The 72089-nt window shown below is 38.5% G+C and overlaps 2 protein-coding genes across 2 annotated transcripts; one reads left to right on the top strand and one right to left on the bottom strand.

Annotated features, from left to right (window-relative positions):
- Positions 1–11158: 11158 nt before the first annotated feature.
- LOC142180918 (secreted RxLR effector protein 161-like) lies at positions 11159–12656 on the top strand. The gene is made up of 2 exons (XM_075253023.1): positions 11159–11216; positions 12016–12656. Exons 1-2 carry the CDS (start codon positions 11159–11161, stop codon positions 12654–12656), a joined length of 699 nt encoding a protein of 232 aa, XP_075109124.1.
- A 13291-nt stretch (positions 12657–25947) lies between these two features.
- On the bottom strand, positions 25948–35717 carry LOC107796931 (syntaxin-52-like). The gene is made up of 7 exons (XM_016619751.2): positions 35521–35717; positions 31576–31678; positions 28580–28803; positions 27135–27340; positions 26941–27041; positions 26750–26794; positions 25948–26400 (listed from the first exon to the last, which is right to left on the bottom strand). Exons 3-7 carry the CDS (start codon positions 28795–28797, stop codon positions 26275–26277), a joined length of 696 nt encoding a protein of 231 aa, XP_016475237.1. The 5' UTR covers positions 28798–28803; positions 31576–31678; positions 35521–35717; the 3' UTR covers positions 25948–26274.
- Positions 35718–72089: the final 36372 nt, after the last annotated feature.

Below are 72089 nucleotides of genomic sequence, written 5' to 3' on the forward strand. Positions count from 1 at the left end.
GTGAAAAAGATATTCATGAACATGAGGTCATGGTTAATGATCTCGGTTACCGCAATAAAATAGATGTCATTAACCTGCTGAATTACCCAGGTGAAAATGATATATGTTGAGAGATCTAGAGCTTAGAAGAAATTGTGGATACCTTCGGAGAAAACAATGTTGATGATGAAGTTGAAGATTATACAATACCTTTGGAACCAGTGTTGTTGTTGTCTGACATAATACTCGAAACAAATAAGTGATACAGAAATAGATTATTACAATTCTCCAAAAATTTGTCAAAAAAAATAAAACTTTTGATTTTTTAAACATGTGGGAGTGGAGAGGTTGATTTTATAGCTCATAAAAAAATTAATAAGTGACAATATGAAGCTAAAAAGGACTAATATTGAGTTAAAATTTTTCAATAAATAACTTAATATATATAAAAAATATATAGGAACTTGTCATTTGTTAGACAAGTGCAAAGGAAAGAAAATCAATTAGTGATAACTCATATAGAATATATTTTGTCTTTAACTATTTCAGCCTTATAGCTTGAAGTATGCATTTTTATCGACTTGTCTCTCAATGCTATATTGTAACTAATTTTGCTTTATTTTCTTATTTCTTTTGCCGTCAATACGCCTCTTATGGAAAAAAAAATGTATGTACACTACGAGTTTTATAATTACTTATATGATAAAGTTGTAAAATAACTGAATTGGATTCCTAACTAGTTAGTTGATTCAATTTATTTATTTTGTTAATTTAGTTCAGAAACATAATTGTTCATTCTCAACATTAGAGGAAGTAATTTTTCTTTGTTCAAATTCTTAATGTTAGCTCATTCGAAATTTTTAATGTTTAACTGTAATTATATTTTTATCCAATATGAATTTCATGTTCAAAGGATAAAAAATCGATCTAACATTTCTTTTTCTTTTTTGGTTGGAAAGATAGGCAATATTATAGCATAACAAATATTTACATAAGTTTAGAGTCTTGGATGCATACACGACATCCGTTGTACAAAGATAGAGCTAGATTGTTTGTTTCCCACTACTTGGGAAACAACACTAGTATGGGAAGTAGAAGCTACTAAGGGAGTTGTACTATTACACACACTAGCTAAACCATATGATCCAAAGAGAGATTGTGTAACATTACTACTAAGCTGCCGAGACATCCTGCTGTGGAGTGTGCCCTGGTGATCTTGTTCATAACAAGACATAACAAAGGGTGGGGGTGTTCCAAAAAGTAGGCATTGCTCTTGTACATGCGTTGCACCATATTTAGCTAATTTATCTGCTATACAATTCTGCTCTCTGTAGATAACTTGTACTGATGGACTATCCAACTATTGGAGCAAGGACCTGCAATCATTAATAATATTAATAAAGCTCATTGCTGGTGACTTTAACATACCAATTTTTTGCTTGTGCATCCGTCTCAATGATGATTGGTAAGAGCATTTGTTGGATAACAATTTGTAAACCTTTGAGGAGTGCAAGGAGTTCTATTTGTATAGAGGTGCCTTCTTTGACAGACCCTGCAAAGCCTATGATCCAATTACTTTTGTGGTTGCGAATAACTTCACCAATTCCATAAGTGCATAGAGCCGGGCAGCAAGATTTTAGAAATTTTAGTTGATTTTAACATTCTAAATATTAGAAAGATAATTAAATCACAATTTTTTTCCAATGTAAATCTATTGTAGCGCGTAAAAACTATTGATCAACATATCATTATAATAAATTACAGTATAAAATTTATTTATTGTTAACCACTTTGTTAGAGTGTAAAAAACCAAATCCCTCAATATGTTTAAATAAATCCAAAATAAAAAGAGACTACCTTGGGGCATAATGCCAACTACAAACGTGAGAAACTTAGTTAGGGTGGGATTAATTTATATAATAAATTAAGGAAAAATTTACTAATAAGTAAAGTTTTCGTTGAAAAGTCTAAAAATTAGAAAAATAATTAGATAATTATTCCTAAAATTATGAAATTAATTAAATAAATATTTCAAATATTAAAGAAATAATTAAATGACTATTTTGTCTAGTGAAGGGTAAAAAAAAACTACATTTCGCTGACAGCTTGTTTGGATGGTTGTTATGTATCGCTTCATAATGTATCATATAGTATTTTATTGTATTGTACTATATCTTTTTTATATATACAATGTTTGGATAGATTGTATTATTTGTCATCGTTTCACGATGACATGCACCAACAATATAAAGAATAAACTTGCAACATTATATAAAAAAGTAAGTTACGAGATAGAATTATTATATAAAAAGATAGGGTAAAGGATAAAATAGGATTAATCAATAGTAAGGAAGGGTAAGATGAGAGAAGAAAATAAGATAACGACGCGACCACACCAAATCGATCATTCCATAAAGTGACACTTTTCATTGTTACGTAACAAAAAATTTAACAGTACGATATAATAAAATTTAGGTAACAATCGAAACAAACATTATATATAAAATAACAATATAATACAAGAAGTAACAACCATCCAAACAACATGCAAATTAAGGATATAGATAATATCCTCTCGCAACAAGGAGACTCGATGTGGTCTTCTTGACGCACGTCAGTGGAAAAAACATAAATCGGTCTGATTACATATAGCCCATAGCAACAGATGAACAAAGCAATCCTCTACTTTTTTCATTCTATAAATTTAAGAATGTTTTAAATAATTTTTAAAACTTACTTAAATGACCTTTATTTGTAGCAAAATGATCAAGTATATAGAAGACAGTCAGAGCAACTCCAATCTATTAAATTAAAAAAAATGGATGCAATTTATGTAAATAATTTTCTCTCCAACATCTTAACAATTGCTTCTAGTCGCTTGCTTTGACGAACATAAAATATTAACTTACACCACTCATTGGACTTGAAAGAGAAATTGCATGCCTTTCACTTCCTCCTTACTGATGCTATATTAAATAACTCAATCTAACATTCCAAGTGAATGCCCGGTCCTAGACAATCATGGTTTGTAAGGAAGGTATTTGATATTAGAGACTGACCTTAGCAATATTACAAGGGGTTGGGGGGAGGGAATATACATCTCAGGACTTCTATAAATATTGGGATTGCCTAATTATGTAAAATGGCTAGTTAGTTATAAAGTGGTTAATTAGCTGTAAAGTGGTTAGTTAGATGCAAACTAGCTAAGCCAGACATTTAGTTAATTAGATAGGATAGTGTGTATATATATTTATTACAGGTATCAATAATAGGTGAGAGTTTTATTTTCCACTTTTTTTTCTCCTTCTTCTCGAATGCTCTCTCTCTCTTACTTCGACCTCCATTGTTGTTCAAGCCAAGCTTGAGCCAGCCTTTACTTTGAGCAATTAACATGGTATCAGAGCCTAGTCATTACAATATATCATCTCTCGATTATCCATTTCTCCTTTGTGTTCGTCGATTTTGCCTTTTCCCCCAATTCAATCGATTTTTTAGAGCAGTTTCATTTTTGCCCTAATTGATTGTCTGAGAAGGGGCTTTTTCTCCCAAAGTGTGATAACATAATTAATCTCAATCACTCATGGCCGTTGATGATTTGAGTGATGTGGCTAGCACAGATATGCACATCGGAGTTCCAGGAAATTCCGGAATCGATCCAGGTGATCCCTTGTATCTGCACCCGTCGGATAATCCCGGTGCTATGCTTGTTTCCATTCCTTTCAGTGGTGTTGGTTATTGTTTATGGAGGTGTAGTGTATTGCGAGGCTTGTTAGTGAAAAACAAGCTAGGGATTATAAATGGTGAATGCAAGCGTCCGGAACCTCACTCACCCACATTTCATCAATGAGAGCGATGTGATGATATGATGACTTCGTGGATTCTTAATTCCCTGTCAAAAGAGATCGCAGACAGTGTTGAATATGCAAATGATGCTATGGAGTTGTGGATCAAACTAGAAGATAGGTATGAACAGACAAATGGAGCTAGATTGTACCAAATCCAAAAGGAAATAAACGATATATCTTAGGGAACTCTTGATATTACCAATTACTACACCAAATTGAAGAAACTTTGGGAATAATTGAGCACCTTGAGTAAAAAAGTCTCAATGCAGTTGCAACTGTACTTGTGGCACGAAGGAAAATTTCTACAAAGCTGAGCAGGACAGGCGAATAATACAATTCCTCATGGGGTTGAATGAAACCTACATTATGATTCGAGGAAGCATCCTCATGATGAATCCATTACCAAGCTTAGTTCAAGCTTTTTCTCTCCTAATACAAGATGAAAAGTAGAGGGAAATCAAGTCACACACTCAGCTGTTTATCAAATCAACTTCTATGAATGCTGCTAGTTCTAGGTCCAATACTTATAGGACCAACTATTCGCCCAATAACACCAACTATGGTGGACAAGGAAGGGGAAGACCTATATGTGATTACTACAGAAAGCCAAGGCATATTAAGGAAAAATGTTTCAAATTACATGGCTACCCCGAGAGTTCTGGATATCCCCGCAATCAAAATCAAAAGCCAAACCAAAACTCCAACCAAAATTAGGGATTCAATCGGAACCAGAAGTATAACAAGAGAAAGAGAATAGTGGCAAATGTACATGAAAATCAGTCCTCTCACATGTTATCCAACAAGGGAGAAGAACAAAATGATTTGAATGAAGACCAGAACATCAGCCTGTCAAAGAAGCAATATGGGCAAATCATGAATCTACTCCAAACTTTCAAGCAGGGAATGGAGGAGAGAATGCAGGTGCCACCAATCTTATCGATAGGGTTGTGAACTTTATAGGTATAATAGTCTGTACTTCCTCTATAGATTTTGGTAAATTTTCGTGTCAATGTCTCAAAAACAAGACTGATTCCTGGATATTAGACTTAGGGGCCTCAAATCACATGACCTTCAATAAGTCCTTATTAACCAATATTGTAACACTGCCCTATCCACTCTTAATAGTCCTACCAAATGGATATAAAGTGAGAGTAACAAAAATTGGTAGTATAACACTTGTTCCTGATATCACTTTACACAAAGTAATATTTGTACCTCCTTTCAAATACAACCTAATTTCTATGCATGGCCTAACCAGTGTTAATCCCAGAAGCATAACAGTCTTCACTGACAATCTTTGTATTCTGCACGCCCCTTCAATTAAGAGGCCTCTGGAGATTGGTAAGGCTTGTGATGGGATGTACCTTCTTTGCACAAAATGTCTGAAAAAGGTACTCAGGTTCTGTTGTTAGCAACTTAGTTTCTTGCATTGGTAATCTCATTGCACACATAACTCACACTGTCACATTGATTCATCTGTACGTAGTTCATTATCCACAAATAAGTGTGTATCTCATCCACCTGTATGTTCATGTTTGAATAATAAAAACCTTAGTCTGAATTCTTGTGTATCGCCTGATCACGGTGTAAATGTTCTATGGCATAATAGACTTGGGCATGTACCCTTTGTCAAAATAAGAGGGACTTCCTCTATCCCCATCTCCTTTCCTTCAAAGCAACTCTTTCTTTGTTCTATTTGTCCAATGGCCAGGTAGGGAAGACTACTATTTCCCCATAAAACAAACTTTTCCACAAAAATCTTCTAGCTACTACACATAGACATATGGGGACCTTATCATGTGGCAACACATGACAACTACAATTACTTCCTTACACTGGTGGATGATTACAGTAAGTCCACTTGGACTAACCTTCTCACATACAAAAGTAATGCCTTACAAGTCATAAAGACATTTACTTCTATGGTTGAAACCCAGTTTAATACAAAAAGTTAAAATAATAAGATCAGACAATGGCTTGAGTTCACAAGTATAGAGGCAAGTATGTTTTTCCAATCCAAAGGCATCATTCACCAAAAGACTTGCCCTTCTATACCTCAACATAATGTGATAGTAGAAAGAAAACATAAATATCTCCTGAAAACTGCCAGGGCACTCCTATTCCAATCAATGTTACTTGTAAAATACTGAGGTGAATGCATCTTATGTGCAACCTACATCATAAATAGATCACCCTCTTCCTAGAGTTATCCTAAATCCCTATTTGAATTACTTCACAGGAGAAAACCAACATACTCTCACATGAGAAGTTTTGGATGTCTGTGTTATCCTTCTGCACCAAAAGTGAATAGAGACAAATTTGAACCTAGAACATACCCACACATATTCATTGGTTATCTCTATGGTGTCAAAGGGTACAAGGTCTTAAGTCTTGCCACTAAGAAGATATCTGCTTCTAAAGATGTTGTCTTCATTGAGAATGTGTTTCCTTTTGCTATATCACCTGAAAACACTTCATTTCATTCTATTCTTAATTCTGTTCCATTCATTGATTATATTCAAAAAGGCACTGAACTTGCTTATGATAGTGATAATGGCATCGGTGTTTACACATAGCCAATCCCAACACCTTGATTTCAACACCAGTTCACCAACTATGAATTCCTCCAGTCCTTTACCACAACCTGAAATACCTCAATCTTCAAGCCACACTTCATCACCAATAGTCTATCAGTATATTAAAACACATCTTGCCTTAAGGAAATCACAAAGACCACATAGGACACATGTATATTTACAAGACTACCTACACTCACTCCCTAAGCTAAGATCATCACCATCTGTTGCTCACAGCAACTCTGATGTACCTTTCTCCCTTAATGCCCTATTCTCTAACAATCATCAGATAATCTCTGATGTCTTAAATCCTGAGAGTCAAAGTCTTGTGACAAACATCTGCAGTGACAATGAACCCTCATAATATGAGGAGGCAGCTATGAATCCACCTTGGTAAACAACTATGAACCAATAGTTTGAAGCATTGCATGCCAACCACACGTGGGACTTAGTTCCCTTACCTGCTGGAAAGAAAGCCATATGATGTATGTGGGTGTACAAAATAAAACATAAAGCAGATGGTAGTATAGAAAGACTCAAAGCTAGGTTGGTTGTAAAGGGATATACCCAACAGGCTCGAATTGATTACGCAGAAACATTCTCCCCAGTAGTCAAGATGACAACTGTGAGGTCCCTAATAACCATCGCAATCAAGAAATGGTGGTACACATCACAATTAGATGTAAACAATGCATTCTTACATGGGGATCTAAATGAGGAAGTGTACATGGAGCTCCCACAGGTCCTAACAGTAAGCAACTCAGGCTTGGCTTGCAAACTCAACAAATCTCTTTATGGCCTGAAACAGGCAAGCAGGCAGTGGTATGCTAAACTAACTGAGGCTTTATGCTCAAGGGGTTATGCACATTCAATGTATGACTATTCTTTATTTTACAAGAAAACTAATCATTCATCTGTTTATATAGCAGTATATGTCGATGACATTGTAGTTACAAGAACTGACACTATGGAGATTTCAGAGTTAAAAACATTCTTAAACAATAGCTTCAGAATATAGGATCTGGGGAGGCTACATTACTTCTTGGTGTCGCACCTCCTTCTTTCCCTCCGCGGAGAGAGGTCCAGGTTCCGACGTTTATGGGGGGTGATAACTCATTTTCTTTTGGGAATTGGGCATTTGAAGAGTCACCACCTAACGAGTTATGGTGCGTTAGGACACCTAGAGCAATTAACTCATGTAACTAGTTTGCATTACCAGAGATTTAGGGTAATGGCTCGAAATAACCTCGAGGGGAAGGTGTTAGGCACCCCTCTTGGTCCACAAATGTGGGTCCCGACCAAACTTATATTCACCAATTAGTCTATATAAATAAACAGTTGAATCAAATAGGTTGCAAGTAAAGCACGTTGGATAACTCAAGTAATAAGATAAAGATTTTTGAACAAGTTGTAAAACAAAGGTTTTAAATAGAAAAAGGAATTTTGGTAAAGGAGGAGTCCTAGGTTGGTTAGCCTATAGGATCACACCACACAATGTCCGATAAACACTCCTCGATGAGGGGCTACACATGACATTAGCGCGTAGTCATCATATCCCATATCTACCCTTCCCCATCTCCTTAGTGATCATGCAAAGCGAGTGTTGGTCAGACAGACCCTGATACCCGTCCCTTCTTAATGGTCCTGGAGGGATTTAGGACCTCTACCTATAGGTGGTTCTAGACAGACCCCTAAGGTTTCAAAGGTGAAAATTCTAAGGTGATAGGCAAAACAATTCGGACTTTTAGCACATAAGATAAAAGGGAGCAATTAGAGGCTCAAAGTTTCCTCCTCAAACAAGGCACATAAACAACACGACTCAAGCACAATTAAGGGCTTTTATTAAACAGTATCCTAAGGCAAGATGTCTAGGCGAATACGCAGAAGATAAGCAATTTATTTTTATAAACTCAAAAGTAATGACCCTAACAATTGCCTATTGATTTTTAAAGCTTGTTAAGATCAGAAGAACATTAAGTCACAGAAAACAGTTTCAGAATTGCAAGTTTTGAAAAACACCCTAAAGGCTTGCCTACGCAGAACACTGATAACTACGTCTTATAGTGAAACAAGGCAAGTTTTAAGACGGGCTTTTAATACCTATATGCATGTTGTCTAATGATAAAATGAGGCATTTTTGAAAGCACTCGTTTCAGGAAATATACCACTTAATTAAACCAATTCAGAAGTGAACTAAACATTAACCGGATTGAGTTATTTAAACTAAACTTAGGCTAGATCCATAGGCAGTATTTGATATTGTTCCCTATAGGCATGATATCTAAGTTTAATACTGATTTTAAAGGCTTGCAGGCATGGAAACATACATAAACACTTGTTATAACAGAATCTAGGTTAAATTACATCCTATAGGCATGACATCTATTTGCTAAACTGATTTTAAGACCTTGCGGACATGATTTTATTACGGAATTATTTGAAACCTATAGGCATGGTTTCTAGCATGGAAAGATAAACATGACAAGATGTAAAGTCCTATAAGCATGATTTCTACTTGGTAAGGCAATCAGATTAAAATGCAAAGTCCTATAAGCATGATTTCTACCTGTATTACCCCATAAACATGTACCTACCCATCCCTTTCACTAATTACCCCAATATTTGTTTACAAGTTATTACAGGCCATATGAATGAATTACATAAGTAGATAAGAAAATAAGAAGTTATTCTATAGGGAGCCTTCAATTAGGCCCAGGTTTCCAAAGCCTCCAATAGCCTCAAATGCCTCAATTCCATAGACAAAGTCATAGTCTAGGTGCATCAAAGTTCCCTAAGAATCTCAAGTATCCCGGGCAGTGCTTACACCTAGACTTGGTAACCAAAATTGAATAAGTGCAGTGTGAAAAGGCCAGCCTCAGTATGCCAGAATTCAGAGGGTTCTCAAGAGGATCCCAAGGCAGTACACATACTGGAGGGGGCAGAACTTATTGACTTAGGAGTAGAGTAAAAAGTGACTGACACAAGTTGAAAGGTTTGATTGGAAAAACTGTATTAAAAGGAAGTTTGTTTGAAAATAATTTAGTAAAGCAACAGAGACAGTTTGAAAAGAGATTGGAGTAGTGAACAATAGTCCAAACACAACACCTTTAAGACAGGTTCATACACAACCAGGAGTCACAGAACCAAAGCAAGTTCAGCAGTCACAAACAGGGGTCAAGGGATTTGGGATACATAGAGTACAGGATTATAAACACATAACAAGTAGAGGTACTTGGTACAGACATGCTCAGAAACAATTGATCAGACATAGAGGGGATAATATGTTTGCACTGATCCTAAGGAAGGGGAATTCAAAATATGGTAATCATGCAAGCATATTAACTGCAGGTTTCACAACAAAACCATAAGTAAAAGCAAACTAGAAACAGGATGAACTGAAGCAATAAAAGAACCATATTGTTTTTGGAACTTGAACTGAAATTAGAACATACCAGTAAAGAAGACAGTAAACAAAGTGAAGGAGCAGGAGAACACAATAGTTAACCTTGGCTTGCAGCCGACTAACTCAAAATAGTAGCAAATAGCACAAAAGAGAGAGAGCATAAAGTTTAAGTGAGAGAGAGAGAGCTTTTGAACCAAGAGTGTTCGTATCTTTGTGCTAATAAGAGAGTATGTATATATAGTTTGAAAGTAGGTAGCAAATAAGGTAAAAATCAAAGTTCATCAGTAATTATGGGGACTCAGAATCAATCAGTCACGAAATCAAGGTAAGTACTCCCTTTAATTGAGGAGTCAACTTCAAACGGTAATAAACATGTGGCAAATAAGGAAGGAAATCGTATAAGGCTGAGCATAACAAATAAAGAAATATTTTCTGCATAGTACAAGTACACAACACGTAATAGAGGCTAGGTTCAACATGTTTCAATCAAGGAAAAGACTTAAGAAATCAATTAATAGTATAATTGACCGTAGAATAAGGTCAGAAAATATTTTACAAAGTTAAAAATCAGTAGAGATATCATGCGAAATCAGTGAAAGATCAATCACAAAGACTCAATGATTCAAAAGTAGAAAATAACACTGATTTAGCACAGCTTTATAAGAACAAGCACATAGTAAGAAAAAACCAGAACTCTAAGAGGTCGAGTAGGACCAAAAATCATATACGAGTTAGGGATTCATGTAGAGCATAGTCTGAATTAGTAGAACAAGTATGATACAGGTAGGAGAAGTGAAGAGTGAGAAACATTGGTAAACAAAATAGGGTAAAATCACATAATAGGGAGGGATAGCCATAATTAGGAACCTTAACAAGCAATCATAGTGTAAAATCACAGAATCACAGAAACATATAGATTAACTAAACACGTTATCAAAACAAAACTCAGAAACCCTAGATTAGAACTAAGAAATTAGAGTTTTGAACATAGGCAAGTTGAAGAGGTAGTAAAATCATAGAATCAGTCAAAATATGAAAGAGATAGAAGCTTAAACATAAAGAATCGGTTTAAGCAAAGTTTTAGAAGAAGTTTCGAAAACCCTAATTTGAGAAGAAGGCAAAAATACTTTGAAACTGATGATTTTTGTAAAGAGTTACAAGGATAGTGTAAAACATCAAAGAAACAGACTCAAATCGTTTAAAAATTGTACAAATCTAAGAGATGTAAGCAAAAAATTAGGGTTTCAGAAGAAACCCAAGTAGAGATGAAAGAACCTGTCAAAAATCTCAAGGGTCGTAACAAGTACAACATGATTTCGCTTGGAATCATACTGAAGTAGCCAAGAAAAGATTAGATGGCAAACCCTATATGCAAATTAGCGTGGCCCAAGGCCCTTGAAGGCCTCAGAGAAGGTGAGCATGACAATAGAGGAGCCATTGGAGGCTTAGGAGTTGAAGGGTGGTCACCGGAGAAGGGAGGCGGCGGTTGAAGGAACTAGGGTTAGGTTGAGGGGTTGAGAGAGGAGAGGAGATGAGAGAATACACAGGCGGAAGATTTGAGAAATGAGATAGGGTTAGGGGGTCGTTTGGGATAAAAAAGGAAAGAACTCATGAGAGCCGTTGATCTTTTAGATTAACAACCAGGATTTAACGGGCCTTGGGTCGGGTAGGCGGGTTTAGGGCTTGGGTCGGGTGTTTTTAATCCGAAATTGGGTTGGGGTTGGGTTTAAATTGGGATACAATTGAAATGCAGATCTGGCTATATTTTAAATAGCCAATTTTCCTATATAATTTATAATAAATGATAAAATATTTCTAAAAACTAATTTCAGGTACTAAAATGGTTTAAAATATATATATTTAACATTTTAAAAATGTAGAAGGTCGATTTTATGCATATAAATGTAATTATACATTAAATGGGCTAATATTGCAGTTATATGCAATTTAGTTTTAAAAATACCAAATGCAATTATAAAAATCCATAAAAAATATTTTAATCACATCTTGGCATAAATATAGAAATCAAATGACTAAATCACCACAACAATAATTTGAGGGATAATTATTGGGGATTTTATGAATAAAAGGGAAGGAAATAAATCAATTTAAATACTTAAAATTATGGGAAAAATTATAAAAACCGTGTGCATGCTTATATATGCATATATATGTTATTTTGAAGGTATCTATACATATTTAAAATATATAGAAAAAATTGGGTATCAACACTTGGGACTGGAGGTTTTCTACAAAGATGATGGTGTAATAATATCCCAGAGAAAGTTCACTCTTGACCTGTTGAAAGAATACCAGTGCATGGATCACATCAGTTTCAATTCTCCAATGGACCCCACGGTGAAACTTAAAGCTAAGGAAGGAGAAACATTAACAGAACCCACTTACTACATAAAATTGATAGGGAAGTTCAATTTCCTCACCAATACTAGACTAGATATAGATTACAGTGTGCAACACTTAAGCCAATTCGTGGATGACCCTAGAGAACCTTATCTAAAAGCAGTCTTTCATCTGCTCAGATACTTAAAGAGGGATCCCACCTTGGGCATATTCTTGTCTAAGGATCAAGATTACACAATCAGAGCCTATTGTGACTCTGATTGGGCAACATGCCCAGACTCTAGAAAATCTGTATTGATGGGCAGTAGTCCAGTTATTTGGAAGTCCAAGAAGCAGGACACTATCTCCCTATCCTCTGTAGAAGCAGAATACAGAGCCTTAAGTAATATAGTAGGAGAACTGGTGTGGCTTAGTAGATTGTTTGAAGAACTCACATCACCTTTTCCTAAACCCATTGCAGTATTTGTTGCAGTCAGCCTGCCATGCACATAGCTAGAAATCTTGTATTCCATGAGATAACCAAACATATAGAAGTCGACTGCCATTTTGTAAGAAACAAGCTACATGAGGGGTTGATTTCACTACACCATGTGGGGACTACAGATCAACTTGCAGATGTTCTAACAAAGGCCCTCACATGAGTCAAGCATTTAACAGCTTTGTACAAGTTGGCAGTGTTTTCCACACAACCAACTTGAGGGGGGGGGGGAGGTATTGAGATTGCCTAATTATGTAAAGTGGCTAGTTATGTCACGCCCCGAACCTGGGGGGCGAGACCGCACCTAGTGCCTCACCTATTCTTGCTTACCAACTTGCGACTAAGGGACTCTGAAAATATAATGTCATACTTTGGCCATGGGACACATTGAAAGACAATTGTAAATGCTGACTAAACATTAATATGATGCTGGACTGACAAGGCCTCATAACTACTATAGCTGGCAAACCAACAAAATATACATGAAAGGCCTACAAGCCCAACATACTGCACTAACTGACAGGATATGTCTACAAGCCTCTACTAATGGATATACTGTGAATCGGAACAGGGCCCTGACCTACTCATAATATATATACATATATATACAAGATGTACATAAAGCTCTAGACCCGGCAACTCCGAAGGGCATGGAGCTTATAGATCAAGCTGAACTCGGGCAGCACCTAATAAGGACGTCTACCCATCTGTCTATTTGAACTTGCATGAATGAAATACAGCGCCCCCAGAAAAGGGTCGTCAGTATGAAATAATGTACCGAGTATGTAAGGCAATAAACTGAAAGTTGAACTGAACTGATAATATAACAACTGAAAGCAACTCGAAGTCAAGGATAATCTGAAGATATGTTTATCTGCTGATACTAACTCAACTCTCTCAATATAGTAAGTAAAATAGTTGTCCGACCTTATAAGGCCCGGTATATATATAACTGCACTGTCGTAGTAGGCTCACTTATAGGCGCTCGGCCATACTAGGCTCTGTATCTCAGCCAACTAGGCTCGCTCATAGGTGCTCTCCCATAGTAGGCTCGATATATAACTTACCATCTGATTAGAGGTTGTCCAATAGGGGCCTGCCCATCGATTATAGCTCGATGATAATGAAAATACTATAATACTGTATATATAGACTCTACTACTCTCTTGACTGGAAAAAGGAAATACTCCATTGAATATGAAGTCCCAATACAGAGAATATTGTAACTTACAAGACTAGGAAAGTATACATAAATTCCGGGACATGAATATTTCTTTATGCCTCGTTATCAAACTTGTGTAATTACGAGATAATGCAAAATGAAGGAAGATCTTAGCCTTAACATACCTAAATTTTACGAAAACACGTAATGGAGGATCGAGTAAGGAAAAATCCGTATGATATTCTTGAGAAAGATTGTACCGGGCCTTCTTTGAATTAGAATTTCACATACCTTGTAATATTTCAGAGAATCTCATGTTAGTCATTGTTATTTCTCTCTTAATAATGTTGGAATGTCATTTTACTTAGTCTTAGAAAAATTCCATATGTTACTAATAGATAGACTAAATATCTATACATGTAAACAAGATTGCCTTTTGCCTTATGAATCATTTTATGCATTTTTCCACTTTGGCTTAGTCTATGCCATGTGGCAATTTCCAAAAGACACTTTTCTACTTAATATTATAATTGTCTCCACAATTGATCAATTATCCACATAATTAAGAATTATCTTAAATTACTTAGAATACTACTCACTTTTGACACACTTTATACACCTTACTATCATGGTCATGTGGTACCTTGTATGGTACTAGTCCATAAGTAACGGGTATTTTAGCTCGGGTCGTATTTTATCCCAAAATATCAAACTTCAACGAAATTTTATTTTCTTCGATTTGCTTACCCTCTCATCTTCACGAATTTATTCATCACTTGTTTGAAATAGCATAATAATTATAATCTCCAAATAATCTTGTCCTTGAACTGAAGTTAATTATCTTATGACAATTTCACGTATAATACTACAGGGTATAACATCGTCGTAATATAATACTGCAGGGTGTAATATCAACGTAATACTGCGGGGTATAACATCATTCCCCCCTTTGGAACATTCGTCCTCGAATGTTGACTGATGCACTCATCATTCTCATAATCCATAGCTCTTGCGAATACTTTTAATATTCTCCTATCTATTTAGGCAACCGTTCTTTGAATAAATCCAAAGGCTAGGACATCCCCCCTTTAAGCCCCTTTCTCACACCACGGCTTGTAGTCGGAATCCTTCTAATATTGTAACTGTTGCTACCTTCTATCATGTATCTTGTATGACTCTAACTTTGTACGTGCGCCTATAAGACGCTTCTATCCTCTTTCTTCCAATTCTTAGCCAGTCTCTAGGCCTCACTTTGTGAACACATACAAAATTATGTCAAGTTATCCCTCTAGGTGTCATTAGCTTTACTACACCTAAGTAGGTCATACTATACCATACCTCTTACTTCGATTTATTATTACTAAGGTCTGCGACCACACTCCAGGTTACTCTTGTTGCTTATCCTATATGCATAAATCTAAGTCTTTTAACGCTTCTTCATTTCTGCTCATTCTAAGACTGGTGTCATAATCTCATCTCGTACTTTGTATCTTTTACCCATCCATTATAGATTCACCTTAATGTTGATCTACAATCTTCCATTGATAAATGCTACTAGTCATAGACTCCTTTGAGCTTATTCAAGCTATGCTAATCTTTACTTAATTTAGAGAACCCATCGGCTCTCTCTCATTTTCGTGGGCTTAGTACCGATGGTTTATCTATTCTTGTCACCTTCTCACTCGCCCTTTCTTATCCCTACTCCTGTCTCCCTACAATCTGGTCGCTCTGCCATACTTTAGCTTGCGACCCATACATATCAATTTTTACTACTCACAGCCTTCCTTCAACTTCTTGCACCATTGATTTTCTTGTGTTATCCTGGAACATCAAGTGAGACATCACATCGTCTCTAACTCTTCTTTTACTTTCTTAACTAGACCTCTCGATACCTAGAAACCATAGGCTGTAAGATATGCCACTGATGATGCCGCTATCATTCCTGTTTATTGAATCCCCGCGCTTCTAGCCTTCTATCCGAAGTATGGACTATTAATAACCTTATGTATTTGAGTATCTTTTACGTCATTCACCTTTACCTTACTTACTTTAAAGTCTCACATCACATCTTCTATCGACTTCATGACTTCCCTTCCATATGGGTATAATTCACATCCACAAGTTGAACTTCTATTATAATACTTGCACCTTTTTACATGATTAGATGAGAGCTTTATACTGACTTCTTATGAGGCTGGTATTCTTCTAACTACACCTTTGATATTAAGAGTGACTCTGCCATGTTCTCAATCACTATGTTCATAATTTTCTGGGTTCAATAATCAAACTCCTAATTTACTTAGTTGATGTAACTCTTTAGTTTCCTCTTTCCTCTGATCAACCTTTATGTAGGCTTAAGCTATATGCCGATCTGCGGCTCATGGTGTTAGTTATTACTTTTAGCCTTTCATGGCACTATGGAATATCCGTGATACAATTCTTTTAACAATTCTACCCTTTGTTTATGACCCGAGCTCAATTCTTCCTTTTAACTTATACCGGAACCTTCTACGGCTGTATGATTGTCAATATATATGCTGTATAGATAATGCTCCAAACTCTTAAGTGCGTTTATAATGTAACCAACTCTGGTTCATCGATCGAATAATTCCTTTCGTTCTATCTTAGCTTTCTTTAAATGTAAGCTATTACTTTTCATGGTCTTTCTGACCCCTTGTTGCATCCATGCTTAACTTATCTTAGTTCCCACACATATTGGAATTCCATACAACTCATATGATCTTGAATATCACTTTTGATTTTACTCCCCGTTCATTAGCCACGGTAGGTGCTACTTCCTTATGGAGTGCATACAATGTTGTTTTGAGACAATTGTTATAAGACTATTTCCTCTTTAGGTCACTGAGTTTAGGTTGAAGCCTTCTTTCTTATTTTCCTTAGCTATTCTTTCATTTTAGTACTTAGGGAAGGCCCTCTGACTTTTGTAAAGCTGCAAGCGTATTACATCATATATTCAACAAAATTTTTTATGCCCCTCCTTGTCTATAATTATCTGCGGTTACTTACCTCCACGCCCTTGTGCTTCTAGGGTTGCTTCTGTACTTGATATTTGGACCATCTTCCCAGTAGAACTCTCTTTTATTTCCGTGATACCCATATGATTCTTTAACTACCCCAACTTCTATCCGAATATTTCTCAAGGGTTCCGATGTCATATCTGCGAGACTGAATTCCCCATGTTGGGGTTCACTATGTTTATTTTACATGGTCTGTTGATTTATTTGTAACCTCTTGTCTAGCCATAACTAGACTCTTCCCGAATCAACTACTGACTGCTCGTTGGTCCATTCTCATATCAATACTCCGCATAATCTTTCTTGGGTTATTTCTTTTGTCTTAACTTACATTTTGCGCTGGCTCTTTATTTATCAATAACATCCCAGCTCGGAACCCTTACTTCCTCTCCTTGGCATCGTGCTTGCTTAATGTTCTGGAATCGTAGCATATACGTAGGAGCCAAATAAGTGTAATCTCATTCCTTTTTCATTTTTACCGCATTCTTCCTTTACCATTCCATGATTACTAGAACCACTTAATTCTGAATTCATGGAACATCACTCCATATTCCCCCCTTTTGGGAAGTACTAAGAGTTAGTGCTACGATGATCTACCTATAGATGTTTTACCTTTTCAACTTTGGCGTCTTTTTGCATCATTGATGACCCTTACTTGCCTTGCGGAGATTTTTGTACCAAGGATAACATAATTCCTTACTCACAAGGGTAACACTTAGTATAACTGACACACATAGTCCCTTAAGCTTGACTTTGGTCATTGCTTGCTTTAGAAAACATCTTCCTGAATGACCTTTAAAGGTTATTCTTCTGTCATCCTTTCAATTATCGTTGGAACGCAATCTGAAAGTCTCATGATGTCGACCATTATTAAATCACTCAGTCCCTAATTCATGTTTAGTTTATCTTGTTCACCAGCCCATACTGATTTCTATTATTCTGAGGTATAACTTTTCCTTCTGGTAGTCACGTTGAAGTCATGAACTTATTTCTTAAAATGAGGACATGACTTTGTGGACTATACTCTTTTATTATCTCAAAGCCTGGCACCTCTCGTATTTTCCTTCACTTGACTATAGACTCTGTAATACTGTCATTTTTTGATCTACCATTGTTATCCATGTATCACGTCTTACTCATAATGCTCCATTAATTCTCTTTATATTTCTTGCTATCTTTTCTGTCAATCACTTTATTCCGAAAACTTCGACAATACATTCTTTTGCTTTTAGCTCCCCTTGCTTCATCCATGGGCTTTTCGGGTTGCCCAACATTCTTTCTCTACTAGGGACGGGAGCCATACTAAGGTAATATTATCCCTTCAAGGTTTCCAGTGCCTATCTTTGTAGTACTCATATCTAGCTGCACTATTTGCAACAATTTTAGAGTACACCATCTGGGTGTCTCACACGGAGATCTATTAGTACATGCAATATCCTTCGGAAATGTGAATTAACGCAAACAGTCTATCCACCATTTTGGGTCACTCTAACCCCAGTCGTATCCTGATATCCGTCCCTCTCTTATACTTCTTTTGTTAGACCTCATAGGGCATAAATGAGATGGGTCGCCCAATTGTACATACCTATGTTACTATTGAAGGTAACTCAAAATGCTTATATCTCCCTCCTGAGTTGAAAGTAACGATAATCTTCATTAACTGGGTACCTCGTACCCTTTTTCACCTTGCTTATTTTACTTGCTGGAACTTATGTCTATTTTTCGATTCTCTTTTTCCTTTTTATCGTAAAAGTGAATAGACATTCTTGCCTTAGGGATCCTTATCAAGAAGCGTACACATCTTAGTATACACACGGTCTGCTGAATACTTTATATTTATCCATCATAAGCATGATGCAAAAATCGAGTTCTTCTAACTCAACTCTTCCACAACTATATCTCTTACCAACTATCTTTCTGGATGTAGGCATCATCGTATTATAAATAAGATAAAGTTTAGGAAATTGAGTTCCTACAACTAAGCTTTACCACACGATCTAGAGTAAGAAGAAAGAGTGATAGTCCTAAATGCCCTGTAGCCTCGTGCTTATAAGTGTGGTGTACGACACACCCATAAACAAGACTCTACTAAACACGGCTTGTAAACTCCCTAGGACAGAACTGCAATGATACCACTTCTGTCACGCCCCAAACCTGGAGGGTGAGACCGACACCTGGTGCCTCACCTATCCTTGCGTACCAACTTGCGACTAAGGGACTCTGAACATATAATGTCATACTTTGGCCATGGGCCATATTGCAAGAAAATTGCAAATTCTAACTAAACATTAATATAATGCTGGGCCGACAAGGCCGTAATAACTACTACAGCTGGCAAACCGACAAAATATACATAAAAGGCCTACAAGCCCAACATACTGCACTAATTGGCAGGATATGTCTACAAACCTCTACTGATGGATATACTGTGATCGAAACAGGGCCCCAATCTACTCATAACATATATACATATATACACAAGATGTACATAAAGCTCTAGACCCAGCAACTCCGAAAGGTATGGAGCTTACTGATCAAGCTGAACTCGGGCAACACTAATGAGGAGGTCTACCCGTCTGTCTGTCTGAACCTGCATACATGAAATGCAGTGCCCCCATAAAAGGGATGTCAGTATGAAATAATGTACCGAGTATGTAAGGCAATATACTGAAAGCTAAACTGAACTGATAATATAACAACTAAAAGCAGCTGGAAGTCAAATATAATCTGAAGATATGCACACCTGCTGATACTGACTCAACTCTCTCAATATAATAAGTAAAATAGTTGTCCAGCCTTATAAGGCTCTTTATATATATAACTGCTCTGCCGTAGTAGGCTCGCTCATAGGCGCTCGGCCATACTAGACTCTGTATCTCGGCCAACTGGGCTCGCTCACCACAGTAGGCTCGGTATATAACTTACCATCTGATTTGAGGTTGCCCAATAGGGGCCTGCCCGATTATAGCTCGATGGTAATGAAAATACTGTAATACTATATATATAGACTCTCTGCTCTCTTGACTGGAAAAGGAAAATACTCCATTGAATATGAAGTCTCGATACAGAGAATATTGTAACTTACAAGACTAGGAAAGTATACGTATATTCCGGGACATGAATTTTTCTTTATGCCTCGTTATCAAACTTGTATAATTACGAGATCATGAAAAATAAAAGAAGAGCTTAGCCTTAACATACCTAAACCGATTCTTTTTTGAGAAAACACGTAACGGAAAATCGAAGTAGGGAAAATCCGTATGATATTCTTGAGAAAGATTGTACCGGGCCTTCTTTGAATTAGAATTTCACGTTGCACCTTGTAGTATTTCAGAGAATCTCACGTTGGTCATTGTTATTTCTCTCTTAATAATGTTGGAATGTCATTTTACTTAGTCTTAGAAAAATTCCATACCTTACTAATAGATAGACCAAGTATCTATACGTATAAACAAGATGGTCTTTTGCCTTATGACTCATTTTATGCATTTTGCCACTTTGGCTTAGTATATGCCATGTGGCAATCCCCAAAAGACACTTATCCACTTAATATTATAATTATCTCCACAATTAATCAATTATTCACATAATTAAGAATTATCTCAAATTATCTAGAATATTACTCACTTTTAACTCACCTTATACACCTTACTATTATGGTCATGCGGTACCTTGTATGGTACTAGTCCATAAGTATCGGATATTTTAGCTCGGTCCGTATTTTATCCCAAAATATCAAACTTCGACGAAAATTTATTTTCTTCGATTTGCTTACCCTCTCATCTTCACGAATTTATTCTTCACTTATTTGAAATAGCATAATGCTTATAATCTCTAAATAATCTTGTCCTTGAACTGAGGTTAATTATCTTACGATAATTTCACGTATAATACTACAGGGTATAACATCGTCGTAATATAATACTGCAGGGCGTAATATCGACGTAATAATGCGGGGCGTAACAAGTTAGTTGTAAAGTGGTTACTTAGCTGTAAAGTGGTTAGTTAGATGCAAGCTGGCTAGGCCATACATTTAGTTAATTAGATAGGATACCGTGTATATATATTCATTAGAGGTATCAATAATAGGTGAGGTTTTATTTCCCACTTTTCCTTTCTCCTTCTCGAATTTTCTCCCTCTCTCTCTTACTTCGACCTCCATTGTTGTTCAAGTCAAGCTTGAGCCAGCCTTTACTTTGAGCAATTAACACATAATATAGAAAGATGCCATGAAAGAGGTTAATACTGGCTCAAATGCAGTTCTTAGACACCATCATGTTGTGGTTGGCCTTTCATCAAAGACTTATCACAGTTGATCAATTGAAGAAATGAAGTATCTCTGTGCCAAGTGAATGTGTATAATGCAGAACGAATACAGAGGAAACAGTGTCTCATCTCTTTGTTGACTGTGAGTACTCTAGGACTGTCTGGGATACACTGTTACATTGGATGGAGAGAGGCACCAGATTGGAGGCTGGAATGATGAAGTGGAATGGCTCTCAAAAAGGATTAACAATTGCAAGCCTTGAGCAAGCATACTGGCATTTCTTTTTGCAGTAGTTTACCACACTTGGATGGAACCGGACATGTGAAGATTTCAGGGGCAAATGACAGAAAGTATTACGAGGATTCGAGGAGACTGGTGGTGGAATGCAGTTGTACAAGGTAAAGTGGAAGCGAAGAAGGTGGCTTACCTGCGGTTAGTGGGGAGCATTGGAGAGGAGGAGAAGAGAGCGAACATTGCGAGATATAAGGTAGCTAGAAAGGAGGCAAAGATGGCAGTGACGGAGGCAAAGACGACAACTTTTGCTCGTTTGTATGAGGAACTAGGGAACAAAGGCGGGGAGAAGAAGTTACCCCGACTCGCTAAGGTGAGAGAGAGGACGGCTCGGGATTTGGACCAAGTTAGGTGCATAAAAGATGAGGACGGCAAAGTTTTGTTGGGGGATGACCAGATAAAGAGGAGATGGCAGACCTACTTTCATAAACTTCTAAATGAGGAAGGGGATCAGGATATTGTACTAGATGAATTGAGGAACGCCGAAAGCCCCCATGTACTAAGTGATTGTCGGGACATTGAGGTCGATGAGGTCATGGAGGCAATGCGTAAGATGAGAAGGGGCAGAGCTACCGGACCAGATGAAATTCCGGTTGAGCTTTGGAGGTGTGTGGGTAGAGCAGGCTTGGAATGGCTTACTAAGTTGCTTAATGTTATATCCAAGACTAATAGGATGCCCGAAGAGTGGAGGTGGAGTACAATGGTCCCGTTGTATAAGAACAAAGGCGATATCCAGATCTGTAACAACTATAGGGGTATTAAATTACTAAGTCATACCATGAAAGTCTGGGAGAGAGTGGTAGAAATGAGAGTGCGAAGGACGGTGTCTATTTCAGACAACCAGTTCGGGTTCATGCCGGGGCGATCTACCACAGAAGCTATCCACCTTATTAGGAGGATGGTGGAACAATACAGGGATAAGAAGAAGGATCTCCACATGGTGTTTATCGATCTAGAGAAAGCGTACGACAGGGTTCCTAGGGAGGTCTTATGGAGATGCTTAGAGGCTAAAGGGGTCCCGGTTGCCTACATTAGGGCGATTAAGGACATGTATGATGGAGCTAAGACTTGGGTTAGGACAACAGGAGGCGATTCAGATTATTTTCCGGTTAGTACGGGGTTGCACCAAGGGTCTGCATTCAGCCCTTTCCTATTTGCCCTGGTGATGGATGCTATAACGCATCATATTCAGGGAGAGGTGCCATGGTGCATGCTATTTGCTGATGACATAGTCCTAATCGACGAGACACGACGCGGCGTCAGCGAGAGTTTAGAGGTTTGGAGACATACCCTTGAGTCTAAAGGTTTCAGGTTGAGCAGGACGAAGATGGAATACCTTGAGTGCAAATTTGGGGCAGAGACGACGGAAGCGGGAGTGGAAGTGAGGCTTGATTCTCAAGTCATCCCTAAGAGGGGTAGTTTCAAGTACCTGGGGTCGTTTATTCAGAAGTCCGGGGAGATCGACGAGGATGTTACACACCGTATAAGGGTAGGGTGGATGAAATGGAGGTTAGCGACGGGAGTCCTGTGTGACAAGAAAGTGTCACTGTTACTGAAAGGTAAATTTTATAGGGCAGTGGTTAGGCCTGCTATGTTGTATGTGACCGAGTGTTGGCCGGTGAAGATCTCACACATCCAGAGGATGAAAGTTGCAGAGATGAGGATGTTGAGGTGGATGTGCGGGCATACAAGGAAGGATAAGATTAGAAATGAAGATATTCGAGAGAAGGTGGGTGTGGCCCCCATGGAGGACAAGATGCGGGAAGCAAGACTCAGATGGTTCGGGCACATTCAGAGGAGGAACACTGATGCACCGGTGAGAAGGTGTGAACGACTGGCGGTGGTGGGTACGAGGAGAGGTAGAGGGAGACCTAAGAAGTATTGGGGAGAGGTGATCAGGCAGGATATGGCGCGACTTAGGGTTACTGAGGACATGACCCTAAACAGGGAATTGTGGAGATCGAGCATTAAGGTTGTAGGTTAGGGGAAATTGTGATGTCTTTTTTTACAGCGCACTAGAGTGAGACTAGCCAGTTAGGAATTAGTCTTAGAATGCTATTGATCAACTATTGATGATGGGCTTTATCTTCTGTGTATTAATACCTTACATCTTTCTCGTATTTCCTATATCTCTTATATTGTTGTTACTTTGTTTTTTATGGAATTTATGTTATGTTATGGATTTTACGGTATTTTATGTTGTTTTATTATGAGTCTATTGATAGTACTAATATAGTGTCTCTTGTTGCCTCTTTGAGCCGAGGGTCTCCTGGAAACAGCCTCTCTGCCCCTCGGGGTAGAGGTAAGGTCTGCGTACATATTACCCTCCCCAGACCCCACTTGTGGGATTACACTGGGTTGTTGTTGTTGTTGTTGTTGTTGTTGAGAGTGGAAATGACACGAGGTAGCCACTTTTAAGCATGTTGTTTAAATATATTCACAGTTTACAATGTATTTAAAGATTAACCTATTTCGCGCTCAAACTTAAGGACATGACATCCTAGAATTTAAACTCAAAATTCAAACTTCAGGACATCGTCTAAAGTTCGATAATTGTGTCTTGAAATTCAAATCTCATGTCCTGAATTTGAAATTAGTAGTTCAGAAATTCAGGACACATAAATGTCTTGAATTTCAAATTAGCATCTCAAAATTCATGACACTAAGTCGTGAATTTCAAAATTCAGGATACTTAGTCCTGAAATTTGGATGAATTGGCTAATTTTTAAATACATTGTAAATTGTGGATATATTTTAAATAGCAGGCTTAAAAGTGGCTATTGCTGCACTTCACCCGATTGAAGACATAGTACTCCAACTACATATTAGAGCGCAAAAAAAGATCAATCGGAAGAAGTTTTTAGAAAGTTTGAATAATTTTCCTGTTTAGTTTTAGAAAGTTGCACCAAGGGTCGGCGTTCAGCCCTTTCCTATTTTCCCTGGTGATGGATGCCATAACGCACAATATTCAAGGGGAGGTGCCATGGTGCATGCTATTTGCTGATGACATAGTCCTAATTGACGAAACCCGACGCAGCGTCAATGAGAGGCTAGAGGTTTGGAGACAGGCCCTTGAGTCTAAAGGGTTCAGATTGAGCAGGACGAAGACGGAATACCTCGAGTGCAAATTTGGGGACGAGGCGACGGACGAGGGAGTAGAAGTGAGGCTTGAATCTCAAGTCATACCTAAGAGGGGTAGTTTCAAGTACCTTGGGTCAGTTATTCAGGGGACCGGGGAGATCGACGAGGATGTCACATACCGTATAGGGGTGGGGTGGATGAAGTGGAAGTTAGCGACGGGAGTCCTGTGTGACAAGAAAGTGTCACCGTTACTAAAAGGTAAGTTTTGTAGAGCAGTAGTTAGACCTGCCATGTTGTATGGTACCGAGTGTTGGCCGGTTAAGAACCTACACATCCAGAAGATGTAAGTAGCAGAGATGAGGATGTTGAGGTAGATGTGCGGGCATACAAGGATGGATAAGATTAGGAATGAAGATATTCGAGAGAGGGTGGGCGTGGCCCCAATAGAGGACAAAATGCGGGAAGCACGACTCAGATGGTTCAGGCACATTCAGAGGAGGTGCACTGATGCACCTGTGAGGAGGTGTGAGCGATTGGCGGTGGTGGGTACGAGGAGAGGTAGAGGGAGACCTAAGAAGTATTGGGGAGAGGTGATCAAGCAGGACATGACGCGACTTAGGATTACTGAGGACATGGCCCTAGACAGGGAATTGTGGAGGTCGAACATTAAGGTTGAAAGTTAGGGGGAAGTAGTGAATATCTATACAGCGCACTAGAGTGAGACTAGCCCGTTAGGAGTTAGGCTTAGGATACTACCGGTTAACTACTGATGCAGGGCTTTATACGCTGGATATTAGTTTACCTTCCATCTCTCTCGTATTTCCTATATTCTCTTATATGACTGTTATTTTGCTATTTTAATTTCTTTTATGTATGTTATGTATTTTATGTTATTATATTATGAGTCTATCAATAGTACTAATATATCGTCACTTGGTGCTTTCTTGAGCTGAGGGTCTCCTAGAAACAGCTTCTCTGCCCCTCGGGGTAGGGGTAAGGTCTGCGTACATACTACCCTCCCCAGACCTCACTTGTGGGATTATACTGGGATGTTGTTGTTGTAGTTTTGTAAGACTAATTGTAAATAGATAAATCAGAGGGGAGACTATTAAGTAGCAATAGTGGCTCTATTTGGGTAGCTCTGTAGCTCATTGGAGCTAGCGGAAGTAAATAGTTATACTTGGTTGAACAAAATTTTTGCCCGTTTGACCCAAAAAAAGAAGTGAATATTAATATTTATCTTCATATGTGACACTCAACAGTTCTTAGAAGATGGGCTAAACATGGAACTGTCTCTTTGTTACTAACAAAATCACTTCTCAAATGACTTGGACCAAAAAAAAAAAATATTATTCTTTTCCAATAAAGTGGATTAATATGTGTGATCCTTGTACATTCAGAAGCATGTATCCAAGAGAGTAAAACCACCAAAACAATCACATTTTGATATGTCATAAACTGCGTAATAGTTTGACTATAAGCCTGAAAAATGCATTGCACCATAAAATTTAAGTTCACAAGAATTGTCTCTACAACCCCCACTCATATCAGTGGCAGAGCCTTGTTTCTTCTCAAATTATAAGCTATATTGTGTCATGTACGATTCCCGGAAGCACAGGAAAACCCAAAATATACATAATACCTGCTTTCATAACAAATGATGAAAATTTTGCAGTCCTTGTATAGCTAGAACTTTAGAAGTTGATTGAAGAAGTTGCAAAAGGAACGCAACAAAGGGCTTCTCTTGTAACAATGAACAATAGAAGAATTGGATGATACTTTACCATCATCAATTATCACAAGTACTTTACCAATAGGAAAATGACAACGGCAAGAATAACGATAAATATGACCAAAAGGCACAACCATGTACAGCCGCCTTTTGTGCGTTTATTCAAAAATGCTAATTTCCTTTGCACCCTCTGTTTCAAAGGAAAATGGAAAAATCGCATTAGCTTGAGCACGACAAAATCAGAGATTTCACTTCTTATTAATTCCTCCATCCAATTTTACCATCCACAGGTTTGAATGCAAGTGCACCCATCAGCATTTTGATTACCATACAAAATCTTAGTTTACTCTGCTAATTAATCTGATAGCATTGGTTTGTGTATTCATGTTATGCAATAAACTATATGACTTTAGCAAAAGCAAAACTACTTCTTAAAGAAATGTATATATAAGAATGAATAACTCATGTAACAGTAACATACACAACACAACCAAAAAAAGAAAAAAGTCAATTTGAAGCATATTGAAAACGGGCAATACCAGAAGCCGGGAGTTTGTTGTATCAACATGGTAGTCTAAGTTATCCTGCATATCAGATAAAATGTTATGCTGCTAAAATGTAGATACAGTTTTTGAAAACCCCATCAAAATGAAAGGGATAGAAATGCTTTCAAGTGTTAGACAAAACCATAAAAGGTTAAAATGAAACTTTTTGCAGTAATATCACCCACCAGTAGTGCAGTATGTAGGTTCAGCTCTTCATTGATTGCTAATGCAACATGTTTTGTGCTTGTCACTGTCTCTTCCAATTTATCAAGATCCTCATCCTGCTCTGTTTTAAATATAAATCAAAAGACAACCACATTAACTTAGCTTTTTGAAAAAATAAGCAAACATGTACATTTCTAGTGTTATGACAACATGCCTTTAATAACTTGTCGTTGAAAGCCTACAAGACCCTGGTTGTCAAGACCAGTTGCCCGACTGATAACATCAGGTCGCTTAGTTTCTGGGCCAAGCAAGCTGTCCCTATTTGCAAGGTTATTCATATTGAGTGTGGTCGCCATCTGATTAGCTTTCGTAATCATATTATCGAGCATGTCATGACGACGCTTCATCTCCTTTTTGGTTCTGTTTACAAGTAAAGAACCATGAATAAACTTACAAATCTTCATCAACTAATAACAGCAAATATATACTCTGAAAAACTGTTGAAGACATAATTAAGTAAATAAAAATGTGCTCTTTCTAACACCATAAGCTTTTAAATGAGATGGTCGCACACTTCAACATTGTATCAGAGCAGACAAAGGTCCTAGGTTTGAGTCTCACCGCCACCCAATATCAAAAAGAATTTTCACGTGCTTGGCTCATCAAAAAGATTCAAGCCCGCACGTGAGGGGGCGTGTTGAAGACATAATTAAGTAAATGAAAATGTGCTCTCTCTAACAGCTTAAGCTTTCAGATGAGATGCACACTTCAACAAAAACATAAAAATTCCCATACAACTATTAAAATGATTTCGGGATTAATGATTCACTCCACTTTCATTTTTCAGCTATAAAAATTTAACACCTCCGGCTTATGGACTAAGACTAACTTTTTTTTGGAACTAATAAAAGTGTACCGCACCTGTACCTCCAGAAGATGAACACTTCTTTAACTATATCATTTGTATGCTGACCAAGTTGACCATCAAAGTCATCTATTCAGCCTACTCCCATCAAACTTCACCGGAGTTACACTCTCCTCAAACCACAACTCCAGCAATCCAGCTTTTCCTAACCTCTCCGCCCTCCTGTTGACCCTCTCAATCTCTATGCTCCACTCCACCCTATACTAAACCCTGTTCCAACATACCTAGGACTCATCAGCTCACCTTTAAATAATGATTTTAAACTTTACGTTCAAGTTGCAAATCGTCTCTCCCGTATCAACAGTGTATTTATATTAAAAACTTATTAACTTCACTTCTACCCGTTGTCACAGCGGGTTATAAGCGTAGCTTATAATCTGAGGAGTTATATCTCAAATCTGAAACTGGAATTTAACTCTATACCAAAGGCAATAACCAGAGAAACAAAGCCATTTTACACCAAACTGTATAAAGAGGGAACAAGTACCAGATCTTTCAAGTAAAGATAAGATTATAATCATGAAGTAAATTTTCAAGTCAATGATAGTGCATCCTTGAGCACAAAGTATAGAACAGAAAATGTTGAAGTAAATTTGTGAAACAACATGAAATCGTTGATTTACCATCTTTCTGTTTAAACCTGAGTACTTTATAAGGATATCATAATAAACTGAAAGATGATTTAACATAATATCATAAAAACCCAAATAGAAGTCTGTATGCAGTTTTCTTACAAAGGCTGCTTGCTTGGGAGTGTTGGAAGAAGGGACTGGAGAGTATCAAGCCTTGTCTTTAATATAGTGATTTTTCTCCGAGCTGCAGATAAATGTCGTTGTGTTTCAGGTCCGGAAGAGGGCAAGGAGTTCCTCGCAGAAATCATAGAACCGACTTCATCCGCAAGTTTGGATGCTTCATTAAATTCTCGCATCCATGAGTCAGCAGACGATGCCATAGATAGCTGAGAAATCAAAATTGCATCTTAGGCAAAAAGAAAAAGAAAAAAGAAAATGAATATTAAATATTACTTCTGACTCTTATTCAAAATATAAAAGGAATACTGAATTAGCTCTACGACCAACTTGAATTCCCACGTTTGAGTTGACAAAATTAATAACGACGCAAGTCGAATTAGGCATTGTATTTGGGTGACTATTCGTTATTGAGGAATAGATAGGAAAAGAAAAGAGAAAAGGTTGTCTTTGGAACAATAAAGTTGGATTCCATATAATATTTTCTTGTGGTGTAAAATATAGCGAAAATTTCCTTTTCAGAAGATGAACATTGTTTTACAACAACAACAACAACAACGAGCCAGTCAAATCCCACGAGTGGGGTCTGGAGAGGGTAGTGTGTATGTAGACCTTACCCTTACCCCGAGGGGGTAGAGAGGTTGTTTCCGAAAGACCCTCGGCTCAAGAAAACAAAAAGACGACAAAAAGAAATAATATATCAGTACCATCAATAAAAACCATAGAAACATAACAGCGTCACATGAACCAGAAAATAGATGAAGAGCAAAATAATAACCAATAGATAAAGCCCGGTACTAAGAAAAACGAAAGAAGGGTGTGAACTGAACATTAACCACTAGCCGTCTAAGACATAGACTAGCCTCACTCTGGAGCGCCGTAGAGAAATACACAACTACCCCTAACCTACAACCTTAATGCTCGACCTCCACAACGTCCTGTCTAGGGCCATGTCCTCGGCAATCTGAAGCCACGTCATATCCTACCTAATCACCTCTCCTCAGTACTTCTTGGGCCGCCCTCTACCTCTCCTCGTATCTCCCAAAGCCAGTCTCTCACACCTCCTTACCGGGGCATCTGGGCTTCTCCTCTGAACGTGCCCAAACCATCTAAGCCTTGCTTCTCGCAGCTTGTCATCCATGGGGCCACACCCACCTTTTCCCGAATATCTTCATTCCTAATCATATCTATCCTAGTGTGCCCGCACATCCATCTCAACATCCTCATCTCAGCTACTCTCAACACCATGAACATTGTTTTAGGATGATATAAATCATATAGGCAGACATTCATTTTGGGAGTACGTTATTTGAAGTTTAACTTTGGAGCTGCTTCCCATAATGAGTTAATTTGCAATAACTTTATAGTTAATTCCAAGGTGCAACAGAAAAATAACATCTCAGACTTTTATAAACACGCAAAGATCAGCATCCATACCAAACTGCCTCTGAGATATCAGAGTGCAGCCAAAAGTAAAGAATATGTGGAAAGAAATAAAGAGAAATAAAAGTGGGCACAGGCTTGGAGCTGGCCATAAAAGTCGCAACGCGGGGAAAAGAACCAGAATGTTGTATAATAAGGCTTTTCAGTGTAAAATAAGGCTTGATGCTGCAAATAAAAGTAATAAAAGATAAGATACAGGTAAAGAACAGAAAAAAAGCTTCATGATGGTTGGTTCAACACTCAAGCATAACTCACGCAAAAAAGTGTGTTACAAATATAACTCTTAAGCTTGAGTTCACACAGTCTAAACTCCAAAGTGAATATTAAAAGTCCAGTAAAACTATAAAAATCTGAAACCAGAATAAAGAGTAAACATTGACAGATGAAACTTAGGACGCCATGTCTCCTTATTTGAAAGGACAAAAAATAAAATCAACAACGACTGTTGAAATAAAAGGAACCATAGAAAAATAAGGCCACCCGGGACATGGCAGAGCAGAAGCCCTTATTCTTCATCATCTAAAAATGCAAATATGTTATACGCTTTGGGAGCTGTTTTATTACGTATTACATCGAATGTTTACAAGCAGAGACGGGTCCAGGATTTGATGGATACATGTTCCACTGCTTTTAATGCAAACCGACCATAGTGAAGTGATTGAATTTGGGTGTACATTTAGTCGGTTCGATCCTTTTTGATTAATTCGGTTCGTGTCGGTCCATTTTGAATTAATTCAATTCAATTTAAAAGATTTTTTTTATGCATAAATGAATATGTGATCTCAAAATCGAATAAGTTCTTCCAATTCGGTCTAATTCTATGGATTCAAATTCGATTAATGTGATTAAAAAATATAAAGTAAAAGTAAAATTTTATATTAGGAAATACACTTCAATCTACATATAGCTAGATTAATATTATGTCTTTGATGCATCACTCTAAATTTTTCTAAAATTAATAAAATAACATTAGATGGATAAAAAGAGGAAATGATTAAAATCACATTCAAATAAATTTGAAGATCTAGAAAAAGAAAAAGGAAGCAAATACAATTTAAATAAATATTAAAAATGGGATGGTACAAAAAGAGTGAATAACAAAGCTGAAGAAATTAAAAGAATTTAAGAGAAGGAGCATACAGAAAAGAAGGGGAAAAAGATGACAAGAGAACAACTAGGAATCAGAGAGTCAATCCTGGCCTGTTATGTGGGGCTTTAGTGCTTTAACCGGGGCACCTACAGTCACTTTGTGACTTGGGGTGCCACCCGTCATATATGTTCATATTTTGCAAAATACCAGTACATATATAAGATTTTAGCCAAGCGACCGGGTGGCGTACCACCCCCAGTACCCTACATAGATCCGACCCTGTTTACAAGCAAAAACATCTAAACGCAAATACACATGCACATGAATAGGTTTTCACGGAATGAAGCTCATAAGAAGCAGAACAGGCATGTTTTGGAAGTTTTACATACTAGAACATCAATCATATGCTAAATCTTCCATACTTAGTATAAAAGGAAATGAATCTGACCTTTCACCAAAACGATGTCAACCAGGCTTGTTGATCTAGAGCTTTAAACAACACACTGAATTACCTCAATATTGCCTGAGAACTTCTCAATTGCAGCCCATGCCTAACAAAGAAGTGGATATACATAAATATTTATAAAAATTTAAAAAACTAGAGTAAAATCTGAGGCATATATTCTGAAAAAGTTAATGTAATAATGGTCATTACTTTCTATAAAGAAGCATATTAACTCTTGACTTGTGTGCACAGAACGAACAAGAATGAAGTTAACCAAACCAAATGATTGAAAAAGACAAACCGCTGCAAGTAAAGGGAAGTTATATAGAAGCATATTAACTCTTGACTTGGATAGCGGAATTCATTTAAGGGATTTGTCTAGCAAACCTTTCTAGAGTAGTATGCTCATTAAACAATGTGGAATAAGATTCTTATAGGGGTTGATAAGAAAATATTATAAAAGCGATCAGAGATTTGTAAACCCATCCTTCAAGAAGCTATTCAGCAATAGTAAAAAGAGCTAATGAAAAATAGGAGCTTTGCTGCAGTTCCTGAGCTGAAACTGATAGAACAAAGCATCTCTTGGAACCAGACCATTCCAACACTCAATGATTTATTTCTCAAGACAAATTAGGGGTTCAACACTAGAAGGATGCCCATCATAAAGTGAATGAAATGCTGCAGGTAGGAATGCAACCCAATGACTAGTGAAAGCTTAGGAGGTAGACGTTCATCCGGTAAGCCAGAATAAATCCTTGACCGATAGATGTCTTATGCAAGCTGTCAAATTACCACGACAGTCCTCCTTTATTTGGGTTAGACAGTCGACACTAGCAATATGAGGTCAAATAGAACACTAAGCTCTCAAAATTATGTGAAGACTCCCAAGAAAATTAATAACGGAAAAAATGAAGAGTATCCTGTAGAACATTTATTTGGCATATCACAATTTCCTGATACCACTAATTACTAGCTGGTGAATGTTCTTCTGAGGTGAAAATATACCATATTCCCTACTTAACAAGACTTTTCTATTTTGTTCAAATTAAAGAGGTTAGAACCAAGATAAGAACTAGTTTTACATCTTCGGTTATTATCTGTCCACAGAAACCGTTCATTCTTTTCCATGTGCATAATCTCTCTCCTTAATGCAGTTTTAGATAATTAGTCTTAAACACACACAATATAACTCAGAGTGATTATGTGTCCACAGAAATCATATTCATCCTTTTCCCATTGACAAAAGTTTTCTTTAGTGCAGTTGCAAGTTAACCGTCTTCATCACCTCATATGACCATGATGATATCATGTCTACTGTGAAGACCCAAAAACGAACCAAAGAAAATAGATAAATAAAACTTTACCCAAAGATGGTGTTATATTCTGGTAAGCACAGAGATTATGAACTAATATGGTCTACTTCACCATAACATCAGAAAGAACAAAAAGTACGAACAGTTAAGCTAAACAAATGAACAAATACACAATCACCAAACACAAACACATTTTATCTATATAGGAATAGGTAACTCTAGTGATGAAGAAATCAAATTGCTTCTTTAGTGCTGTTCACTCCTACTTGATACTTTTAACGGTACGGAGAAATTTGCAAAACTACTTCTTTTTGGAAATTGATTTGCAAACTAGTTGTCATGTTTAATCGATCAAATTTATGCAACACTTCCATATGCCGTCCCTATTTCCTCTTTGTATGGGAACATTAGTAACTGCATCAACAGAAAGTAAGCAAACAGTTGAGCCACCACATACAACATAGAATCGATCACTTTATTGTGAATGTAAATTTCTTTAACTAAGTGATAATATATTAAATTCTATTTGTCCAGCGTCATTCCTATTAAGAAAAGACCAAGTTCCTGGTATAAGATGTTCTGAAATCACCTGACGATTAACAAGGATAGCTTTGCAAATTTCTTTCTTTGACTAAATTTGCTATCGAACCGCAACACTAAGATCATATCACCATTTCATCTTATAGAGATAAAATCGAAGATAAATTTATTACAGCACATCCATAAGTTTGAAGAGATACCCTTCTCTATGGAACACATGAAGGCATTTTCTTAACGATCAGAAAACTCCAATATAAAACAGCATGAGCGTCTTGTAGCATTTTCAGAAAGCTGCTTGCTCTGAAGCCAAAATCAATTGACTTCCCTGATATCTTTTGTCACACATGTCCAGGCCTTCAATAGACTCTTAAAGTCAGGCAAACGCCTCACACTCGACAACTTACAAAAGAGAGGCATCATCCTTTGCAGTTAATGCATACTTTGTGAGGAAGAAGAGTTAAATGTCAATCACTTATTCCTATACTGAAGATTTACATGCCAAATCTAGAATTTTTCTTTAACTCCTTGGGCATTAGAAGTTGTATGCCAAGATCTACTCTGTATTCGTGCTTGCTTGGCATAAGAAGGGAATGACCAGATCCTCTCTTGGTATATGGAACTCAATTCCAGCAGTCGCATGGTGGGTTATTTGGAAGGAGAGAAATGCTAGAGTTTTTGAAGATAAGGACATGTAGATATCTCAAACAAAAATGTCTATGTTGGTTTTTGGTGCAACATGGGCATGGAAAATGTGTTAAGAGCCTGACACTATGATTGACTCCCTTAGTTCTTTACACACACTAAAGTACTCACCTTTTTGGATGTACATTCCATCATTATCTTTTTTGTTGGGTTTACATTTACTAAATACTTACATTACCTATCTTAAAGTGTGGGCTCACTTTTGTTTCTCATAAGAGACAAATCCTGTTCACACATTACCTATTGAGGGCATCATATCATTGTACAATCTACGAAACAATATGGTGCTATCCTCGACTAACATAGGTTTTCATTACTACACCAGCTGCATAACAGAATCTCAGTTATTACAAAAACTCCAAAGTACTTGTTTTCTTGAATCTAACTCGGAAGTCCCTAATTGTCTTAAACTTATACCAAGAAAATATCTTAAACGCCAAATTTATTGAGTATTGAAACGAATCATGTTGAAGTAGAGAAAAATCCATATTGAGGATTCATATAATCCGAAATGAATTAATTTGAGAATTAGGCATAGTTGTTGTTGTCATATTGCAACTCATAACTGACAGCATAAGCCTAACATCAGCTCTTTTATACTTGTAAAGGAGAGCTGAGGCCCTGTTACTGATATAAGGAAATAATAGTTAACGTACTTGCATCATTAGAAACTCTTAACAATACAATAAGATTAAATTTAAGGTAACAATCAAAAACAGAGGCGGATCCAGGATTTTAAGTTAATGGGTTCCTACAGAAATCTCAAGTTAATATACAATGGATTAACGGATTAGGTTCCAATCTAAATATTCTTATACATTTAGGATTTTTCAATAGATATACAGGATCTAGGAAAAAGTTACTGGGTTCACGGGAACCCGTAACTAATGCACTGGATCCGCCCCTGATCAAAACAAACATTTTATTTAAGGTAACAGTACAATACAACACTATGTGTAACAACTAACCAAACAAGCTGTTATTTTACAGTTCTGTTAGATGAGTTCAAATGTAATACATATATTTTTTCTGCAGTATTGCAGAAACTACAATAGTAACTAAAGCAGCTAATTCCAGAATTCAGTTTACCTCTAAAACATACCAAACCATTAATACCAGAAGTGAACTATTGGCTCTATTAAGAACCTACTTTTGACATCATTACAATCTCCATACAACTGTCAAAATACTACCAAACTAACAAAACCGAATTAAGACAAAAGCTAAAAGTTTGGAAATTCTTAATGTTTACGCAGCAATCTTCCTGAGTTTAGCAGAAACCCAAAAAGAAAGGATAAATACAAAACAAAATAAATGATTCATCATGAAAACCAGAGCAATCTAGATTCAAATCAGAAGGAACGAGTAATTAGTGAAGGGTGTTGGAATTTACCATACGCAATGAATTGAATCAACAGTTTGCTGGTAATTTTGGATCAGGACTCCGCGTGAATTCTGTATATGACCATTTTTCCTTTAGTTCTTGTAACAATTAATTGAGGAAAAGGTCAAAAGGAATGAGGGGAAGGAAGGAAGCCAGCTTTATTGTCCGTTTGCAAATAAATTACAACACGAATATACTTGTTATGGTACTCCCATAATGTGGGCCGTGAGATCTTTGGCAAGTTCTTTGATTGGGAATTCGTTTTGAGGGGATATATGCTGACTAATAAAAGTCTGAATATCTTTGAGAGTAATTCATATTTGTCCTTTAAATATTGTCGTGAGCATCTTTATTTCCTTAAATTTACTAAAGTAGAGCATTTTTAGTCTCACTAACATAATTTGTTTAAAAACTAACGGCACTACCTAGCAGTAAAAGGAAAAGTGTGACGTCCCGATAGGCCGTTTTGAGTACTACCCTTTATTTGTGTTCTAAAACCTCCATTAGCTTCATTTGATTTTTTTATTTTGCGTGCGTGGTTCATGTCGTTTCCGGAAAGTTTTTACGTAAAATGTGAAGAAAAAGTAATTTTTGGCTTAAATTGACACTTGAGTTGACCACGATCAATATTCTTGGTAAACTACCACGGATCAGTGTTTTAACAATTCCGGTGGGTTTGTATGATGTTTTTGGACTTGTACACACTTTTGATTGGGGTTTGGGGTGAACCGAGCGCATTTCGACGCGTTATGTGAAAAATTTTGAAAATGAGTTTTCAAGTTGAAAATCATGAGTTTCGATGATCAATTCTTGTTATTTGATGTTATTTTGATGATTTGAGGAAGCGAGCAAGTTTATATGATGTTATTACACTTGTGTGCATGTTTAAGTTTCATATGCGCTGTGGATGAGTTTGGATGGTTTGAGGACTGCTGATGCCTCACCTGTTTCTGGTGTCTGTTGCAGATCGCGCAATTGTGAGGTTTGGCTCGCGCTTTTGGGAACAAGAGTTCACATTTACGAGAAGGGGTCTGGGCTGGGTGACCTCCTATTTGCGAGGAAAACGTTCGCTTTTGCAAACTGACTAGGCCGCTTTTACTAACTTTTTGGTCGCATTTGCGACCACTAGCAATCTTGGACATCTTCGCAAATGCGAAGAGTGTATCTGTAACAACCCGACCGGTTGTTTTGGGCTTTAGTATTCCGTTTAGTGGTTCAAGGTCTTGGGTGGCTTCATATTGCGTATCATGACTTGCATGTATGGTCAAATTCGATTTTTGGATGTTTGGGATTTATATGGATGAGTGATTCTCATTTTAGAAGCCTAAGTTGAAAATATAGACCGAGGTTTGACTTTGTGAAAATAACCCCAAAATAGTGTTTTGATGACTTAGATAGGTTTGTATTGTGATTTTGGACTTGGGCGTATGCCCGAAATTCGAATTCGGAGGTCCTTAGGTTGATTTGATTTGTTTTGCCGAAAGTTGGCAATTTAAAGGTTTAAAATTTTGATAAGTTTGACCATAGGTTTGCTTCATATCTATCGAGTTCGGATTTTGATTTTGGGACTTGGAATAAGTCCGTTTTGTTATTTGAAACTTGTCTGCAAAGTTTGGCGTCATTTCCGAGTTGATTTGATAGGAATCAGACGTGCAATTGTGTTTTTAGAAGTTCTTGAGTTTCATGTGAATTTCATGTGTTTTGGAGGTCTGATTCATAGTTTCGGATGTTATTTTGATGGCTTGAGCAGGCGAGCGAGTTCATGTTATGCTTTTAGACTTGTATTGATATTTGGTGTGGAACCCCAAGGGCTCGGGTGAGTTTCAAATGCGTTTTAGAATGTTTGGAAAAGCCTGAGTTTTGTTGGTTTTTTCACATATGCTTCAGATCTTGCAAATGCGAGTTTTAGTTCGTATTTGCGATCTCGTATTTGCGAGGAGGGACATCGCATTTGCGAGATGGGCTGGGATATTACACCCCATATTTTCGTACATAAGAGTATGCCTTAAGTCAATTGATATAAGCTCAGAAATGAGATCATCTTTGAAAGTACATAAAGTAAGTTAATCATGTTACCTTTGAGGTTACTGTTAGTATTCTGTATTCAAAAATATATTCAAAAATAGAAACAATGTAAGTCAGAAATGTAGAAGAACAGAATTAATCCGAGACCACTGAATTCACAGTGCTTCCTTAAGGAGCTTAATCTCCTCCTGCTACCCGAGGTTTAGGATTATTTCCTCCCAGGATAGAACGAATTATCCTCACTGGTGTGGTGGTACTTTAAACCCCAGTAACCAACGAACTCAAAGATCAGTAGCAAATCACATTTACTGCTTTATTTCTATTAAAAACAATGCAGAGGGAAGAAGGAGAAATCAAAATTTTCGTAAGGAAAATCTGAGGGAGAGTTCATGTATTTATAGCCAAAATGTTGGGTAATACCGAAGAGTTGCACTCTTCGTGTAAGACTGCAACTCAAAATTGTTGTTTTACAAAACGACCATTTACGCAAACTACCAAATCAAATTAAAATGGAGGAAAAATTAAATTACCATCACAGAAATGGTCTAATTTGGATTAAATAATATTGCGTTAATATTAACAAATAAATTTGGTACAAAAAATTAATCAATCAATTAGATCATTTGACCAATACGAATCCGAAGCCAAAGCCGAAGACAAGCCGATCGAGCGATCAACGATGACGGCGCGATGCTTGCCTTCTTCTCAACTCTTTAAGAACTAGAAGAAGTGTAATTATATATATACCCATCACAATTCTTTTCCTCCTCCAATATGGGACAATGTCCCTTTGTCAAAGAGGAAAATTCAAATTTTTTATTTTTCCTCCATTTCCTATTTAGTCTATTTTTAAGCACTAACAAGCTTAAAACCCAACAGTTACAAATATTTAAGATCATGAATAACAAGTACCAAGAAGGTTGGAAGGCTTAGAAGCTAAACGAATTGAAGAAAATAAGTTTCGTCAAAAGTCGACAAGTTGGGAATGTTATAACATGTATTTTTGGGGTGATACTAGGGTGCTTAACATGATAAGGAAGTTATGTTATGAGTTAATTTAGTCTTATTATAGTCATGTATGTTTTGACGTCAAGCGAGTTGTGAAACAAAAGTTGGGAAAGGTCATCACAAGTTACATTCATAAATATGCTGAAAATTAGGTCAAATATAGCAGAGCTTTTCTCTCAATAATATAAGAACTATAGGGTGATCCACCTTTCAAATTGAAGGAATACGAGTGTATTTTCCAACACATTAAACCGTTCATCGATACGACATCAGAATAGAGAGATATTCGTATTTTCACGAGACTGCGCAAGCAACTCCCAATGGGTCCCACTTAGGCAGTGGGTGATTCTCCAACCTTTAAAGATCGAGACAAGGCTCATATGAAGTCATTTTTTGATCCAACCAGACCCTATACTCTCCCAAAATACTCTTAAAGCAGTCTCGATGATTCTAGAGTGAAAATAAAGATAAAAACATGAATCCATTGCTAGAAATCCTGTGGTGCTTGCTAGATCGTAGTTCTTCATCTTGTGACTGTTCTGGAGGATTCTTCAAAGTGATGTAACCTCAGATTTCATGTTGTTCTTGTTGATTAAGGTAAAAATCAATGTCTCCCTTATATATATTAGAGTTTCAAGGCGAAATACAAGTGCTTACACACCAACTTGAACACCAAAATTTGATTCAGGAAGAGAATACAACTTCTATAGTGTTGTGGTGTGCTTGAGGGATGTTGTGAGCTACACCAGCTGGGGATTTCAAGTTGTATCTACTACCTAAGGTAATTAAATCATGTTCTTGGTTGTTCTCAAGGTCAATCATATGTTGGTTGAGTTGTTTGAGTGAAAATCTACAAGATAGTAATTGACATGGCATAAGGAATCGTTATCTTTTTTGTGGGTTGTATTGAGACTATATATTTGGTTTGTTGTGGCTTGAAATTGTTGGAAATTGTTTGATATTGTTATGGCTGTTGTTTTTAAGCTTATCCATGTGCCAATTAAGTTGATTGAAGAGGAAAACATGAAAACAAGAGGTTAACGATAAAGGTTAAGGTGCTAGGTGTGTGGACTATTTTTGAAAATTTTCTTATGATGTTTTGGGCTTAAAAAGATATGGTAAGAATAAGTATGATGTTATAGATGCTGTAGGAAGATTCATGGAAAATGAATTGGATTAAATTATATTTTATTAATCGTAAATCGAGTTTGCCGCTCAAAATGGTTGTTAAAGTAATCAGAGAGCTTATTGTGAATTATATTGTTATTGTTTGGGCTATTTGGTGACTTTTAGTAAGCTATGGGATGTAGTACAAACAGGGGAGCTATCCGTTTTCTTGTATTGGTTTCGAAATATGAGAGTTACAATACTTATATGATGACGACAGAGTCAGTTTATTCATTGTAGACGTAAGAAGATTATATTGTGCTTGGTTAACGATTAGATAGAGGATTGCAAAGGTATGTTAAGGCACCTCCTTCTTTCTTTTGGCATGATCTAAAGTGAAATAAACGTAAACGATACGCTATTTTATAATGGATATACTCCTAACAACTAAGGTTGTACATGTTGTTCTTTCCTTATAAAGTTATTCCATGCAAGTATGTATGATCCTTGAATCCTATTGAGGTTCATATTGATGGTATGGATGTCCATAATGTTAATCGAAGGCGAGACGACCTTACCTCACTCTGAAAGTTTTAGAACGCGATTCCATGAGGCCAACATGCATTACATATATATGTCTATTTTACTATACCGAGTTGCGCTATAGTCGGTTAGGTACGACACCTATTGTGCAACCACTGATCAGTTGGGTTTTACCGAGCTCCACATGGTCGTGTAAGATTCTACCGAGCCTTATGATGGCCGGGTATGTTTTTACCGAGCCTATTACGGCCGGGTACAATATGATGATGCCCACAAAGGCGTATGTTTTTAAAAGTTTATGTGTGTGTATATATATATATATTCATTTATTTCATTTCATATCTTTGGTCTCATTTTCATATCTTTGAACCCTAGATTCGGTAAGAAGCGACTTTGAGGAGGGTTTTTCATCTAAAATCATTGGGTAAGTGATTTAGATCAATTTCAAACATATTTCATGATTATATATGAGATTTAACATCAAATTTGTGAGAATAAATTTTAGAATTTTGATAAGTTTGGTCGTAGGTTGACTTCATGGCTATCGGGTTCAGATGTTATTTGATGGCTTGATCGCACGAGCGAGTTTGTGTTATATTTTTAGACTCGTACTGATGTTCGGTGTGGATCCCCCATGACTAGGGTGAGTTTTAGATGCGTTTCGGAATGTTTGGAAGAGTCTTAGTTTTGCTGGTTTTTGCACAGATGCTTCAAATCTGGCAAATGCAAACTCGCATTTGCGAGGAGGGACATCGCATTTGCGAGATGGGCTAGGATATGCTAGGTTTGCATTTTCAAACAATTGCGATCATTTTTGTCTCTTTTGCGGATATGTTCAATCTCACATTTGCGATAAAATTGTCGCATTTGCGACATTAGCAGAGGTGTGAGGAGTGTCGCTTTTGTGATCATTCTTAGCATTCGCGGGGTTCATATTTGCGAACCCTAGTTCACATTTGTGAAACCTATGCCTGAACATAAGGGCTATAAATGGGGATTTTGGTCTTATTTTTATATATTTGAACCCAAGATTTGGTAGGGCGATTTGGAGGAGGGATTTTCATCTACAATCATTGGGTACGTGATTTTGATCAATTTTAAACTATATTTCATGATTATAAATGAGATTTAACATTAAATTTGTGAGAATCAAAGTGAAATTTTGAGAAAACTTTGTCTATGTTTTGAAAATAAAAATCTAGGATTTGAGTGTCGAGTTGGACTCGGATTATGAAACAAAACACATATATAAACTCGTGGGGTTATGGGTAATCGGAAACTACCCTTAGACCCGGGGTTTGACAGGGCGAGCCTGGGGTTGACTTTTGTTGACTTTTGAAAAATTGTGTAAAGATCATAACTTTATCTGTTATAATTGGTTTCTTTTGCATTGTTTTATGTTATTAAGTCGTTTTGGTGAGATTTGAGTTGAGCGGAGGTGAATTGTAAAAGAAAAGCTATTTTTGAGTATTGATTGAGGGCTTTTGAGGTACGTATCTTGCCTAACTTTGTGTGAGGGAAACTACCCCGTAAGGATTGGTTTAATTGTATTATTTGTATTATGTTGAGCCGTGGGCTATGTGTGGTTGTGGTATTGGAATTATTGTTGTAGAAGTGTGGTAGCATATGGGCACATGTGGTGCGAGTTGTTATTTTGTGATGTTATATATTTTGGCACATGTGGAATTTTTGAGAGTATTTGTCGAGGTGTTTGCATGTGAGTTGTCTGTGCTATTGTTAATATTGATATTTGCACATGCGGCGTGATAAGGCGAGCTATATTTGTTGGGTTTGCGCATGTGGCTAGACAAGGTAGGATAATTATTATGCGCGTGTGGCAAGACAATGCAGCATATACTTTATTATTGCACACGAGGCGAGAGAAGATTGGCTATGTCGGGGAAGATTTGTGATGGCTTGGGGGCATTATTATTGATGATAATTGTGTGGTGGTGTGACCTTCTTGTGTGTGTCATGCATATTATGAGTTTTGTTGTGTCGTTTCCTATGTGGTACTAGGTGTCTCTGATTTTTACATGCTGACTTGGGCTACATTAGTACACTTGCACAAGCATACACCGTAACATGTCACCTATATCAGTCCAGGAGTACGACTATTGATGTTTATTGATCATGTACATGTGTTCTTATATACCTTCCTTTTCTGTGCGTGGATTGGACTGTGACATGTGAGTTGTCCATGCAGATATGAGGTATTAATATCATTGGCACGTGAGTTATCCATGCTTATCCGAGGTAATAATGATATTGACACGTGAGTTATCCATGCGGTTATGATTGGTAATGTTGGCACGAGATGCGATGTGATTATGATTTGACATTTGAGACCCGTGACTTGTGATTTCGAGGTATAGTACCTGGGGGTGATTCTTGTGTAAACCTGGTGAAAGGATGGTTGATTATTAGGATGCCATTTGCTTTTCCTTAGTTGGGCTCACTGGCACTTTAACTACGTTCTAATTACTTCACAGCGTTATTACCTGTTTACTCCTTGTTGCTATGTGTTACTTCTACTTTCCATTTGCTAGTGTTATATTGTTATTCTTCTATGTTTAGCCTTATATTGATATTCATTCCTCTCTTAGTTTATGTTAATACTTGCACAATTTAATATGTCTAGTAGGTGTCTAGACATGACATCTTCACTACTCTATCGAGGTTAGGCTTGATACTTATTGGGTACCGTTATGGTGCACTCATACTACACTTGCTGCACATTTGTGTGCAGATCCATGTACGTCTGAACGTGCTAGTCATTAGATAGCTGATCGGGTATTGTTGCGGAGACTTTAAGGTATACCTATCGTTGCGTTTGCATGCCTCGGAGTCACCTTTTGGAGCATTATATTGTTACTGTTTACTTCCATTTCAAACAATGATGTATTTGTAGTTACTCTTACAAATGCTTATGACTTGTACTACCGATTTTTGGGGTTTTGTACATCTATTGGTGGTTGTTGGCTATGTATAGCAAATACTGGTTCATGCTTAATTGTTAATTAGTTTAAATCTATTAATTACTTAGTATGTTTTAGGCTTACCTAATCTTAGAGACTAGGTACCATTACGACTCTTAAGGAAGGATTTTGGGTCGTGACAATATTCACATTTGGGAAGGGAGGACAATGCGCATTTACGATAAATGTGTCGCATTTGTGACTTTTGGGCTTCTAACGCACTGATTGCATTTGAGATCCGTGCTTCCCATTTGCAGTGTTTCAAATTGCGAACAAGAGTTCGCCATTGTAATACCTGCAGCTGGGTAAAAAGGGGGAAACAGGACTTAACTCTTTTTATACCATTTCTCAACCCTAAACACTTTAGAGGCAATTTTCTTGAGAGTTTTTTTTTCCTAAAATCATTGGTAAGTAACTCTAATCCACTTTCTTTCAATTACCCATTACTCTTCATGAGTATTTAATATCAAATCTAGGATTTCCATGGTAGAAATTAGGGATTTGGGTAGAATTTGGCGATTTTGTAAAATTGAGATTTAGCCCTTGAATTGAGGTTAGATTTTGAAAAAAATCACATAACTGGGCTCGGTGGTGAATGGGTGATCGATTTTTTGTCCGAATCCTTGATTTTGACCAAGCGAGCCCGGAGTTGACCTTTTCTAATTCATCTAAAATTGAACCTTTTTCCTTTGTGAGTAGTTTCTAAAGCTTATTTTGAATTGTTTGATTGATAATTTTTTAGATTTGGTTGGTTTGGAGGCTTGTTCAAATGGCAAGCCCGTGGTGGATTGATTGAGTTTGTTGTGGAGTGAGGTACGTGTTGTATTTAACCTTGACTTGAGGAAATTAGGACTTGTTGGTCTTTTTGTTATGTGAATTTTGTGGGGAAACGACGTATATGCAAGGTGACAAGTGTATATGCGCCGTCATGAGATTAGTGTAACGACCCGACCAGTCGTCTTGAGAATTTTCACTTTGCTCGGTAGTTTGAGGGCATGAGTAGCTCCTATGATGTATTATGACTTGTGTGCATCGCCGGTTTTGGTTTCCAGGTTAGTCGGAATCGATTTGGAAGAATAAATTTTATGATTGAAGCTTTAGGTTGGAAGAGTTGACCAACTTTGACTTTTGTGAATTTGACGCTAGAGTAGATTAGGTTGGAAGAGTTGACCAACTTTGACTTTTGTGAATTTGACGCTAGAGTAGAGTTTTGATGGTTCCGTTAGACCCGGATGGTGATTTCAGACTTGGGCATATGCCCGGATTTGCAATTGGAAATTTCTAGAAGGATCCGACTCATTGGCGAAAGTTGGAAATTTGAAGGTTTGGAAAGTTCATAAGTTTGACCGGAAGTTGACTTTGAGGATATCGAATTCGGAATGTGGTTCTGAGAATTAGAATAACTTCATTATGTCATTTGGGACTTGTGTGCAAAATTTGAGTTCATTCCGAGTTGATTTGATATGTTTCGGTGCAAGTTTTGGAAGTTGAAAGTTTAAAGTTCATTTAAGTTCGAATTGAGGTACGATTCGTTGTTTCGATATTGTTATATATGATTTGAGGCCTCGAGTAGGTCCGTGTTATGTTATGGGACTTGTTGTCATATTTGGACAGGGTCCCGAGTGGCATGGGTGAGTTACAGACGTGTCTCAAACCATTTTTCCATTCATATGTTGTGGTTGGCAGCTGTTGGTACTGAATTTGCGCACCTGTGGCTAATGTTGCGCAGGTGCAGTGGTCGCAGAAGCGGAGAGGTGATCGCACCTGCGAAAGGAGCTGAGTTTGAGAGTCATCACAGATGCGGAGTTTAAGGCGCATCTGCAGTCCCGCAGAAGCGATATCCATGGGCGCAGAAGCGAGATTGAGCACAAAAGCGGGATTTTTGTAATGACCCGATCGATCGTTTTGAGATTTTGCACTTCGCTCTCCAGTTCTGGGGCATGACTAGCCCCGTATGATGTATTATGACTTATGTAAATCGTCGATTTTGGTTTTCAAGATAATCGGAATAGATTTGGAAGAACAATTCTCAGTTTGAAGATTTAAATTTGAAAGGTTTGACCAAGTTTTGATTTCGTAGTAATCGATCTCGGATTTAGATTTTTATGATTTGGTTAGCTCCATTAGGTGATTTTGGACTTGGGAGTGCGTCCGGAATGTATTTTGGAGGTCCGTGTTAGATTTACGCTTGAATTGGTGAAATTGGAAATTTGGCGTTTCCGGTCGGCCGTGGAAATTTTGATATCAGGGTCGGAATGAAATTTCGGAAATTGGAGTAGGTTCATAATGTCATTTGTGACATGTGTGCAAAATCTCAGGTCATTTGGAGGTGATTTGATAGGTTTCGACGTCATTTGTGAAATTTGGAAGTTTATAAGTTCTTAGGCTTGAATCCGAGGTTGATTTGGTGTTTAGGGGTTGTTTTGAGTGATTCGAAGGCTCGACTAGGTTTGAATGATGTTCTGAGATATTTGGTTGATGTCCCGAGGGCCTTGGGTGTGTTCCGGGTGGTTATCGGGGTATGTTTGGCTTTGAAGAGACTGCTGCTGCTGCTGTATTTTTCTTCTGCTGGTTTCCTTATACGAGATCGCAAGAGCGGGGCCGCGATCGTGTAGGTCTGTTGAGGGCAGTTGGGAAATTATTCTATGTGATCGCCAACTTGGTTCTACGATCGCGAAGATCTATGGAGTTGGCTATCGCGAACGCGTGGCTAAGGTCGCGATCGCGAAGAATAAGGGTGGCAAGTGGGCCGGTTAGGCCCGGGACCGGTCCAGGCCCGCGAGCCTATATGGGTAGTGGGCCTAAACGGTCCTACCCGTTTAAGCCCGACACAAAGGAGACATACAGGCCCATGTGGGCCGGTTCACAGTAGGGGCCTGTTAGGATCGGGACCGTTTAGGCCTGGGACTGGCTCCTAAGTGGGCCGGTTCAACCGGTCCTAAACGGGCCCAACGGCTAATTTTTAAATTTTTTTTCTCAAATCAAATTCTGACCGTTGCACCTTTAAAATGTAGCTATTATGGCTGCCAAAATAGCTGTTGGTTTTTTATAAAATAGCCATTAAACCCCCCTCCCCCAACTTTGTTTTAACCCCAAACTTTTTATAATTATACTTTTCCCCTATTTTCAACTATAAATACCCCTCATTCTTTCATTTTTCTTCACCAAATCATCAATCTCTCTCAATCTCTCTCTAATTTTCTTCTAAAATTGGTTACTTTGTTGTTGCAACTTGTGTGAAAAATTGTGAAGTTGGTGAATTGAAGTATTCAAGTCTTCAACGATAATTAATTTCAACAAGTTGTTCGTCAATTCGGTAAACTTGTTCTAACTCTTTAGTTTTAATATTATATTTTTGTTTGTTTTATTTAATTACTTTGTATAATTATAATTAAAATGGCGTATTCGTTAAAAAAATATTTAGTAAAAATAAGGGAAAATCCAAGAGTGGTGAATCTAGTGGCCAATCTATTCCTCCTCTAATTCCTCGGCCTCCCCTACCCAAACCCCATACCCGCCCTCCACCTGCTCCTATTCTTGATAATGATAATACTTTACTACAATTTACGGAGAGTCAATATGTGCATAATGTTGGAGGTGGCGAAAACTTAGATCATGATTATATGAATTCTCTTTACGGTAATCCAACTATTGATGAAGGAGATGAGCAGGAAATATATTTAGATGAAACGCAACCGGATGATGATACACCCACTAGTCCTGTTGCTCAAGTTAACCCAACTAATCCAAATGATGCCCCGGTTGACCCCCATGTTACTACCCCTACTTTTTCTAGACAACCTTCTAAACGGGCCGAAACATCTCTTGTTTGGCCATTTTTTATTCAATAAGAGAAAAAAATAAAGCTAAGTGTAAAACTTGTGGCAAAGAGTTAGCTTTTAACTATGTTGATCGGGGGGGGGGGGGGGGGAAGTTTGAGGAGATACATAATGATACACCCTCAAGATAAAGCTAAATATTTTCAAATGAAAGCTGCGGCGGGGAGGGGGGGCAAGTCCAACTAGTCAGCCTGACCCTAGTACCGGGTCAAATCAATTTCAACCAGGAATTAATACTGTTACCGATGGTATTTTATATTATGACCCAAGAAAAGATAGGGAAGAATTAGCAAAAATGGTTACAATTATGTGCTTATCTTTTAGTTTTCCTTTTAACCCTCACTTTGTGCATTATATTAGAAGAATTTTTAATCCTACTTATAAAAGATGGCATCACACAACCGTAAAGAGCGATATTTATAAATATAAACATGAATATGAACAATATTTGCGCTATTTATTTACTCATATTAATTATCGTGTTGCTATTACTATTGAAATTGGTAGAAGTGGTAATGGCTGCGATTATTTTACTGTTACAAGTCATTGGATTTATGAGGAGTGGATAATGCAAAAGCACATTATTGCTTATAGAATAATTAATTCACGCCACACATGGCAGTTTATTTCTAGCACGGTTACAGATATATGTAGATATTTTTGCATTAGTGATAAAATAATATCAATTTCAATGGATAATGCTACTAGTAACACTAATGTGTAACCTTTCTTATCACTACAGTAAATTGAACTGTTTAGTTTATCTTACAGATCTTGCAAATTTATTTGCTTATTTTTTAGAGGATGGGGAATTTTATGAAGTAGCTATTGATTCCATGAGAAAGAAATTTAAAAAATATTTTTTTACTATTCCCCCTATTTATGGTATTGCTGCCTTGTTAAATCCTACTATGAAATTATGTGGTCCTCAATATTGGTATCGATCTATTTATAATGGTTTAACACTTATACCTGAGGAGTTGTCTACACTTTCGGACGCACAAACCTCAATTAAAATAAATGCTCTAACTATTTATAGTGCTTATCAAATTGCACTAGATAATGCTAGACCAGATATTCCAACTCCTTCTTCTTCTTCCTCTTCTAGTTCTCAATCATCTAAAAGAACTGTAGGAGTAAGAGCACTTACTGTTTGGACCGAGTTTAAGGGTTCTCAAGGTTGTAACACTAGTGATTGTTCACAACTAAATGAGGTTGAAATTTATTTGTCATAGGTACTTGAGGAAGTGAATCCCGACGGCTCATTTAATCTTTTGGAATGGTGGAAGGACAAAGAAAAATACTTTCCGATCCTTTCAAGGATGGCCCGAGACATTTTAACCATTCAAGCTTCAACAGTGGCATCAGAGAGCGCTTTCAGTCAAGCAAGACTACAACTCGATGATTATAGAGCGTCTATGAGGGAGAGCTTGGAAAAATCAGTACTTTTCAGAGATTGGATCCGTTCAGAACGATGAAATTTTGGACTTGCTGAATCACAACCAGAGGTAGACAAAACTTACGAAGAAATGCTAGCTGAATTTGCGGAGGTTGCAGCTTCGCCCGGAAGCAGTGATGAACAAGCTTCTTTTCCGCCACAACCAACGGAAATTCCTCCGAACCTTGATGGATTTATGAAATTTGTAAGAGATATATGTAAAATTAATATATAACTTGTATTTTGGCGCATCTTGATTAGTTTCTTTTTCTTCTCAATGGTGGTATTAACACCTTGGTTGTGCTCATTCCATTTGGGGGGGGGGGGGGGGAAGCTAAGAGAGATTGGGCCATGTTTTCTTAATGTTATAATAATAAAAAGTATAACGCATTCCTTTGAATATCTTTTTGCAATATTTGTGTTTTAAATTTAAATTTAAATTTTTAAATCACAATTATATAATAAAATTTACAAGAAAATGCCTTAGATAAAAAATTTAAATAAATAAATAGCCCCACAAATAAATAGGCCCACTATATGTATGTATGTATGTATATATATATATATTATCACAACCCCGGTTCGCCCTCCGTGAACCATCGTGACGAAACCTAGTCTCTACGACTAGGTAAGCCTAAACTTGCGGAAGATAACCAAAACTTGTGGAAGTAAAACAATTTAAAAACAGAAATAAGGAATAACAGTGTTAAATGTGCCACTCGGCATACACCATATTTATATATATCTCAAAACCAATATCTAAATCCAAGACCCGGAAACCCATGAATCACAAGATAAGATCAATACTACACAGCTCTAACTCTGGAATGTCTAATAAGAATAGGAAGGTACAAAAGGGCTAAATACTAAAAGCAGGAATAGAAAGGGACTTCTCGGTCTGCGGACGCGACAGATGTACCTCGAAGTCTCTAGAGCAATCGCCTCCTCAAGAAAGATAGGCATGAGTAGAAGTACCTAGATCTACGCATGAAAAACATGCGCAGAAGGGGCATGAGTACACCACAGCGGTACTCAGTAAGTGCCAAGCCTAACCTCGATCGGGTAGTGACGAGGAAGGTCATGGCCCTACTGAGGTTAAATACAATATAAGGATTAACAATGTGGAATAAAACAGTATAAATAAGTGCAACAGTAAGAAATAACATAGAATTGACAGAACAACAACTAGAACAGAGACAAAACAAGCCACAGAAAGAAATATAGCTCAATACAGAGATAATAACCGGGGCACCTTCCAGGATACCGTCCTGTAGTCCCAATTACAACTGTCTAGTGGATCTCCCGGGATACCGTCCCGTAGTCCAACTATCAATACACGGGGATCTACCAGAATCCCGATCCATAGTCCCAAATGTAAATACCCAGTACTGGGGGAATCTACCGGGTGCATTCCCGTAGTTCCATATAACTGTGCAGGGGGGATCTATCAGGAATCTAACCCGCAGTCCCAAAGTAAATGTGCAGGGGGATATACCGGGAATCTAACCCGTAATCCCAAAGTAAACAGACAAGGGGGAGCTACTGGAATCCCACATCCGTAGTCCCAAAATAAATACACAGCAACAGTAGGAAGATATACGGTAATGGTAGAATTTCATATTAAGGCAATAAATTATTCTAGCCTAGCATGCTGCACATAATTCAAGTAAGGCAGGTTGAATCAAATAAGGCAATTAAGTCACTTAGACATGCTTTCCTAAGCTAACAACAAGCTTAATAGTGCAAGAAATAGAAACAGGAACGGAAACATACTAGTAATTACTTAAAGAAAATCGAATTTCCAACAGTTAGCACAAGTACACACTCATCACCTCACGTACAAGGCATTTCAATTACCAAATATACCAATCATAAGGGGAAGGTCTCCCACACAAGGTTAGACAAGCCACTTACCTCGAACCGGCTCAAAACCAACCAAACACCACATTTTTGCCACGAGTACTCGACTCCAAATGGCCCAAATCTATTAAATTCAATTGCATAATGTAAATAACACTTCAAGTAACTGATTCTATAATTAAATTCTAAGCTAATACGCGAAATTAGGTAAAATGACCAAAACGCCCCTCGGGCCCACATCTCGGAATCAGGTGAAATTTAAATTTTAGAAACCTCATACTCTCACGAACCTATACATAATAAGAACACTGAAATCGGAGTCCAAATGGCCCTCAAATCCTCAATTAAAGGCCTCATAAACTCAAGCTCTAATTACCCATTTTTCCCAAATTTCTCGCCACTAATTAGGTCTTTAATCACATAAAAACGAGTTATGAAGTCAAGGACGTTACCTCCAAGCGATTCCCCTTTGTTTTCCTCAAAATGCTCTCTCAAAAGCTTCAAACCCGGATAAAAATGGTGAAAATATCCCTCAAATTCACGAAGGCAACTATTTATATGTTCTGCCTAGCGATTTCCGCATTTGCGACCCTGGGACCGCATCTCCGGTCCCGCTTCTGCGGTTCCACTTATGCGGAGACTTAGTCGCATCTGCGACTTTTCATTAAATGGCTAATTTCCGCACCTGCGGCCCCCAACTCGCAGGTGCGATTCCGCTTCTGCTGAAATATCCCTCGCATCTGCGGAACCTGCTAACCTCCCTAAATTTTGCTTCTGCAGCCTCTTAGCCGCTTCTGCGGCGCCGCATCTGCGGTCCCAAAACCGCATATGCGAAAATACCAGAAGCAGCAAAAATACAGCAGCTGCAACAATTTCTCAAACTTTCCGTCAACCATCCGAAATCACCCCGAGGCCCTCGGGACCTCAACCAAAAGCACTAACATCACCTAATACCTCATTCAAACTTGTACCAATCCTTAAAACACCTAAAACAACATCGAAACCTTGAATTAATCAAGGATTTAAGCCTAAGAACTCCAATTTTCTTCAAAATACGCTTTCGATCAAAACGTCTATCAAACCTCGTCCGAATGACCTGAAATTTTGCACACACGTCACATTCAACACTACGGAGCTACTCCAACTTCTGAAATTCCATTCCGACCCTCGGAGCAAAATCTCACTATCGGACCGGAAACTTCAAAAAATTCAACTTCCGGCATTTCAAGCCTAAATTAGCTACAGACCTCCAAAACACAATCCGAACATGCTCCTAACCCCGAAATCACCCAACTGAGCTAATGGAACCATCAGATCTCCATTCCGAGGCCATCTTCACACTGTTCTGACTACAGTCAACTTTCCAACACTTAAGCTCTCATTTAGAAACTAAGTGTCCCAAAACTCTCCGGAACTCAAAACCGAACATCCCGACGAATCGAAATAGCAGAATTAAACTTGGGGAAAACAGTTAATAGGGGGATCGGGGTGTTAATTCTTAAGACGACCGGCCGGGTTGTCACATCCTCCTACACTTAAACATTCGTTCGTCCTCGAACGAGCATAGAGACATACCTGAAGGAGTGAAAAGATGAGGGTGACGGCTGCGCATATCCTACTCGGTCTCCCAGGTCGCCTCCTCGACCGACTGACCCCGCCACTGAACCTTCACTGATGCAATGTTCTTTGACCTTAGATTTCTGACCTGCCTGTCCAATATTGCCACTGGCTCCTCAACATAAGATAGATCCTTGTCCAACTGGACTGAACTGAAATCCAACACGTGCGACGGGTCGCCGTGATACCTCCGGAGCATCGAAACATGAAATACCGGATGAACTCCTACCAAGCTGGGAGGTAAGGCAAGCTCATAATCCCCAACACGCCTCAATATCTCAAATGGGCCGATAAACCTCGGACTCAACTTCCCTTTCTTCCCAAATCTCATAACGCCCTTCATAGGCGAAACCCGAAGCAGAACCCGCTCTTCAACCATATAGGAAACATCACGAACCTTCGGGTCCGCGTAACTTTTCTATCTAGACTAGGCTATACAGAGCCTATCCTGAATCACCTTAACCTTCTCTAAAGCATCCTAAACTAAGTCTGTGCCTAATAATCTGGCCTCACCCGGCTCAAACCAACCCACCGGAGATCTATATCGCCTACCATATAAAGTCTCATACGGTGCCATCTGAATGTTGGACTGATAACTGTTGTTGTAAGCAAACTCTGCCAATGGAAAGAACTGATCCCAAGACCCTCCAAACTCAATCACACACGCACGGAGCATATCCTCAAGAATCTGGATAGTGCGCTCGGACTGTCCGTCCGTCTGAGGGTGAAATGCTGTATTCAACTCTACCCAAGTACCTAACTCATGCTGAACGGCTCTCCAGAACCATGATGTGAACTGGGTATCTCTATCTAAAATGATAGAAACCAGAATACCATGTATGCGAACAATCTCCCGGATATAGATCTCCGCCAGCCACTCCGAGGAATAAGTAGTACATACAGGAATAAAGTGAGTGGACTTGGTCAGCCGATCCACAATCACCCAAATAGCATCAAACTTCCTCAACATCCATGGGAGCCCAACTACAAAGTCCATGGTGATCCACTCCTACTTCCACTCCGGAATCTCTATTTGCTGAAGCAACCCACCCGGTCTCTGGTGCTCATACTTCACCTGCTGGCAGTTGAGACACCGAGCTACAAATCCAACTATATCTTTCTTCATCCGCCCCACCAATAGTGCTGTCTCAAATCCTGATACATCTTCGCAGTACCCGGATGAATGGAATACCGCGAGCTATGGGCCTCCTCTAGAATCAACTCTCGAAGCCCATCAACATTGGGTACACAAATCCGACCCTACATCCTCAATACCCCATCGTCGCCAATAGTCACATCTCTGGTATCACCGTGCTGAACTTTGTCCTTGAAAACAAGCAAATGAGAGTCATCATACTGTCGCTCCCTGATACGATCAAATAAAGAAGACCGAGAAACCACGCAAGCTAGAACCCGACTAGGCTCCGAAAGATCCAATCTCACAAACTGGCTGGCTAAGGCCTGAACATCCATCGCCATAGGCCTCTCCGATGCTGGTAAATAAGACAAACTCCCCAAACTCTCTGCCCGACGACTCAAAGCATCGACCACCACATTGGCCTTGCCCGGGTGATACAAAATAGTGATGTCATAGTCCTTCAGCAACTCTAACTACCTCCTCTGGTGCAAATTTAGATCCTTTTGCTTGAACAAGTGCTACAAGCTCCGATGGTTAGTATAAATCTCACAGGGAACCCCGTATAAATAATGGCGCCAAATCTTCAGGGCGTGAACAATGGCAGCCAGCTCGAGGTCGTGAACATGGTAGTTCTTCTCATGTATCTTCAACTATCTGGATGCATAGGCAATCACCCTACCGTCCTGCATCAACACCGCTCTGAGGCCAACCCTCGAGGCATCACAATAGACCGTATAAGACCCCGAACCTATAGGCAGTATCAAAATTGGGGCTGTGGTCAAAGCTATCTTGAGCTTCTGAAAGCATGCCTCACACTCCTTCGTCCACTGAAATGGAGCACCCTTCTGGGTCAACCTAGTCATAGGGGCTACAATCGATGAAAACCCCTCTACAAAACGATGGTAGTAGCCAGCCAAACCAAGGAAACTACGGATCTCGGTAGCTGAGGATGGTTTGGGCCAACTCTGCACGACCTCTATCTTCTTCGGATCCACCTGAATACCCTCACTCAATACCACGTGGCCTAAGAATGCCACCAAATCCAACCAAAACTCACATTTCGAGAATTTAGCATATAACTTCTTCTCTCTCAAAGTCTGAAGCACAGTTCTCAGGTGCTGCTCATGATCTTCCCGACTCCGGGAATACACCAGAATATCATCAATAAAGACAATGACGAACGAGTAAAGATACGGTCGGAACACATTGTGCATCAAATGCATAAAGGCTGCTGGGGCATTGGTCCGCCCAAATGACATAACAAGGAACTCGTAATGACCATACAGAGTCCTAAAAGCAGTCTTTTTTGGGATATCTGGCTCCCGAATCTTCAACTGATGGTAACCTGAGTGCAAATCAATCTTAGAAAACACCCATGCGCCCTGAAGTTGGTCAAATAGATCATCAATACGAGGCAAAGGATAACGATTCTTCACTGTCACTTTGTTTAATTGGCGATAATCAATACACATACGCATAGAACCATCATTTTTTTTCACAAACAAGACAAGAGCACCCCAAGTCCTTCAACTCAAGATGAGCCATACGATACGGAGGGATAGAAATAGGCTGAGTGCCTGACAATAGATCAATGCGAAAATCAATATCTCTATCAGGTGGCATGCCTGGAAGATCAGTTGGAAATGCATTGAGAAAATCCCGTACTACTGGAACTGAATCAACTGAAGGGGTATCAATACTGATGTCTCTCACATAAGCTAGATATGTGTCATATCCCTTCTCAACCATGCACTAAGCTTTAAGAAAAGAAATAACTCTATTGGGAGTGTGATCTAAAGTACCCCTCCACTCAACACGTGGTATACCTGGCATAGCTAGCGTCATGGTTATGGCGTGACAATCAAGAATATCATAATGGGGCGACAACTAGTCCATGCCCAAGATAATATCGAAGTCAACCATACTGAGTAACAATAAATCGGCTCTAGTCTCAAAACCACTAAGAGCAACCAAACATGACCGATAAACGCGATCCACAACAAGAAAATCTCCCGTAGGAGTAGAAACATAAACAGGGGAACTCCAATAATCCCGAGATACACCCAAATGCGGAGCAAAATAAGAAGACACATAAGAGTAAGTAGAGCCTGGATCGAATAGAACCGATGCATCTCTGTGGCAAACCAATATAATACCTGTGATGACAGAATCGGAGGCAACAACCTCGGTATGGGCAGGAAGGGCATAGTATATGGCGTAGCCTCCCCCTCTAGGGAGACCTCTACCTCCCCGACCTCCTCCTCTAACTGGCTGAGCAGGTGGGGTAGAAACTGGAGCTGTAACCATAGCTTGAGAACTCTGCGGGGCATGCTGTGGTTGAGAAGTCTGTGGAGGTCACCCCTTCCAAGTCTGGGGCAATCCCTCACCATATGACGTGTGCCACCATAATTAAAACAAGCTCTGGGAGGACGTGGTGGCTATGACGGGCTAGGGCCAAGTCTACTGAACTGACCTCTAAAAGCACCTCGCGTAGGAGGCGCGCCAGATACGAGTGGTGCATAATAAGGCTCCTGAGGCCTATGAGTAGCTAGAGCACTACTAGCTGCTGGAAGAGCTGAATGAACAGGGCGACTCATATAACCCATACCGTGACGACCTGCAACTGGGGTACGGGCACCAGAATAATGGCCTGACTCTCGAGACCTCTTGGCCTCCCTCTCCTCTTTTTCCCTAGCATGCATACCCTCAATCCTCCTAGCAATGCTTACCACCTGGTGATAAAAAATATCTATCTCCAACTCACGAGCCATGCTAGATCTGATGCTGGGAATAAGGCCCTCAATAAACCGGTGAACCCTCTCGTGGACAGTAGAAACCAAGGCTAGTGCATGTCTAGCCAAGCTGGTGTCACGGACAACATACTTTGAAACAGTCATAGCACCATGGCGCAAATACTCAAACTCTGTGCGCCATGCGTCCTTGAGGCTCTAGGGAACATACTCCCTCAGGAACAGATCTGAAAACTGAGCCCAAGTCAGTGAAGCAGCCTCATCTGGAGTGTCTAACTCATAGGTGCACCACCACTCATAGGCGGCTCCTCGAAGTTGGAAGGTAGTGAAAGAAACCCCGCTCGATCCTGAGATTGCCATGGTACGGAGAATGCGGTAACACTTATCAAGAAATCCCAAAGCATCCTCTGATGCTAGACCACTAAACACAGAGGGCTTGTACTTCTTAAACCTCTCAAGCCTCAACTGCTCATCCTCGGAAGCCGCTGCTCTATCCTCGGGATGAACTGGCACTACAAGCGGCATAGGAATAATCTCAGGGACCTGCTCAATATGCACTTGCTGCTCAGGAGTGCGGGCAGCAGGAGTCTGTGCTCCTCCCTCGGCCTGAGATGTGGCTGCAGCAAGGGGAAGCAACCCTACTTGAGCCAAGGTGGTGTACATGCTCATGAACTGCGCCAAAGTCTCCTAAAGAGCTGGAGTAGTAGTAGTAGTAGTAGGCGTATCAAGTGCCTGGACTTCGACTGGAACTGCGGGTGGTACCTCGGCGGCAACTCGCACAGGTGTTCTGGCTGCACCACATGCGCGTCCTTAGCCTCTACCCCAGCCCCAGCCTCTGACGGCTGCAGTAGGCGGCGCGGGTGCCTGATCATTTCGAGTAGCACATGTCCTCACCATCTGTGAGAGAATAGCAGACAAAAGTTTAGAATTGTGATGTAAAAATATCACATGACAAGGAAATCAAATGAAGTGGAAATTTTCCTAACAGTTACATAGCCTCTCGTAGATAAGTACAGACATCTCCGTACCGATCAATAAGACTCTAATAAACTGGCTTGTGATCCATGACTCCTATGAACCTAGAGCTCTGATACAAACTTGTCATGACCTCGGTTCGCCTTCTATGAACCATCATGACGACACCTAGTCTCTACGACTAGGTAAGCCTAAACTTGCGGAAGATAACCAAAACTTGCGGAAGTAAAACAATTTAAAAACAGAAATAAGGCAATAACAATGTTAAATGTGCCGCTCGGCATACATTATATTTATATAGATCTTAAACCAATATCTAAATCCAAGATCCAGAAACCCATGAATCACAAGCTAAGATCAATACTACATAGCTCTAACTCCGAAATGTCTAATAAGAACAAAAAAGTACAGAAGGGTTAAATACTAAAAGCAGGAATAAAAGGGACTTCTCGGTCTGCGGACGCGGCAGATGTACCTCGAAGTGTCTAGAGCAGTTGCCTCCTTAATAATGATAGGCCTGAGTTGAAGTACCTAGATCTGCACATGAAAAACATGCGTAGAAGGGGCATGAGTACACCACAACGGTACTCAGTAAGTGCCAAGCCTAACCTTGGTCGGGTAGTGACGAGGCCCTACTGAGGTTAAATACAATATAAGGGTTAACAGTGTGGAATAAAACAGTCTAAATAAGTGCAGCAGTAAGAAATAACATAGAATTGACAGAACAACAACTAGAACAGAGAAAAAACAAGCCACAAAAAGAAAAACAACTCAACACAGAGATAATAACTGGGGCACCTTCCAAGATACCGTCCTGTAGTCCTAATTAAAACTGTCCAATGGATCTCCCAGGATACCGTCTCGTAGTCCATCATATATATGTCCGAAGGATCTCCTAGGATCCTATCCGGTAGTCCAACTATCAATACACGGGGATCTACCGGAATCCCGATCCGTAGTCCCAAATGTAAATACCAGCACTGGGGGAATCTACCTGGTGCATTCCCATAGTTCCATATAACTGTGCAGGGGGATCTATCGGGAATCTAACCCATAGTCCCAAAGTAAATGTGCAGGGGATCTACCGGGAATCTAACCCGTATTCCCAAAATAAATAGACAAGGAGGAGCTACCGGAATCCCACATCCGTAGTCCCAAAATAAATACACAGCAGCAGTAGGAAGATATACGGTAATGGTAGAGTTTCATATTAAGGCAATAAATGATTCTAGCCTAGCATGCTGTACAGAATTCAAATAAGGCAGGTTGAATCAAATAAGGCAATTAAGTCACTTAGACATGCTTTCCTAAGCTAACAACAGGCTTATTAGTGCAAAAAATAGAAATATGAAAGGAAACATACTAGTAATTACTTAAAGAAAACCAGATTTCCAACAATTAGCACAAGTACACACTTGTCACCTCACGTACAAGGCATTTCAATTACTAAATATACCAATCCTAAGGGGAAGGGCCCCCACACAAGGTTAGACAAGCCACTTACCTCGAACCGTCTCCAAACCAACCAAACACCACGTCTTTGCCACGAGTACTCGATTCCAAATGGCCCAAATCTATTAAATTCAATTGCATAATGTAAATAACACTTCAAGTAACTGGTTCTATAATTAAATTCTAAGCTAATACGCGAAATTAGGTAAAATGACCAAACCGCCCCTCCGGCCCACATCTTGGAATCAGGTGAAATTTACATTTTTAGAAACCTCATAATCTCACAAGTCTATACATAATAAGAACACTAAAATCGGAGTCCAAATGGCCCTTCAAATCCTCAATTAAAGGCCTCTTAAACTCAAGCCCATTTTTCCCAAATTTCTCACCACTAATTAGGTCTTTAATCACATAAAAACGAGTTATGAAGTCAACGACGTTACCTTCAAGTGATTCCCCTTTGTTTTCCTCAAAAATCTCTCTCAAAATCTTCAAACCCGGATGAAAACGGTGAAAGAATCCCTCAAATTCGCGAAGGCAACTATTTATATGTTCTGCCCAGCAATTTCCGCATTTGCGACCCTGGGACCGCATCTGCGGTCCTGCTTCTACGGAGATTTAGTCGCATCTGTGACTTTTTATTAAATGGCCAATTTTTGCACCAGCGGCCCCCAACTCGCAGGTGCGATTCCGCTTATGCGGAAATATCCCTCGCATCTGCAGAACCTGCTAATCTCCATCAATTTATCTTCTGCGGCCTGTTAGCTGCTTCTGCGGCACCGCATCTGCGGTTTCCAAACTGCAGATGCGAAAATACCAGAAGCAGCAAAAATACAATAGATGCAAGAATTTCTCAAACTTCCCGTCAACCATCCGAAATTACCCCGAGGACCCCGGGACCTCAACCAAAAGTACCAACATTACCTAATACCTCATTCAAACTTGTACCAATCCTTAAAACACCTAAAGCAACATCGAAACCTCGAATTAATCAAGGATTTAAGCCTAAGAACTCCAATTTTTCTAAAAATACGCTTTCGATCAAAAAGTATATCAAACCTCGTCCGAATGACCTGAAATTTTGCACACACGTCACATTCAAGACTACGGAGCTACTCCAACTTCCGAAATTCCATTCTGACCCTTGGATCAAAATCTCACTATCGGACTGGAAACTTTAAAAAATTCAACTTCCGGCATTTCAAGCCTAAATTAGCTACGGACCTCCAAAACACATTCCGAACACGCTCTTAACCCCGAAATCACCCAACGGAACCATCGAATTTCCATTCCGAGGCCGTCTCCACACTGTTACGACTACGATCAACTTTCCAACACTTAAGCTCTCATTTAGGGACTAATTGTCCCAAAACTCTCCAGAAGTCAAAACCGAACATCCCGACGAATCGAAATAGCAGAAATAAACTTGGGGAAATAGTTAATAGGGGGATCAGGGTGTTAATTCTTAAGACAACCCCGGTCGTCACACACACACATATATATATATATATATATATACACACATACATTTAAAGTAATGTATAAAGTATATATATATATATATATAGAGAGAGAGATATAGTATATATGATATATATAAGCTATATAATTTACAAGAAATTGCCTTAGATAATTTTTTTTAAAAAATATCCAGGCCCATTTAGGCCCGTTTAGGACTGGGCCCGACTCACATAGTCCGAGACCATTAGTTCATGTTCTCGGTCCCAGTCTGGTTACACCCAAAAGCCCATGATGCCCGAGTCCGTTTAAGCCCAACCCGTGAAGCCCGTTTAGGACTGGGCCCCAGACCGTTTGCCACCCTTAGCGAAGAAGGATTTGGAGCGATCGTGAGGTGAAGGAATTTCTCTACGGTATCGCTTAGTGAGGGTTGCGTTCGCGATGTTTGATGAGTTTTTTATCTGCGATCGCGTGTGTGTTTCCGCGATCGTGTAAGGCAAGTCGAGGGGCTGTCCATTTTTTGTGCTTCGCGATCGCGAGGCAAATTCCGCGATCGTGATGAAGGAAACAACCGGGCAAAATGTTTAAGTTAAAAAATGAGGGTTTTGGTCCATAACATCAAAATTCATTAGAGAGCTCAGGAGAAGGCGATTTTGGAGGAGTTTCAGAGGAGTGATTGGGGTAAGTGTTCTTCACTCAAATTTGGTTAAACCCCATGATTCTGTCTTGATTCTTATCATTTAATTTGGGAATTTGGGGTGAAAATTGGGAAGTTAGGGATTGAAATTGGAGAGGTAAAATTGGGGATTTGAGGGTCCATTTGAGATCCGATTTTGATGTTCTTGGTATGTATGAACTCGTGGGAGGATATGGGTTCTACTAATGTGATTTTTATCGGATTCCGAGATGTGGGCTCGGGGGTCGGGTTTGACCAATTTTGGGATTTTTGATGTAAATTGATTATTTCGCGTGGGCTTTGTTCCCTTAGCGCATATTGATGTTATGAATCTAATTTTGGATAGATTCAAGGAGAGTTGAGGCCGAGTCAAGAGGCAAAGGCGTCGCGGAGTCGGATTTTCGTCCGGTTTGAGGTAAATAATGATTGTAAATGTTGTCTTGAGGGTATGAAATCCCGGATTTCACATCGTTGTGCTACTTTGAGGTGACACACACGCTATATGACGAGCGTGGGGTCATGCACCGTTTGGAATTGTGACTTGGTCTGTCCCATACGACTGTTAAGTCGCGTATTTGATTGGAAACTGTTTGATATCATTGTGTTTTGGAAAGTATTTCTATGTTTTGGGTGGAATGCCATTTTTGGGCCTCGTGCTAACTGTTTTGGACCCTTATGGGGCTTTTTACTACTATTTCCTCACTGTTTTGATTTAATATCTACACTCAGTCATGCTACATTTTACTGATTTCATAACTCAGTCTCTATTACTTTGTTTTTATGCATAAAATGATATTTTGGGCTGAGCACCCTATTTTACTGATAGCCCGAGTGGCTTCTGAGGCTGATGACTGAGAGACTCTGAGTGTCTGATTGTTAGGCTGATGACTGAGAGACTCCGAGTGTTTGATTGTGAGGTTGATGACTGAAAGAGGCCGAGGGCTTGGTCGTGAGGATAATATATATATATATATATGTTAATGGATCGGGCTGCGTGCCACAACGATATATGGATCGGGCTGCACGCCGCAGTGATATATAGATCAGGCTGCACGCTGCAGCGATATATGGATCGGGCTGCACACCGCAACGATATAGCACTTGGGCTGTAGGAGCCCCTCCGGAGTCTGCACACCCCTAGTGAGCGCAGTCGACTATATATTTATGGATTAGAATGCATGCTGCAACGGTTATTATAAGGTACCTATTGAGCGTGAGTGCTGAGTGTGAGCGCTGATTGATAAGAGCTGAGTCTCGAGTGACTAGGAGGCTTGCCCGAGGGGATATATATATATATATACACACACACACATGAGTGATGCTTTGCCCGAGGGGCTTGTTTTTATGAAATTAATATCTCCACTCCTCTTTATATATATATATACACACACATACATGAGTGATGCTTTGCTCGAGGGGCTTATTTTTATGAAATTAATATTCCACTCCTCTTTATGCTGAGCCTTTGTTGAAAATGTTGAAATAATATTTTTTTAAAACAACTTTCATTGAAACTGAGTTTTTACGAGATGTTCGGAATTTAATCACTGATTTGGCTTTGCTATTTCCACTGAGATTTTTATGTTATGAGATGTATATGAGTAACCGAGGGGTCTGCCCGAGGGGCTGTTTATGATTCATGTTTTGCCCAAAGGGCTGTATATGAACTATGTTTTGCCCAAGGGGCCGATTATGATTTTCATCACTTTTACTATAAACTGCATTGAACCTCTATTGAAACTGTTGGAAAGCATCTTCAAATGATTTTTAACAAAAAACTAGATTTTAAAGGAGATAATTGACTCATATTCCAAGTTGAAAACCTGTTGTGCTTGCTGAGTTTATCATGATGTGGATTCTATTTGTTTCCTACTACTCAGTCTTTATTTACTTTTATTATTTACTGAGTTGGTGTATTCACATTACTCCCTACACCTTGTATGCAGATTTAGGTATTTCTGAGCTCGGTGACAGGTTCAGCGGAGTTAGCAAGGTAGCTGCTTGACGATCACAACCCTTCTTTTCTCCCTCCTTATTCTCCCTTAGTGTACTTTTGTGATTTTCTCGACCATGTTGGTAAGTAGGTGCTCATGACTAGTAATACCCCGATGTCGGGCTTTCTTTCCGCACTGTTGTTTGTTTTAAACACTATATAAAGGTTTATTGTTAAATAGATTCGATTTTACCCTAAGAATGGAAAATATTGATTGGTTTTGGGTTTTTGTCTGCTGGCCTAGTTCCATGATAGGCGCCATCACGACCGGGTTGGTTTTGGAGTCGTGACAGTTTTGAACCACACCTGTGTGTGCGTAGAAGCAAGGAAAGTCCCGTAGGTGCGGAAGGCTGGTCTTGAGAGAGGCTTCACAGAAGCAAAATTTTTTCCGCAGAAGCAAAGGCCGCCAATGCCACAATGTGACCGCATAAACGGAATTTGCTGGGTAGAAGCTATAAAATCGAGGTTTTTGGTTCTTTTATCATATTTGGAGATTTGTGGCTCGGATTGAGGTGTGTTTTGAAGCAATTTTCATCATGTGGATTGGGGTAAGTGCTCTACACTCGGTTTCGATTATATTTTGCGAATCTATCTTCATATTTGGCAATTGGTTGATAATTGCAAATGAGAAATTGGGGGGTTTTGTCTAAAATTTTATAAAGTGAATTCTTGAGTTTTGAACATCGATTCGGAGTCGGATTTGAGTGAAACTAGTATGGTTGGACCCGTAATTGAATGAGTTATTAGATTTTGTGAGTTTCATCGGGTTCCGAGACACGAGCCTAGGTTTGACTTTTTGGTTGACTTGGGGCTTTTGATTAAAGATTCGACCTTTATCATTTGAAATTGTTTCCTTAGGCTTCATTTGATGCATTTAAGTTGTTTTTGGCTAGTTTCGGGCTGCTCGGAGGTCGGTACGCGCGGGATGAAAATTTGGAGCACGTTTGGCTTACTCGGTATTGGATTTGGCTTGTTCGAGGTAAGTAACACTATTAAACTCGGTGCTGAGGGTATGAAACCCCGAATTACGTATTATGTGATTGATGTTGAGGTGACGTGCATGCTAGGTGACGGACATGTGGGCGTGCACCATGTGAATTGTGATTTAATCGATTCCATGGAACTGTATAGCCATCTTATCTGAACATTTTTACTGTATACTATGTGTTAGAGCACTTGAGCTGTAATTTATGCTAGAAATCATATTTAGGCTATATGCCGGTACTGTTGGGACCCACAGTGGTCGTTCCTTGCTGTTGAGTTATTTGTTTAATTATAGTTATGTACTCAGTCGCATTCATCATTTCATTTCATATCTCAGCCTCTGATATTGTATATTGTCACATCTCGCATCATTGATTAGGGCTGCTTAGTATGAGCATTGTGAGCCCGAGAGACTAGAGATCGTTATAATGTTTGTTTTTTACTTGGACTCCATGAAAGAACAAAATTACAGGGATTATTTATTAACTTTGATTCCAAAAAAAAAAAAATACACTGAACAACTTCAACAAGGTTGCACACCGCAACGAGCCTTATGTCTATATATATGTAGATCAGGTTGCATGCTGCAACGTGCCTTATGGCTATATGTGGATCGGGCTGCATGCCGCAACAGGTATTGTACAATGCCGAGTGACTAAGTGTGCTGAGTATTGAGCATGGTGAGAGACGATACAAGACAGTGATATTGAGTACTCTGAGAGTGTGAGTACATGAGTTCATCACTGAGATACATTGCATTTGACATGCGTACTTGAGATACATGCATAGAGAAGCATTTCCTTATGCTACCCGGTTTTGGTGACATTCATGATTTCATTTGTATATTGACATGTAGGCGTAGAGATGTATTTTCCTCATGCTATCTGAAAACGAAACATGTTATTTATTATTGTAAGGTTTTGGGAAAATCACAGTTTTCAAACTTACTCATATTTTTGGTGTTTTTGGTGAAAGGTTTGGGATTTATTGTTATACTTGAAAAACATGCCTATTTTTCCGTAATTGTAAACGAGTTGAGAATCTTACCTTTGAGCTATTTTCATGTACCATTTTATTATATTGTTGTGAATTGATGCTGGTTATTGGAGTTTGACTCTGACCCTTGTCCCAACTCATCACTACTTTCAACCTAAGGTTAGGTTTGTTACTTATTGAGTACGTGAGGTCAGTTGTACTCATACTACACTTCTGCACCTTGTGTGTAGATGTTAGATGCTGATGTTGCTGCGTACAGAGGGAGCTAGATCGAAAGATGTACCTACGTTCCAGTTATGGCTATCACTAGTCCTTGGTAGCTTTAGAATTTTTGATCTGTTCATGTATATTTCAAACATATAATGTATTTATTTCATACCAGCTTTGTGACCTTTAAATCTTAGAAGCTCATGATTTGTACTACCATTCCTTGGGGAATTCTTTGTATAAAAGCAGTTGTATTATCTTTTCTTCTCTTAATAAATCTCATTAAATTGGATAGTTGGTTATTGGCTTACCTAGCGAGTTGGGTTAGGTGCCATCACAGCTAGTTGGATTTTGGATCGTGACAATTAAAGTTTACGGGATTGGGCTATTTACTTCCATGTCTTCATTTATTCCATGTTATCTCTTGTTATATGCTTTAACTACTACATATTCTTACCTAATATCTATGCTTTACTTGTTAATTGTTTTTCAATTATTATTTGTTTTGATTTGCCCATTTCTTCCTCAATACCTACTTATCTGCTACATGTTCCTACTTGCCTTAGTTGTATATTCTCATTGTCACATGTTTTCACCAGCTTTTATTGTCCTTATATTATTTGATGCACTTTATTATGCTATTTCGATTACGTGAGTCATTTAGTGTTCTTGTATTGATGGATCGTCAAGGTTTGAGCTTACGAGGAATTGGATATTCTCCGTTTGTATTGGTTGTTCTTTCATGTTCCGTACATTTAATTCTCTTTTTGTGTTGATATTTTGTAAATAGTGGTGTCGACTTGTTTATGTTAATAAAATGATATTGGGTCGAGTTGCCCGTCGCAACGGTACTGAAATTATAACAAACCCGACCGGTTATTTTAAGCTTTAAGGTTCCACTCAGCGGTTCAAGATCTTGATTGGCTTGTGTATTATGACTTGTGTGCTTGGTCAGATTTGATTTTCAGATGATTCAGAATGAATTAGGATGGATGATTCTCACTTTAGAGGCTTAAGTTGAAAATGTTGACCAAGGTTTGACTTTTGCGGAAATGACGCCGTAGCGGTGATGGCTCCGATAAGTTTGTATCGTGATTTTGGACTTGGGCGTATCCCAGAACCAATTTTGGAGGTCCATAGGTTAATTTTTTGCCGAAAGTTGACAATTTAAAGGCTTAGAAGTTTGATAAGTTTGACCGTAGGTTGACTTCATAACTATCGTGTTTGGATTTCTAATTTGGACTTGGAATAAGTCCATTTTATTATTTGGAACTTGTACGCAAAGTTTGGCATCATTTCGAGTTGATTTGATAGGAATCAGATGTGCAGTTGTGCTTTTAGAAGTTCTTGAGTTTCATATTGAATTCATGTGTTTCGAGGTCCGATTCATGATTTTAGATGTTATTTTGATGATTTGATCACGCGAGCAAGTTTGTGTTATATTTTTAGACTTGTGTCGAAGTTTGGTTTGGATCCCCAAGGGCTCGGGTGAGTTTCAGATGCATTTTGGAGTGTTTGGGAGAATTTTAGTGTTGCTGGTGTGAACAAGTACTGAAGGCCTCGCAAATGCGGGGTGGGAGATTGCATTTGCGATATATGGCATAGTCTGTTAGGGTTGCATTTTTGAACCCAGTATTCGCATTTGCGAAGGTGGTCTGGGTTGAACAGTGGTCGCATTCACGATGGTCCAATGTCGCATTTGTGAACCAGTCATCGCATTTGCGATGACAGAAGGAGTGTGAGGTGTTTACTTTTGCGATAAGTTCTTTGCATTTTCGGGTTTGCGAACCCCAGGTCACAATTGTGACACCTGCGACTTGACAAAAAGCTGAGGGAGGGGATTTAGATCTCATTTTCATATTTTGGAACCCTATACTTAGTAGGAGGCAATTTTGAAGAGGGATTCTCATCTACAAACTTTGGGTAAGTGATTCGAATCTATTTCTAATCATGTTCCATCAATATATCTTAGATTTTAACATCAAATCATGTGAATCAAAGTGAAAATTTCTAAAACGTTGTCAAGTTTTTGAAAAATAAGAATTTGAGTTTTGAGAGTCGATCTGGACTCGGATTTTGAAACTAATCATATATATGAACTCGTGGGTTCATGTGTAGTCGCAATCTACCATTGGAACCAAGCTTTGACCGGGCGGGCCCCGAGTTTACTTTTGTTGAATTTTGAGGAATTGTGTAAAGATCATAGCTTTATTTATTGGAATTGATTTCTCTTGCATTATTTAATGTTATTAAGTCAATTTTGGTTAGATTTGTGCCGAGCGAAGGTGAGTTGTAAAGGAAAAGCTAATTTTGAGTATTGATTGAGGTTTTTTGAGGTGAGTATCTTGCCTAACGTTGTGTGGGGGAATTACCCCGTATGGATTAGTTTGTTTGTACTATTTGAACTATGCGAAAGATGTGTACACGAGGTGACGAGTGTGTACACGGATTATATGTGGAAATTTGACCGTCTTAGACTCTTAGGTTCTTATGTACATTAAAATGAAGTTCTCTTATCATGTTAAATATTCCATTGCTAAATTTTAACCTTACGTGTCTTATTTGAAGTTGATCGATTCATGTTCTACACTTGTTGACAAATATACTCTTATATGCCTTAATTGACTTATCCTTAAGTGAAATCATTGTTACATGTTATCCCTCTTATCATTGAGTTGTACCTATTTGGAATCATTGTTACATGTTATCTCTGTTATCATCGAGTTGTATGTATTTGTGATTATTGTTACATGTTATCCCTTCCATTGTTGAGTTACTCTAATTTGATACCGTTGCTACACATTATCTCTCCTGATGTTGAGTTATTCTTGTGTGAAACCATTATTATTTGTTATGGCTTTCATTGTGAGCTCGTTCTTCCATTCTTTGTGTTTAGAGATTCCTGTGTTGATTTACTTATCGTACTCCTGTGTTATTGTAGTTGTTGTTGTACTTAGTGTCATTGAGGCAAGGGCTATGTGTGGTTGTGGTATTGGAAGCGTTTTGAGGAAATGTTGTGGCATATAGGCACATGTGGTACGAGTTATTATATTGTGTTGTTATGTTTTTGGCACACGTGATACTGTTTAGAGGATTGTCGGGGTGTTTGCACGTGAGTTGTCCGGGCTATTGTTATTATATATATATATATATATATATATATATATATATATATATATATATATATATATATATATATATATATATATATATATATATATATATATATATATATATATATATATATATATATATATATATATATATATATATGTGTGTGTGTGTGTGTGTGTGTGTGTGTGTGTGTGTGTGTGTGTGTGTGTGTGTGTGTGTGTGTGTGTGTGTGTGTGTGTGTGTGTGTGTGTGTGTGTGTGTGTGAGAGAGAGGTATTTACTTTATTGTTGCGCACGTGGTGAAAAGGGGGCTATGTTGGGGATGATTTGTGATGACTTGTGATGGACCGAGGGCTTTATTATTGATGACATTTGTGTAGTGGTGTGCCTACGTTGTGTCAGTCATGCATTTTACATTTTGTTGTGTTGTTGCCTATGTGTCATTCGTTGTCTTTGCTCTTATTTGTTGACTCGAGTTGGGATAGAAGACTTGCACAAACATACACGTTATTATTCACTCATATCAGTTTAAGAAGATGAATCCTGATGTTGATTGATCATTTACATGCCTTCTGTGTGAGAGTTGTACACGTGAGTTGTCCATGCAGTTATGAGTTTTTGTTATTGCTGGCACGTGAGTTGTCCGTATGGATGTGATGACCCAAAAGGTCATCTCGTGTTTTAGAATCCAATTTGGGGTTCCGAGGCCTTCAAGACCTTATTTTCTTTCTCCTCAATTTACGTGCACATTCTGGGCACGCTTCTAGAAAAGTCTTTATGTGAGAATTTGAGAAAATGCTAAATTTTGCCTTTAAAATTGAATTAAGTTGACTTTGGTCAACATTTTGGGTAAACAGACCTAGACCCATGATTTGGCGGTCCCGGAGGGTCCGTAGTAAAATATGGGACTTGGGCGTATGCCCGAAATTGAATTCCGAGGTCCCTAGCCCGAAATAAATTTTTGAAGAAAATTGTTTAACTGGAAATATAATATTTTTTTATAAATTGAACAATATTTGATTTTTTTTGGTATCGGGCCCGTATATTGGTTCCGAAGCCCGGTACAAGTTTAATATGCTGTTTAAGTCATGCCTATGAAATTTGTTGAGTAACGGAATTTATATGACGTGATTCGGACCCTCGGTTGTGAAAATAGAAACTTTAAGTGTTCTTTAGAATTTCATTGATTTTGATGCTAAATCCGTAGGTTTGTGTTCTTAAACTCATTTCTTTCATTTTCCATCAACACCCATTAGATTTCTAGGCCTGAATCTTATTCTTTAAGAGTAGAAATTAGGGATTTTGGGGGAATTGGGGATTTTGCAAATATGGGAATTTAGACCTCGATGTGGGGTTGGATTTCGAAACCAATTGCATATTGGGGCTCGGGGGTGAATGTGTAAGCGGGTTTTGGTCCGATCTTCGAGTTTCAACCAAGCGGGCCCAGGGTCGATTTTTGACTTTTTTGGGAAAAATATTGAGAACCTATAATTAAGCATTGGAATTGAGTTCTTTAACATTTATTGATGTTATTAAGTTAATTATGACTAGATACAAGAGGATTGGAGGTGGAATCGAGAGGTAAAGCAGTAATTGAGGATTGATTGTGGCCGTGGAATCGAGGTAAGTGTTGTGGCTAACTTTAGCTTGAGGGATTAGGTATTGTTTGCCCTATTTGCTACTTGTTAGTTGTTGAGTACGACGTATAGGTGTGGTGACGAGTATCTATACGTTGTTGTCGGGTCATAGCATGCGAGTGAGTTCTATACTTGTGACACTTGTGTTTCTTTATACGTATTATTCCTGTTTAAACTAGTTATTGTTCATGTTTACAAGTTTTACTATGTTGTTCCTGGTTTGGATATTGGGTGAGTATTGGCTGAAGTTGAGATTTCTATTGTGAAATTAAATGATGAAACAAAGTTGTTTGATTGTGATGCCCTTGTCGGGTTGTTATTGTTTCTGTTGCTGTTATGGTGAGGAAGAGTGATAAAGCGCGAAGGGCGATACCATACACATTTATATTATTCATATGGTGAGGAAGAGTGATAAAGCACGAAGGGTGATGCCGTGCACATTTATATTATTCATATGGTGAGGAAGAGTGATAAAGCACGAAGGGTGATGCCGTGCACATTTATATTATTCATATGGTGAGGAAGAGTAATCAAGCACAAAGGGTGATGCCGTGCACATTTCTATTATCGATTTCATGGTGAGGATTGAGAGTAAAAGCACAAAGGGTGATGCCGTGCAATTTCTGTTTGTTGTGTTTATTGTTATTATCGGTTCAAAATGTTTTAGCTATTTAAATTCCATTACTGTTTTGATTCTCTATGTTGGAACCCCGATAGCATGTTGCCCTTCTCATTCATTTCTGCTTAGTTTTTATTACTTGTTACTCTGTTGGTATATTGTTAACTGTACAACTTTATATTGTTGTCGTGTCCTAGCCTCGTCACTACTTCGCCGAAGTTAGGCTCGACACTTACCAGTACATGGGGTCGGTTGTACTGATACTGCACTCTGCACTTTCTATGCAGATTCCGATACTAGACCATACTGATCAGAGTTGAGGTTGCTGCCTTCAGTCCACAGGAGACCCAAGGTAGATCTGCCGGCGTTCGCAGACCCTGGAGTCCCCTTCCCTCTATCTTTGTTCCTGCTTTCTTTCATTCCGAAAAACAGATGTATTTTCCTTTAACTAGTATTTATAGAAATTCTTAGACGTTCATGGATTGTGACACCGGATCATTAGGGTAGTTATGTTCTAGAGTTTGAAATGTTATAAAATTTCCGCACTCCATATCTGTGTAGCTTTAAATTATTATTTATTACTGTTTTGGTTAGTCATTAATGTGTTAAAATATATCTATTAGCTTGCCTAACATACAAGAGTTATGCGCCATCACGATCCCGACGGTGGAAAATCCGGGTCGTGACAAGTTGGTATCAGAGCACTAGGTTGCCTAGGTCTCCCAATTCACGAACAAGCTAGGTAGAGTCTGATGGATCGGTACAGAGACGTCTGTGCTTATCCCCTAGAGGCTACAGAGTTTAGTAATAACTTCACATCTATTCTTCTTTGTCATGTGATTTGATTTCTCAATGCTTGTCGCGCCCCATTTTTCCCTCCGCGGAGAGAGAGAAGTCCGGGTTCCTACGTTCATGGGGGTAATAACTCATTTCCTTTTAGGAATTTGGGTTTTTGAAGAGTCGCCACCTAACGGATTATGGCGCGTTAGGGAACCTAGAGCGATTAACTCTTAGACTAGTTTGCATGACAAGAGATTTAGGGTAAGGGCATGAAATAACCTTGAGGGAAAGGTGTTAGACATCCCTCACGGTCCACAATGGTGAGTCCCGACCGAACTTATACTTATATGAATTAGTCCTTTTAACAAATAAATAGTTTAAACACATACTTGCAAATAAAGGCATGTTTTGGGCATTATATGACTCAAGTAATGAGACAAAAAGAGAAAACAAGTTGCATATATAGAGAAAAAGTAAAGCTTAGACATCGGGAATTGGGAAAGAGGGGTCATAGGTTGATTAACCTATATGATCACCCCACACAATGCCCGGTAAATACTCCTCAATGAGGGGCTACACGTGACATTAGCGCGTAGTCGTCATATCCTTACTACCCAATTCCTTCCCCTTGGTCATAGCCTAAAGCGTTCTAGTAACCTTGAAAATGTTCTATGCGTGCACTACCCGTCCCTTCCTTGTGGCCTTGGAGGTATTTAGGACCAATAATTAGGGTAGTTCTAGAACTTCCTAAGGTTTTAAAGGATAAAAGTCTAGGCATCAATCAAGAACAATTAGGACTGCATCTAAAGAGAACAAATTATAGGCTCACAGTAACCTCCACAAATATAACAAGTAAATGCACGTCTTCAAACAACAGTCAGGTATTTAAGAGAAAATCCTAGAACATGATATCTAGGTGAGCATGGATTATACAATATTGAATTAAGACAAAGTGGCAAAGACCTATTAGTTTGCCTACTGATTTTAGATCTGTTAAATCTGAGCAGTTTCAAATAACAAAGCACAGTTTTATAGTTACAGAGTTTTAATCGCCATATAGGCTTGCCTAGGCATAATAGTGATGTCCTAAAAAATATGATATCTATTAGGAATGTAGTAAAACAGTGAGCAATTTTTAAGCGGACAACTTGAGATCCTATAGACATGTTTTCTAGGCGGTATTAATTAAGTCAGTGTTTGAAAACTCATTTAAAGAAATAGATAGTTAATTAAACCAATTCAAACATGAATTAACTGATTTGTTTAACTAAACTAATTTTAAGTTCTATAGGCATGATTTCTATTAGAGCTGATTTTAATCCCTATAGGCATGGTATCTAGTTATTAAAACTGACTCTTGAACTTATAGGCATGATATCTAAGAA

The sequence above is a fragment of the Nicotiana tabacum genome, chromosome 5 (genome assembly GCF_000715075.1).
Source record: "Nicotiana tabacum cultivar K326 chromosome 5, ASM71507v2, whole genome shotgun sequence".
NCBI lineage: Eukaryota > Viridiplantae > Streptophyta > Magnoliopsida > Solanales > Solanaceae > Nicotiana > Nicotiana tabacum.

What these genes read in the sequence shown, in the direction of transcription:
- LOC142180918 (XM_075253023.1), top strand. Translation starts at nt 11,159, where the DNA reads ATGGCAAACCCTATATGCAAATTAGCGTGGCCCAAGGCCCTTGAAGGC. An exon ending in CCTTGAAGGCCTCAGAGAAG is followed by an intron (nt 11,217 to 12,015) that starts GTGAGCATGACA and finishes TAAAATATATAG; the next exon opens with AAAAAATTGGGTATCAACAC.
- LOC107796931 (XM_016619751.2), bottom strand. Translation starts at nt 28,797, where the DNA reads ATGGCATCGTCTGCTGACTCATGGATGCGAGAATTTAATGAAGCATCC. An exon ending in TCAACGACAAGTTATTAAAG is followed by an intron (nt 27,042 to 27,134) that starts GCATGTTGTCAT and finishes TATTTAAAACAG; the next exon opens with AGCAGGATGAGGATCTTGAT. An exon ending in CAACAAACTCCCGGCTTCTG is followed by an intron (nt 26,401 to 26,749) that starts GTATTGCCCGTT and finishes CCTTTGAAACAG; the next exon opens with AGGGTGCAAAGGAAATTAGC.